Here is a 72089-nt window from a genome sequence, read left to right as displayed (position 1 = left end):
GTTGTGCAATCTGAATTCCTTAACCCCTCGCTGCTTCTCAATCCTGCCATTCACAAACGTGTTGTGTCTGTAAAGTCTTTAAAAAGTAATGTACCGGCCCTTGGTGCTTTTCTGATTTACTGAATGGATGCTTGCATTTTACTGCCCAAGAAAAAACTTAATACTTTACCAGCTAACTTAACGTTAACATTTAAAGCGATCACATTCAAATGTCACGAGTTTCACAGCTTAGGTATTTTTTATTCATCTTTTATTTTCAGTGTTTATTAGTTTGTATCTAAAATGACGTTTAGTTTCAATACAAGTTTAAAACAGAACAATTAACAGTTGCATCCACTCATAATATTGCCAAATCTAAATAAACTTCCTGCTTGTTTGGTAAACCATTTCTTACTGTTCGTAGCATTTTCTTGTGGTCACTTAGTTTTCTACTGTATTATTTATTATTATTTATTTCTTAGCAGACGTCCTTATCCAGGGCGACTTACAATTGTTACAAGATATCACATTATACATTATTTCACATTATACAGATATCACATTATTTTTACATACAATTACTCATTTATACAGTTGGGTTTTTCCTGGAGCAATCTAGGTAAAGTACCTTGCTCAAGGGTACAACAGCAGTGTCCTCCACTGGGGATTGAACCCACAACCCTCTGGTCAAGAGTCCAGAGCCCTAACCACTACTCCACACTGCTGCCCATAAAGATGATTGTTGTATACTGTACTACAGTTAACACTGGCATAGCTTCCTCTAGTAACGGACAGAGAGGGTCATTTGGCCATCTTGTGTCTTTTTAGGACAAAACGGATAAATAACTTTTCAAGTGCAGTTTCTTATTCGATTATCATTTAGGCATTTATCAACGATAATCGATGCATTGACGTTTTATTTTTCAAAATAAAGAACAAATATTCGGGTTTTTGTTTTAACAGAAGATCCAATAACAAAAACATTGTTGTGCATAATAGTTAAACAAAAAGACGCAACTTACATTCAAATTAGAACACTTCTGATTATATAAAAAAGAAAAGAAATACAAAGGACTTGAGTTAACAGCTGAGAAGAATACGCGTGTGTCCGCATCATATTTCCCTTTAACACTAGGTTATACTCGTACCTAAATCCGCCGGCGGCAGTCATTATGACGGTTACATTTTAAACAACATCAATATTAAAATGAAAGACAAACTATTGGATACAAATCCAAAGTTTTATTCAAGCACATCATATCAAACATCTGCACAGCCGAAACGCTGTATTTAAATGAACAATTAAACATAAAAGGGTTTATTTTCTAACTTATGACATATATAGCACTACTTAAAAAAAAATAAATAAATGAAAAACTATAATAAATAAACATTTCAAAATAAACTATGTAAACAGGTATATGTACATAAAAAAAACTGTAAAAACGAAAGCAGTTTAATTTAAAACAAAAGTAACATGTTTTCTCTTGCATGTGTCACTGGATGCAACACTGAATCCAGGTTGAACTGCTGCAGACTGCTATTTTCCCCAGTGCATTCCTTGTACAAAACGAAGGAATTGATGGCTGCCAGGTCCAGTAGGTATAACAGGCTTAGGTGGGTGGGATTAGAGTCCTGCGCGGGTCAGATTTTTACAACCCGCTTCCAACCCGGACCCGCTACTACAGGACCCAACCCGCAACCCGCTGTAACACCGTCTTCTTACCCGCTACCCGACCCTACCCGACCCGCTTTAATAAGACCTGCAACCCGACCCGAACCCGCAAGTGTTTGTCCTTTACCTACTGCCTGCACCGACTGACACACACAGAGATCTCTACCATTCTCTACAGATTGAGTTTATACAATAGGCTACACAGCGCGATAGCTTTTTCTAGTGGTCTGAATATATTTTAACATTGTAACATTAACTATCTCTACTTAATTTATTATAAAATACCTGTCTCTTCCTTTCGTGCCACCAGTTGAAAGGGAGCTACACCTGTGCTTTCGCAGAGTTTTGTGGCTGTCGTTTACAAAAACATAATGACAGGTTTTAGAGGCAAAGAATCCAGTCACATGTTTATAATTTTCATTCGCTATGATTCCAAAAGAATTCCACACTTGTGATGGAATTCTAACTAGTATCCACTGCATGATATAAACCCTGCTCTATCTTTTGTTTCACCTCGTTCACAAACATTTTTAATATCACCAAGCAGACGTGATAAAAAGATCTTGCGACGTATCAAACAAGCGAGAACAACACTGCTTAGTCAGCTGACTCCTCCCTAATGCCTCCTGCTTTAGTGCTGGAAATATTGGTACATTTACCGTTATTTGGGAAAGGGTTACAGACGAGTACGCTGAAAGGACAGAAAAAAATGTAGGTGATTCAAATTCAGACCCGAAAATTTATTTTTTTTGACCCGTACATGAACCGCAAACCGCGAAAAAGTTCACATTCCGACCTGAACCCGACCTGCTTTTGCTCCGCGGGTACCCCACCCGATGCAGGACTCTAGGTGGGATTATAACTTCCTTATTTTCGTGAGGCTGTCTTTCAAACGCCATCAGGGTATTTAATACATGTATTTAGCAAAAGTCATAAACGTACAACCGCATTAAATTTGAAAACCTCAAACTGTCAAAATTACAGCAGTGGTGGTTCTAGTGTGTTTCAAAGCTGTGTTTAGATTACTATGCTGGAATTCTGAGCCTGCACACACTTGTTTTTAAGAGTCAAGTAACCTTGCTACTTTTCGATTTTAATCGGTAAAGCTCATTAAACGTCGAATTCCCCAAAAAATGAGTTTGACTGAAATTTACATAGGATAAACGTCAGTAAAACCACTCGCTATTTTTTATTTTCTTACCAAAAATAATAATGTAGGATCATCTCTAGTTTGTGTAGTTTTTAGACTTGCTGTCTGTCCCGTCTCCATTCCACTGTGAATGCCTAGCGGTTGCTGTCAGTCATCTCAGTGGTCCCTTAGTAGGCTTCTGTAGTTTTACTGTCAGTCATTGCATCCTGTTCTGACAGATCTCGTTGACTGAAGCAGCGCTAAAATGCTCTCATTTGTTTGAATGACTATCAATCATCAAGACCTGCACTGACTGTGCACTTTCATTTGCCAGCTGTAGCACCTGTTATTCAAAGCGCCTATTTTTAAATTAGCGGATTACTGTGTAGGTAAGCGGTTGCTATAGGTATACGGTGATTTGAAAATGGGGGCGCAAGAAGAAAACACTTAATGAGTGTTGTGCACGATACCGTGACCGACGGCTGAAGTCTCCGTGACGGAACGAAGCGGGCCCGTCTGCCTTGCCTTCCAGTGACTGAGTCCAGCTATGCTTGTCCAACGCAAAAGTAGAAGCTTAAAGTGTGTATCACAGCTGATGTTGTTTATCGACCATACTAGCACTAAAAGAACCGCATTCTCACACTCAAGGTTTTAATGCAACAGGAGACTTCAAACTGGGTTCTAATTTGATGCATAGATTCACCAATATGTAATCGAAGCTCTGGAAATTAAGGACAGATGATCAATAATCGATGCATCGATTAATTGTTGCACCACAAAAGTGCAGGGATAAAGTAAAACATGGATACACTTTTAAAAAATATCCAAAAACAGGTTCTCTATGAAATTCATTCCATAAAAAGGCAACAAGGGTGTTCTCTTTATAGTTGAGGATAGTAAGGCATATCTAGTTGCACCTTTGAAGTGTCCAGGTACTAGAGCCTTGCTATCTGACCCGAGCCCGACGGGACCCGACAATAAGTGTTGGGGTCGGGTGTATTTTTGTATATTATAGTTTGGGCTTGGCTCGGGTTGTGTCAGTGTGTTATCAGTGAGTGGATTATGGGTGTTTTTAATTAAGTGAAGATTTTGTCTTTGTGTGCTTCCTAAAACTTACTCCCTACTTCCTTTTTTGTGTGTCTAAATATACCTCGCGAAAGTGAAGCGCTGCAGTGAGTGGTGAGGACTTCTAGAGTGCACATCAGTTAACCAAAAAATTGTACGAAGGAGAGATTCTCTACATTAAAAATATCTAGGCTGATGGAGTAAAAAAAAAAAAAAAAAAAAACCTAACAGGAGAATGTGTAGCAGTGAAACGTTCCGTTGCTGGAAATGTTACGTCTAACTCCACTGTTTAGAAATTACAACATTGTCGTATTCAGCGATAATAAAAGTCCATGTGGCTTTGTACAATGCAAATCTTGCAAAATGTTACTGAAATGTGACAGCAAAAAGACAGGAAATTCATCACTGCAGCACACTGAAAAGGGATGTATTCGTCCTGTAGCTGGGCCAAGTCAGTCGTACCTGACTTCTTTTGTACAAAAAGAATGTGTTGCTGTTTATGGTAACAAAGTTTTGCAGAAGTCTGTTGTCTTCTTTTAACCCTTTGCGGTCCATTTATTCAGCGCGTCAGATCCAATTTATTTTCACATGCGCAGTTTATTTTACACTCACTGTTTTAAAAGTATTTTTTTTCACAGTGAAACAGGTTTAAAAGGCACTGCATATCAACAGGACACTCAGTACTGCATCTCCAGCCCCGCCCACCCCTTGTTCGCTGTATTTTTCACATACCTCTTCATAGTCGTTCATACTGATAAATCATCTCCTGATCACTAGTTTTATCACCAAACTCCTCAATAATGCGATCCAATGCATTATTTTATTACTGTAACATCTCAAAAAGCTCTGCAAATGTCAGTGATGTTCTTTGAGCACTGGATACGGAAGCAGCTATCTTGTTTGTTTATGGTCGTGTCATCTCTGTGGTGCCGGGGCCATGTGTATTGCTCAGATATGCCCCTTTTTTTTTCGTCTGCTATCGATCTCACTCGGCCATTGAATGGTTTTCTCGGCTTCTTCCGGAGAAAAAACAACTAGAGACCTGTGTTTTACGTCTTTTTAATATCGGACCAGAAAGGGAAAATTGTGACCTGGTCCGACATAGGACGGCAAAGGGTTAATTCATGCAGTGTTGAATTATTAGGAAATGAAGTAAATGAGATATGATTCATTGAGAGTCTAAACGGAAGGTACTTGGTTTCAGTAGCGTATGTTTGGAATTATGATATTTGTGGAGATGGTCAGGTCGGGTATGAAAATATTTCAAAGGGCTCGGGTCGGGTTCAGATTGGGTTTTAAATTTAGGCCTGAGCAGACCTCTACCCAGTACAACGAAAAGTATGTTATTTAACTTTTTTTTTGTGCCAGTGTTTACCACAGGTCCAGATTAGTGGTACTACTGTTTTCTTTTTTATATATATCAAACATTAAATACACATTTTTATTACCAGTGGGAGTTATAGTAACGGTGTGCATGATTAAGTGTTGCTTCCCTTTTTACATATCATACTATATTCCTGTCTCCTGACATTTAGATTTCTGACTGGCATCTTTATCATTATGCTGTTGCCAGCAAGGTTTTATTTTTTTCACAGTTGTGGTATTCTGACTTGTCAGCCACCTTCATGCCTGAGTGCTGTTTCTGCTGTGGGGTGGGACATGTTCTTGAAAGCAAAGTTAACCCTCAAACACTAAAAAAGAACATCCCAAGCTGACCTTTTTTGGTTTCAACTAACACATTTCTAGGTCTTTTTTTAAAAAGATTTCTTCACATTGCATGGCTGTATTAATGGATGGTAGCCTCTGACTCCGATTGTGTTTTCTGACACCGTGTGGATACCATCCAAATAAAAGCCTACAATTGTGAACATTATGTACACACTGAATGCCATATAAAGTGCTGCATGTTGACAATAATAACATTATGTGCCAAAAATGCTTGTTTTCCCACTGAGGGTCCTACACGCTCAACTAAAAAATTCTCAACTACCAGATTTCTTGAAATAATAAATTATTCTGCTGTAGCACGCTGCTACAGTTTTGTATTTCTAAAAAATGTGAATACAATAGCAAAACTGGGACGATGTATAGTTAATGTGTCTGTTCGGGACAAAAAAATAAATGAAAGTGGAAAACTGGGACGATCACACTTTTCCCAGGACATCTGGTAAGTCTAGTATAAACTCTTAATGTTATGGTAATGGTACACACCTTTTTTTTTTCTTCATTTTACTAAAGTTTTGAACGTTTAACAATAAGAAACAAACACTAAAAGCCGCAAACAAACTTTTTTCTGTCTAAAAGAAAAGTATAACAAAAAGGCATGAAATAGAATCCACAAAAATCTCAGATTTCAGTAAAATATGCAACCGTACACAGGAGGTCACGTGAAAGGGGTGCTCAGGGTTCCCACGCGTCCTGGAAAACCTGGCAAATTAAAGACTAGTCTTCCAGGCCTGGAAAACACATGGAAAATGAGAAAAAAAAAAAAGTCCTGGAAAACTTTGAGTGTCCTGGAAAATAAGATTACAGATGCCATAGTAACTCGAATGAATAAGCAGTTGCATCAATTCAAAACTTGTTTGGGCATACTGTAGCTTGTATTAGCGCACAGCGGCAACATCAGAGTCCAGGGAAGGTCAATTCAGTGCAGGTTGAAAGCATCAATAACTGCGCCGCTTGACTGCGCTCTCGGTTCAACTCCTTGAGGACAGAAACTGCAATGTGGTGGGAAGTAAGACAAATTGTGTCACTAACATTATGCATTGAGACTGGTTGTTATGTTTAATTGCAATTACTTTGTTGTATGTTATAATCTAGTTGGAATCAAATTTAGTAACGATAGCAAGCTACCGAGTTAGTCAACTTGTTGTTGGTGTGAGAGATGGTGCGTGAGCGTGATCCTGATGCTGTGGTAATCTTTTCTCAGAAACGTAGGCTACTGGTAGCTAGCTAATCTTGTTGTTGGGAAACAATATGCAACATGAAAGTAGCTGTTGTGCAGTGCTTCCTCATTGACAGATTCATGCTCACTTCAGGTAATGCATTGAGAATGAGAGCGGACTTGCAGTCACGTGTTCGTGTGTGTGCGCGTGTGCTCGCACAACGTGTATCAACGTGTGAAGTCTCATCAAAAACTCCAAACTCTGTGTGAATGCACCTATGAGTGTCTGTGCACTGTGCTTGTGTTACTGTATTTCTGCGTGTGTGTGTGCACTTGTGTGCATGCGCGCATAACGTGTATCTCTATGTGTAGTCTCTTTTCAAAAACTCAAACCTCTGTGTGAATGCACCTATGAGTGCTTGTACTGTCTTTGTGTGCGTGTGTGTGCGCACCCAACGTGTATCTCCATGTAGTCTCTTATCAAAAACTCCAAACTCTGTGTGAATGCACCTTTGAGTGTTTGTGCACTGTGCTTGTGTTACTGTCTTTGTGTGTGTGCGTGCGTGCACGGACGCATAACATGCATCACCATGTGTAGTCTCTTATCAAAAAATCCAAACTCTGTGTGAATGCACCTTTGAGTGTTTGTGCACTGTGCTTGTGTTACTGTCTTTGTGTGTGTGCGTGCGTGCACGGACGCATAACATGCATCACCATGTGTAGTCTCATCAAAAAATCCAAAATCTGGGTGAATGCACCTATGAGTGCTTACTGTCTTTGTGTGTGTGCATGCACTTTTGGTTGTGTGTGTGGACCTCCATAGGTAGGGTGGTCTCTTTTCTCAGTATGTGACTGAAGGGTGTGTGCACGTGCAGCTGACTCCTCTTGACATTGACTATAGTTCAGTGAAGCTAGAACCTAAACCCTCATTTGATATGATGGCTTGAGTAATAAAAATCCCTCAGTAGGCAACTTTGTGTGTGCGTTACAATTTTCATTGGTTTGATATTATACAGAGCAAAATCATACAGAGCTCTCACTCCCAAGTTGGAATGAATTTAGAGCTCTATATCTCTGGTTCCTCTTTGCTAATTGTTACATTCATTACACTTTTCAATCTCATTTGCAAAAGTGATTTAATGCTTTGCTGTGTTTTATTATTAAAGGAGTGAGTGAGGATGTCAGGATTTTCAGGAAGGCAGTGCAAGTTTAAAGTGGAATGGAAAGGAGAGCCTCTGTTCAGGGACTGGATAGGGGAAGTATCAGGAGATGTGCACAGGGCATATTGCAAGTTTTGTAGGAAGTCCTTTGATGTCAGTAATATGGGCATCTCGGCACTCAAGAGCCATGCACGAGGCCAAGGACATCTGAAAATAGCAGGACAGTTACAAAATGAGCCTCGCATGACACATTTTATGAGAAGGCCATCTGCCCAACAGCAGTTGAGGCAAGTGGCAGTCAGGGAGGAAGCACAGGACCACAAACTGCCAATGCAGAGGAGGAAAGTGTCAGTCAGTCAGGGAGGAAGCAGAGCAGGACTGCAAACATCAAATGCAGGTGCCGGTGAGGAAACAAGCTCAGGACCACAATGGTCTTCCTCAGTTTCAACTTTTTTTTTCGAACGAAGCTGTACTTGAAGCAGAGATCCACTGGGTTATCAAAATGGTGATGTCACACTTCTCCTTCAATTCAATGCACAGATGTGGCTGATATTTTTGGGAAAATGTTTCCAGACAGTGAAATTGCAAGGAAATTTTTGTGTGGTGCAACAAAAGCAGCCTACCTTGTATGTTTTTGTTTGTCACCGTATTTCAAAGAGAAGCTAATCAAGGACATAAGAATGTCAAAGTGCTATCTCTTTTGATGAATGCCTAAACAAAGTAACACAGACAGAACAGATGGGTGTGGTCGTTCGATATTGGAGTGAGGATGAGTGTAAGGTTGTGGTGCATTATCTTTTGGGACACACTCAAGCAGAGCGGCTCCTTGAGAAAATCAAAATAAGTTTATCTCCTTTTGATCCCAAGAAGCTCCTTCAAATCTCCATAGATGGCCCAAAGGTCAACTGGAAGTTTCTGCGAATATTTGAAGAGGAGAGAAGACAAATGGACCCAAATCTACCACATCTGCTCAACATGGGAAGCTGTGGTCTGCATGTTGCTCATGGCAATTTTCAACAGGGTGAGAAAGAAACTGGGAGAAACACTGAGAGCCCTCTGGCAGCTCTTTCACGACACACCGGCCAGAAGAGACGATTTTGCTGACTTGACGAAAACAACATTTCCTCTGAAGTTTTGTGCCCACAGATGGGTGGAAGATCTGCAAGTTGCAGAGCGTGCAATTGAGATATGGCCAGCTGAAGTATATTGAAGAAATTCCTAAAAGCAAAGTTCCAACCTCAGTGTCCTACACTTTGGTGAAAGAGGCAGCTGCTGACCCACTCTTCAAGGCAAAACTGCATTTTGTTGCATTTGTTGCAAGACAGCTGAAACCATTTCTTGAAACCTTTCAGACAGATGCACCAATGGTGCCCTTTTTGGCAGAAGAGCTGCCGTCTACTCTGATGAGCCTGCTGTCTTGCTTCATCAAGAGAGACGTCCTGGAGAACACACAGTCCTCCAGATGCTCAAACTTGACCCACTGGACAAAACACTGCATGTACCAAACAGCTTGACATCGGCTTAGCCACCAAACAAGCTCTGGATAAAGCTGACATTGGATGACATTGGATGTGCTTTTCATGTTTCTACTATTCTCCACTCCTTGTTCTGGAGAGGTGCAGTGTGTGCAGGATTTTGTCTCGGTGAAAAGGTCGTCTTGCTGATTTAATTGATCAAGTGTGTTAATGGTGGGCTGTATAGAGAGCCTGCACACACTGCAGCTCTTCAGGATATGAAGTGAAGAATACTAACCTAATGAAAAGTCTGGGTGGAAGATATTAAAGTAGCCTAATAAAGAAACATGATCAATATTGAAGTTTAAAAACATGAAGAACACAAGCCTATTAGTAAATCTTTAGATATTAAAGTAGTAAAGAAAAGGGAGGGTCAATATTGCTGTTTGAAAATGGGTTCATTGATAGATTTAGAGAAGATTAGCACCAACTTGGTGCTGGTGTGTGAAGGGACAGTCCATAGCCTGGAGCTGTTCCCTTAGTTGCCCTGTAGGCAAGCACCAGGGTCTTGAATCTGATGCACCCTGCCACCGGAGGCCAGTGGAGAGTGCAGAGGAGAGGTGTGACATGACAATGTTTATACACATGAGGTACCTACTGAGGCTGTGTGGCAGCCAATCATTGATAGTAATCGTGTGTTTCGCCACTCAGTGAGTAATGTCTCCCTATTATTTATCATAAAATGTCATTGAAAATTGTCCTGGAAATGTCCTGGAAAATTATTTCTTGAAAAGAGTGGGAACCCTGGGTGCTATCCAGTACTGTGTTGTTTTCAATCCGCTCCGATCCAAGACGTACCTGTGTCCATGTTTTCCAGTTCTCCATAGTGGTGGGCTTCCTTTTCAGATGGACAGATGCGCATCCCGGGGACACAGACAACTGCAAACCTGAGGGCCCGTCATGCGTGCATAAAGGACGCGGGTACCCATGTCCTGAGAACCTTACCTGTGTGTCTTAGTTGCTGTAAACATATATTTCTTAGATAAAATGAATTATTTCAGCTGCTCACCTAAACACTGCCATGTGGTTTTCAGGCAGGGAAACCATTCTTATAATGGACCCAGGTAGTGCCAGTATGAAAGGAGCTTAATTCAAGTCATTATAATAGGTATAAATAGGAGTGGCAACATTTTTGGGAAAGATGCTGTTTTTTAAAAACATGCTCAGTCTTAAGTTTAAAACTGTGCCTTGAAAATGGGATGCTGCAGCAGCATTGCTGAGAAGTGCATTTCAGGTTGTGCTGACTGAAAGGAAGTGCAGTACGATCGTTACCTCTGTTCCTGTTGGCTCCGTACTCCTGATTAATTTAAACAGTTGTATCCCATTTCAGGTATAGTTTTACCTGCCTCATTTCCACCCAGCGCTTATTGCCAAGGTGCAGTATCTTCTTTCCCTGTGTGGTGGCTTAAATTTAGTGAACCCTAGCATATACATTAACAGTGACATTCACTAGTTAAGGCTGCAAATGTATCACTAGATTGTTTGTTATTTAGCTGGACTTTTATTAATTTTTTTTACGCTTGGTATACAGTAGGATTTAGAAAAGTTGTACTTTTGTTAACCCCACTTTTCCTTAAAACACATTTTTTTAAGAACTTGCAGAGTAAGAAAAAGCTTGTATTCTAACTATTGTTTTCTCATAAGGTTACCTGTCATTTGAGGCATGATAGTTGCGCTTACAGGCTTGTTCTGTAAAAGAAAATTAACTGCATTCTTCATTGTTTTCTGATAGCCAAAACTAATTTCCCTCTCCTTCAATGAAGTAATTTTGATGTGACTACGGTACACTAGCTTTTTGAATATCCTAGTAGATTTTCTTTTGTGCTTCGGTGCTTATTTAAGTTTAGAATGGCCAGTCCGTGGGTTCCCACTTACCAATCTAAGGTCGATCGTCTCTTGCTTTCCATGCTCTTTAAGCCTGATATCTGTTATCAGGTGTTGCTATTTTTTTTTTTCTCTTGCATCCACAATCAGGGTCCGTACGATAGTCTGGATAAATGCCAAACTGATTTCCAGGGCTTGAAAATGCTTGAAATGCTCCGTTATGAAAGTCTTGAAAGTCAGGAATTTTACTAGTATCACGGGAGAATGAAAATAATTCTGCGATTATTTTTTATTATTAATAATAATTGATCTCGAAAGCGGGTCAGCAGCTCTAGAGGCAACTGTCTAAGCAGTTTACTAGTAGCAACTATATTGCTTGCGACCAAATCCCGTGAGGATTGCCCCGTGTAACACCCCTGACAACGTCCTGACAACTCAAGCGATCCTATCCAGTGAACGTATTTGTCACATGACTCTGTCTGCTCCAGTGAAAGGAAAGGCTATGATTTTTTAAATTTAAGTTAGACTGGAATTACAAGCTACTGTACTTACTGCTACTGTGCTCACCAAGATTCACATTTTGTTATCTTGTTGTTACCTTTTATTAAATCGTTAACGTTATTTCCCAACCCAGGAAAAAAAAAATCGAATACGATAGTTTACATACGAGAGGAGGCCATTCGGCCCATCTTGCTCGTTTGGTTGTTAGTAGCTTATTGATCCCAGAATCTCATCAAGCAGCTTCTTGAAGGATCCCAGGGTGTCAGCTTCAACAACATTACTGGGGAGTTGGTTCCAGACCCTCACAATTCTCTGTGTAAAAAAGTGCCTCCTATTTTCTGTTCTGAATGCCCCTTTATCTAATCTTCATTTGTGACCCCTGGTCCTTGTTTCTTTTTTCAGGTCAAAAAAGTCCCCAGGGTCGACATTGTCTATACTTTTTAGGATTTTGAATGTTTGAATCAGAAAACCGCGTAGTCTTCTTTGTTCAAGACTGAATAGATTCAATTCTTTTAGCCTGTCTGCATATGACATGCCTTTTAAACCCGGGATAATTCTGGTTGCTCTTCTTTGCACTCTTTCTAGAGCAGCAATATCCTTTTTGTAACAAGGTGACCAGAACTGAACACAATATTCTAGGTGAGGTCTTACTAATGCATTGTAAAGTTTTAACTTTACTTCCCTTGATTTAAATTCAACACCTCACAATATATCCGAGCGTCTTGTTGGCCTTTTTTATAGCTTCCCCACATTGTCTAGATGAAGACATTTCTGAGTTAACATAAACTCCTAGGTCTTTTTCATAGTTTCCTTCTTCAATTTCAGTATCTCCCATATGATATTTATAATGGACATTTTTATTGCCTGCGTGCAGTACTTTTCACTTTTCTCTATTAAATGTCATTTGTCATGTCTTCCCAGTTCTGAATGCTGTCTAGATCATTTTGAATGACCTTTGCTGCTGCAACAGTGTTTGCCACTCCTATTTTTGTGTTGTCTGCAAATTCAACAAGTTTCCTTACTATACCAGAATCTAAATCATTAATGTAGATTAACATAGCATGTTAACATCACTTTTTTTTTTTCATTTTAGTGTGATTAATAAAATGTACCGGTCATTTTATTTTAATGTATGGTGCTTGCTTGTAACTTACAGTATCGAGTGCAGCAACAGTCTTGGGTCCAAACCGTCAGCCGAGTGTAGATATACTATTTACATCCTCGCTGTATGGCCTTCATTATACGATTAAATACTGATTTTAATAAAATAAAAAATAAAATAAATAAAATAAAATAAATGAAACTAAACTACTGCTGATGTTGGCTCATACAGCTCCATGCAACCGGCACGGGAAAGCAACGTTGATGTTTTTTTTTGTTTGTTTGTTTTTTGTTTGTTTTAAATAAGGAACCAAGATTTAAATTAATTTGCAATTGAAACAAAACTGAAATTTGTTATTTTTCACCTCCCATAGAGTTGAACATTTAACAGATGGTATAAAGAAGTTTGGATCAGAATCCAATATCATCCCTTACAAAAAAGTAGTATACTGCAAGTATACTTGTGCCAAAATTGTCTGGTTTTAGTATACTATTGGTACCATTATACTATCCTATTTTGGCACAAGTATACTTGCAGTTATACAACTTTTTATATTATTTTTGTAAATAGTGTAACGTAGTTCTCAAATATTGGAGATTTCTAGAAGTAAGATTGTATCTTGCTTCTCCTTTGCATACTTGCATTGTCTCGTGCTAATGTGCACCTCCAGATTTTGACAAATACTTTTAGAAAACCGGGAGCAACTTCTGCTCTGGATCAAAAAGCTATAATGCTCTGCGGCTGCCCGCCTATATGGATAGCTATCGAAAAAATAATAGAAAATAACTAAAACACAAGTCTGGGAAAAACAAATGGAAGTTTGGAAAAAGTATGGAATTTTGATGTTGAAAAAGTGTATGAACCCTGCAATGTTTTAGAATTCTTTTTACATCCTAGCCTTATTTTTAATGTATTATGCATTGTTTTTCACTCTATTTAATGTATTATGCATTGTTTTTCACTCTATTTAATGTATTATGCATTGTTTTTGTTACTGTATCTTGTAAAACACTTTGTGATGCTGGTCCACTATAAAGGGGCTATATAAAATAAAGATTGATTGATTGATTGATTAATCAATCAGCCAGTCCCTTAAACAGGATAATAGGGGCCACTGTTGGGAGGCGAACCAGCTTCGGGGGATTTTCCTCCCTAACCTGCAGCAGAGTTAAGACCAATGCAGTGCAATAGAAATTTATCTGAAAATACATCTAAAAAGTGTTTTACAATCTATAAATTCAGTTAAATACATTTTGAAATACTTTCTTAATCTACAGTATAATTAAGTTTTGCACTTGTTCCGAGCTTCATGCTGTTCTTCATAAGTTGCTGACGGTTTCTAACCCTTTTTTCTTGTACAGAATTGTTGCAACTGTGGTATGGGCATTTAGACACGATTTACAGACATTTTTGGAAGGACTTCATTTTGTGGAATTTTGAAGTTTAATATGTTACAATATCTAATTGTATACAAAATTTGAATTTCTTGGTGTGTCTTTCATAGCTTTCAGTATTCTAATTTGTTGACAGTCCAGTATCGCTGTAATGACGCCAATTGAGCTAAACAGGAATGCTCCTACTAATACATGCAGCAGTAGGTTAGTAGAAGGTTAGCAATGGGGTGAAAAAAGTAAGGATTAAAATATTGGACTTAGTTTACTGTATGGTGATGCATATTGTATCGTATAGATCCTGCCAATGCACAGTCCTAAAAGGGGGTCAACATTGGGACTTGTTTGAAAATATGCTGTTGTGATATTCTCAGCTGAGGTCACCAAGACACTGTCCCAAGTCAATGTAACAGGAATGTATTGGCACCACGGCTGGACCGTCCCTTCCGAGCTCTTTGTTGGAGGCAGTAAGAATGCAACCCTTTTAAAGATAATGCTGTGTAGTGTTAAGCAAGGACTACAGCAGTTCATGATTAATAATGTGGAGACATAAGTGTTGTTCTGAATGTATACAGTTATTAGTGTTCGCGCTAGGCCGTGCCATTGCGCCAATGCCCCCCTGAAATAAAAAATGTCCCGCTGAATTTCTCTTAACGCGCCCGTATGTCTCCCTTCCCAGACAAGACGCAATACCAATACGCAGTAAATGTCTGACGACAGGCTAATCTTTTTTACTTGTTTGTTTACACTTGCATTTTCATAATTAAACTCCCGTGCTTTTATTCTCCAGTCCAGTAGAATGCGCTCACACCCTCCCTGGTTACAGTCAGTTTCACAGTAAAGCCTGGGCGACAACGTCATCAGGCTTGTTAACAACATGGCCCGGCGCAAATATAACCTTGTATCCCTGTTACACCCGACCATATTACTTCTGTAAGAATAAGTAATCTGTTGAAATGTAGGCTATTATATTTGTGCTTAAAAATACTGTGAAATTAATCAGCTGTTAACTATTTACTAGACAAAATATCTGTCTGTTTGATATGGAGTGATCTAGCAAGTGAATGGTAAAAATTTGAACTTGTGCGTACTGCAATACAGTTTATAGAGTGCAGTAGATTTGTGAAACGAAAACCGCATCGATTCAAAAAAAAGTCTACGGTAACGTTATAAAATATGTGAAATGTCTTTATGACAAAAAATGCTAAAATTCAGTCCCAAAATAATTCAGTATGTGTTAAGCACCAACTGTCTCTTGGCCATTTCGCCAGTAGGCCTTTAAATATAACGGCATGATAAAAAAACAAAAACAAATTTTATATATATATATATATAGTGTATGTGATTTTATACAGCACTGTATATAATCCATCTTGCATTGAGATAACACCACTGGAATCAGAATAAAGGAAATTTTATTATGTAATACAGTTCACGTGCAGTCACGGTTTTGGTAAGTAGCATTTTCAAAACCATATCATTATGTGCAGTATTAAAATATAGCAAATCCACAAAACCAACGAAATACATACTGTATATTTAACATTTTATTTTTTAGTGTTCTGTGTAACACGGGCCATCAATCCAATACCTGAAGCAGATACGCGTTTATCATATCAACAACATCAACGTGTGTTGTAAAAATAAAGCAAAAATTGCTTTGAAAACTGTTCAAAATATTTACTTGGGGGCTAAGAATGAAAAATGTAAAAATAAAAAAAATGCCATTTTTGATATGGCAATTGTCAAAATAAAAGGGCAGCTGGAAGGTAAAAATTTACCAGTCAGGACAATGGCATTTAAATACGACTATTAAACTGTATCTGTTGGTAATGTGGTTTCTTCTAATGCAGCGGTTTTCAAACTGGGGTACGCGAGAAAAATTCTGAAATGGCAGACAACGCATTTGACTTAGTACCACTTCCCAATCTATTGCAAACTTTTATCATTTAATCAACGTTTAATCGCTAACACCAGACTGCTGTGCTGTAACAGTGCGTTCAGTGCCATTTGCTATCATGGAATAGTCCTATGTCATTTCTGATTGACTGAGTTTAGCACGGAGGCTTCGTTAATTTTATTGTAATTACTAATTAATTAAAATCATGTTGATGTTTCCAACAACTAGAACCCTGTTTGAGGGACTATTTTTATCCAAAAGTAAATATAATATAATATAATATATAGTTTTTCCATTATAATACTGTAACTTTTATAATTTTATCCATCACGCACTCCAAGGCATGTGCGTTTTGTTGTATCATGTTATTGTACAAACCCTTTTTTCTGTTTTAATTTTATTATTAAATATACTGTATCTCAGTTGGGGGTATGCGGTGGACTACTTTTTTTGAAAAGGGGTATGCAGCTTAAAAAGATTGAAAACCCCTGTTCTAATGTGATCTGGTACAATGAATGTCCTCTACTCAGTGATACACCAGTGTCACTGTGACACATTTGCCAGTATTTTCCCCAAAAGTGACAGTGAGTAGAGTAGAGACACCTTGGTTGTATCTATAGCTTTACAGTTTTATTTTTTGTTCTTCAGAAACAAAAGGTCAGTAAACTCTGCTGGCATATTTAAAAACAAACAAAAATAAGAAATGGTGGTTGGTTCTGAATTATCAAACATATTGACCCCCTCATCAAATAAAATGTCCCCCTCAAATTTAGAGTGGGGGCCACATTGACCCTCAGTCTGTAAGTCCTGGAACAAACACTGAGTTATCTAGAGACAACTTGAAAGATAGCGTTCAAACTCTAATGGTACAGTGAATGTTCTTTCTAACCAAGAGACAAGCAGTTATTTCTGCTTTTGGCTGCTCATTTTTAACCCTTTGCAGTCCATTTATTAAGTGCGCGTCGGGTCCAATTTATTTTCACACGCGCAGTTAATTTTAGACACGCTGTTTAAAATGTATTTTTTTCCACAGTCAAACAGGTTTAAATGGCCCTGCATATCAACAAAGCACTCACTAGACTTCTCCAGCCCCGCCACACCCTTTCTTTCGCTATCGCTTTCATCTATGTAAGAAATAAATAATAATAAAAATAATAGTCGTACATACCGATCAATCATCTCCGGATCACTCGTTTTATCACCAAACTCCTCAATATTGCGATCAAAGTCATTATTTTATTACTATAACATCTGAAAAAAGCTCTGCAAATGTCCATGATAGTCTCTGTGCGCTGACGCACTCAGCCAGCTTGTTTACTATGACTGCCCCGTTATCTGATACCAGGGCCATATGTATGACTATTCATGAGACTTGTTTCGGCTCCTGTCGCTCCCACTCGGCAATTGAATGGTTTTCTCGGCTTTTTCCGGAGAAAAAACGACTAGAAACCCGTTTTTTTTCGTTGCTATAATGATGTCGGACCCAGTCCGACAAAGGACCTGAGAGGAATAATTGCAATGTCGGACCCAGTCCGACAATGGACCGCAAAGGGTTAAGCCTGTCCTGTGATTTTTTTAGACTCCAAAATAAAAATTTGTGAAAATGGCCTATCACTAGAGAATTGTAGTCGCCATATTTAAAGAGTAGCTGATCATACAACCTTTACTAAAAGCACTGATATTTCAGATGAAGCTTCTAACCACGTTCCCGTTTTATTTGTTCCAGGTTGTTTAAAATAGTTAAACTACAATGGGGAATATATTTGGGAGCTTGTTTAAAGGCCTTTTTGGGAAAAAGGAGATGAGAATTCTGATGGTGGGGTTGGACGCAGCTGGAAAAACAACAATCCTTTACAAACTGAAATTGGGAGAGATTGTAACTACCATCCCCACAATAGGTAAGTGGGTTCAGGTTTTACCTGGACAGTAAAGCACGATCCCCCTGTGTATTCTGTGTGTTTTTTTAGGAGTATGAGGAGAGGAGTACTTTTGAATTTAATCAAAAAAATGTAAAGTTGAGGGGCTCCCGAGTGGCGCATCGGGTAAAGGCACTCCGCGTGGAGCGCAGGAGGTGCCCTATAGCCTGGAAATCGCCGGTTCAAGTCCAGGCTATTCCACTGCCGACCGTGGACGGGAGCTCCCAGGGGGTGGCGCACAATTGGCTGAGCGCTGCCCGGTTGGGGAGGGCCTAGGTCGGCCAAGTTGTCCTCGGCTCACCGCGCACCAGCGACCCCTGTAGACTGGCGGGTGCCTGCGGGCCTGCCTGTAAGATGCCCAGAGCTGCGTGTTCCTCTGACGCTGTAGCTCTGAGGTGGCTGCATGGCGGGCCTGCAGAGTGAAAAGAAGCGGACAGCTGACAGCACATGTTTCGGAGGGCGCGTGTGTCCATCTTCGTCTCTCCCGAGTCAGCGTAGGGATGGCTTTCCAAATTGGGGAGAAAATGAGAAAAAATAATTGACAATTCCAGATTAGAAATAAAAAATGTAAAGTTGCTCAATACTATATTGCCTTGCCTGGGTGACATTAATACAGTATAAAGAAATACCTTTGTCAGATTATGGTATTTGGTATGGTATTTGTTAATTAAAACTCAACACTGAACTGGAGCTTTTCCATATGTTGCTAGACAACAAGAATATGTAGTTACAGTTTAATTGATTAGATCTCATTATCTGTTTTACATTTAGGATAGACAAAAGCTTTAAGCTTTTTTTCTGAAAATGATAGGTCACTCTGGTTGTGAAGTGTATTGTGTGGGGGGGTTTTTGCATCTTTTTTTATGTAGTGTGTGTAACACAAAGCATATCTTATCATGTGTGTTTTTATTTAATTTTGTTTTAATTATGTATTTATTTTTTACGACTTGCAGGTTTTAATGTAGAGACAGTAGAATACAAGAACATCAGCTTTACAGTGTGGGATGTAGGCGGTCAAGATAAAATCCGACCTCTCTGGCGCCATTACTTCCAGAACACACAAGGTCAGTGTCCCTGTGCTTTTCCCAAAGATTTAAATCTGTACATCACATATTGGAATTTTATTGGATATGTATATAATGCAATTAAATGTTTTCTGAGGAGAAAGTGTTTTTAAAAAAAAAAAAAATGTATAAGGTGATTTTTGCTTTTAAACATGTGGGTCAAAACTATGAATGTATTGTTTGTCTGAGACCTGGTAAGTTGTGATTTGTGTAATTACTAGGGAAGTTTACAGTTTGTGTGTTATCACACTTCCTCATATGACTATTTCTGTATTTTGTGCAGGCTTAATTTTCGTGGTTGACAGTAACGACAGGGAGCGAGTAAATGAGGCGAGAGAGGAGTTGACGAGAATGCTTGCAGAGGATGAGCTGCGGGACGCTGTGTTGCTTGTTTTTGCAAACAAACAGGTAGAAATAGACTTTTTTTCTACCACGTCTGTATTTCTTTAAAGTGTAGACATCCACCCTTTAAAATAACATCAAGAAACCTCAGCACAAAATCTGTTTCATCACTGACCCGTTCCTTTTGTCCTGCAGGACTTGCCCAACGCCATGAACGCTGCTGAGATCACAGACAAGCTGGGGCTGCACGCCCTGCGCCATCGGAACTGGTACATCCAGGCCACCTGCGCCACCAGCGGGGATGGCCTCTATGAGGGGCTGGACTGGCTCTCCAACCAACTCAAAAAACAGAAATGATCCATTCCATTGGCCATGTGAGGCGGCGGCAGCATTAGTCCCGGCCCCTCCACCCACCTGGGGCTCTGACTGGCAGCCCTGCATATGTATGTGTGTGTGTGTGAGTGTGTCTGCATGTCTGTATGTCTGTGAACTCGGAGTGGGAGCAGCCCTTGTGCACTGTGCCTTACACCTCCTGTGGAAACAGTATTGCGGTTTTCTAAAGAACACTACCAGCCTTTTTGTCTCTAGCCATGGGAATTTTTTACTTAGGCATTGAAATTTACAGGGTATACTGGCAGTCAGTCAAGAATAGTGCAGGGCTTCTAGATTTTATTACAACAAACTGGGTGTCCTCTTTCTGGGATGACTAGAATTGAAAAGAGCTGAAGGAATTTGTGTCTAGCAGTTCATGATTACCGGTTAATAGAACATTTCTAGTAGTTTCTTTTGTAATTGTAGGAATAGAAAAAGAAAACTGTCATTCCAAGACTTCCTTGATTTCAGTAGGGCTGCCTGCTGAACCTCTAGTCATTTTCGTTTTCTAACTGGAAAAGTTACTTGCACAAAAAAAACTTGTAGAAGGATGGTTGGACATCCTCAGGTCTTTTTTGTAAACTAATCTTAAAGCCCCTTTTTGAAGGTATAGTCGCCTGACCTATTGGACACTCTTGGTTCCAGATGTTTCACTAGATATAAATATTTTGGTATTTCTCCATCTATGGTCTGTTTTATTGTATTAAACACTAGAATGCAGCAATGAACTGTGCTTGATGATTCTTGATCATGCACGTTTGGATTTATTAAGGCATAAAAACCTGGAAATGCGGTTTGGCAAAGTGGGTTATTTTGCATTTTCATAGTATTTTCAGAAACTACTACCTTGAGTTTATTTATGTAAACTGCTGAGTACAGATGGGGTTGTCAATTATATGGTGATGGGGACAGAGGAGTGGATTGTAGTTTGAAAGATAGAAAAGCAGTTAAAACGGGCCACTTATTTGCTTCATATATATGTATCTGAGTTTTGTGATCACCTAATAGAATGTGTTAAGAGCAGTTACCAAGTTTGGGGGCTTTTAAGGTACAGCTCGCTGAATTCTTGTTTCTGCACTGCCTGCCTATTGGCCAGAGATCCTAAAAAATAGTATTGGTGTATAAAGGCCTGGGGTGGTAAGGCATTTACAGAGAGCTGCTCCCACTCTCATTTTTGTACAGAATACCTGACTCTCAGATGGGCGTGCTGCTGGGAAAACGGTGTACAGTTGCATCTTATTGCAAATCTAACCCATTTGTCTTGATTTGGGGTGGGTTGAGAGGGGTGGGTAGGTTGGGCAGTTACTGGAATGGGGTGGGGTTGTGAAACTATGACCTAAATTCAGTGTGTGTCTCTTGGAAGTGCACTGAAAGTCTGGTGTTGAGCCGCTGTAGCAGTAAAACAAACTCCAGTAGAAGAGACAAAGGATGGCTTGCAAAAAGTATTGTATTAAATGAAATTGCATACAGCAAAGAATGTTGTGCTTCAAAGAAGACACCTGGATATGCTGTATCAGGAAACCCCTCCGTTAACCTGTACGTCAAAACAATGACTAATGGTATCGGCACAAAGATCCTATTTCCATGTTGCCATTTTGTAATGTCCACAAAGGGGTTCTCCACTGTGAAAGTGTGCTACAGGAACAGACATGCATAGGGACAAATATGGGCAAAATATTAAGTTGTAGCTGCAATGAGAGTATACCTAAACACCAAAAAATAAATAAAGGTGCCGCCCAGGGCTGAAGGATATGTGGACAAAGGGGATGAATACTAGACATGTTCACTCGTGAGAATCTCAGACGAATCTCAGACGTGTCCTTTTTATAAGTAGAGAGGATGTTACCTATTCATTATCAAGGGCTCCTGTAAGGTGAAAGCAGCCCTGGAGTTGGCCTTCTGCATGGTTAGTACTGGCAGGGACTAGATATAGTTTCAGCTGTAGACGTTCTGAAGCCCCATGGAACCAAACATGGCTACCATAAAAAAACAATCATAACATATGTATCGGCTGTACAGAGAGAATAACTAGTACTCCTGCAGCGTACAATACAGACTGATCATCTCTTCACAAAACACTCATAAGTGTCAATGGATGGCAAGTATGATCTTCTGTGGCACAAAGATGACCATGGTTTGTTGAGTATGAAACTGATTCAGGCATGTAGAGTCAAATGCATAGTCATTAATTGTGTCATTTGACGGTGCCTCTAATGTCATGTAGCTAGAACCATCCTGGTATTGCATTTGCAGATCTGGAGCCAAGGTGATGGATTGTTGTGCCCACATTGCCTCTGTTCTGTGGTATTTAGGATACCAAAGATGTATGTTAAACCCAGGCATCTACACATGAACACCATGTCCTTGATGCTGGATGGGATTCAAAGGACCATCAAGATCGTTAAGAAATCTACCTGCTGGTTATGATAGTCAGTCTGTGTCTTCTCAGCTAAGCCCATTAGTCATCTTGGAATGGGTCAGGTGGTAAGGTAGTGGCCGCTATTTCCCTTCATAGTACACATGACACTACACGTGCAAAGTTTTATTCAATTCAGGTGTTGGCAAAAATTGACCCTTCTTTCAAGCCATTCTTTGCTGAAAGTCTTATCTTGCTGAGCAGAGGTGAGGCAGGGGGGACGTATCTTGGGCAATAGAAATATAATTTTCTAGTTCTCCAGATTTTCAATGTAAACCATATTGTATATCAGTGTTGTAACAAGTAACTGAAATATCTTGAAAATGCATCCACATGCTTGTCACAACTTTTAAATGTCCCTTCATTTAAGAAGGACTTATAACTTGTGTCCATCAGAAACCAGTTGACCTCCAGAAAGACAAAATACAAACTGTTTCCACTCTAGGTTGTATAAAGACTAAAAACATATCCTCTGTAAGCAAGTGGAATACTAGTACTGCAGTTCATTTCCAAGAATACCAACATCCAACAGTGCGTGCAGGTACACAGCTCAGTAGAAATAAAATAGAAATAACTACTGTCAAAGATACTCTTGTTGCTTTTCTGGCCTGTTAGTAAATATTAATTTTGTCTAACATGAAAATATAGCCATAGTGAAAGGAATCCAATGATTTTTAACAAGTCAAGTTCTACGTACTTAATCTAACACACACACATTATATATATATATATATATATATATATATATATATATATATATATATATATATAAACACTAGGCAATCATTTCAAATACCCTTGTTAAAATGTGAAGCTTTAAGTTTGAAACCCCTTTCTGTATAAATTGACTCATACAAAACAAGTGCGCAGATGTGTTTTTTTTTTTTTCTCAAAACCTGATCTGATTCTGGGGTTTTTAACCATGTTGTAACTTGTCTGAGAAATGCACTATAATAAAGAGATCTCTATTCAATATATTGTTTCTGTAAAATCTTGTTTAAACTCTTTCCCAGTTGAGACCATTGTTCGAAATCACGTAAATGGCTTTTTTGCTTCTGTTATCCAAGTTAATGCAAAATACTGTAGTTTTTTAATTAAAGCGTACATATAAAAGATATCTCTATAGATCGTCCTCCGCTACTTTGCCATTCAATTATCTGTGTTTGTGCACATTGCAACAATACCAACTGATTCAGACAACCAATCTGTCTAATCTTATCAAATAAAAGGAAGAATTACGTGTCCCACTTCTCATTTCATTTACATGCTGGGTTAGCATTTAGGTATACAAAATAAACATAGGAAGCTGAAGTTGGCGTCTTATTCAAGTCTATTCTCTCATAAGAACATAAGAAAGTTTACAAACGAGAGGAAGCCATTCAGCCCATCTTGCTCGTTTGGTTGTTAGTAGCTTATTGATCCCAGAATCTCATCAAGCAGCTTCTTGAAGGATCCCAGGGTGTCAGCTTCAACAACATTACTGGGGAGTTGGTTCCAGACCCTCACAACATTACAGTTTTCTTATTTCTTCTTGTTCACTCTTTGAAGTTAATATGCCAATCAATTTATCAAAGTTGAATAATTAGCCTTGTGTTTAATCATGCTCTGCCACTTTTTTCTCTATATCAGACAAGGGGCACCCCCTCAACAAGTGTCATGTTTATTTAACTTTATGAAATAAATATTTACAATTATTATTTACATACTGTAGATTTACAAGCACGCTGTGAATACAGATCCAGGGTGGCAGTGCAGGTGTAATACCAGGATCTGTTTCACAGATTCATGTGCTGCATTCCACAGTCCTGTGAGCAGTATCTGGGAAAGGATAAGTATCATTGGGCCACTTATTTCTCAGTACAAATCCTAAATGAATGGAAGGGCATAGAATAAAACATGACTATTGGTATGAGGGTTTATGAATTATTTTAATGTGTATATATGTAATTCTAACAAAATTGGATGACACTCGGCTTCATAACTTCAAGAGACAACCTTTTCGAAGCAGAACAAGAAGGTTGTTGAAGGCGGAACTGATTAAGAATGCTTGACCGCTCCAAACAATTAACCATGAACAGTTTCTGTCAGGAGGTGATAGTCCTCGAAAGTTCTGGACACATCTGAAGTAAGGAAATAACGTCTTATCTGAGGATTGTCCTAATAATAATAGGCAGAATAGGGCATTACTGACCCAGCTCAGGAAAGCTGGCTGTGCTACAGCACAGACATTCTGCTTTATATCTCCATTGGGTAGCATTGAGAAAGCTCAATTCTATGTGGGTTGGGTTCTCTTCAATTCAACTGTAGCTGTAGTGCAGCCAGTACTTTTCATTTTGTTTTAATACACATGTGTACGTATTTTGATCAAAAACTGCTTTTCCAGTTTATTTTCCCTTCAGAATATATAAACTGAAAGTACAGTTGCAATGTAGTTGTGTTCTTAGCTGCTAAGACATTGTATATAGATAGATGAGGTGTATTCCCCCTGCACGTCGCACCCCCCATTTGCTTAATATGTATGTAAATAATGTTAATTATGAAGGAAAAAAATGTATTGAATATATTTATTATTAAAAATGTTCTATATCAATTAAAGTCGACGTGAAAACACAATACAGTATAAAACGTCTTTATTTATTTAAAATGTCTTTCTTTTATGTAGTTTTAGGAGCAATTGGAAAGTTCAGGAATTTATTTGGTTTGTTTATTGAAAGGTTACCTAAGAATAAAAGGGTCCCTATGAGTCATTAAAATCTTGTTTCCTGTTGTCCAATAGGAGGCTGAAAGGTTTGGACAGGTTTTGGTTGGGTTAGGGGTAGTTGCACTACAGTGGAAGTTATTGCCTACAGCTACAGTTGAATTGAAGGGAACCCAACCCTAATCTGGAACATCTGCCTCAAGCACAAAATTCATCTTAAAAATGAACAGAATTAAATAATTAAGAATATGAGGTACCTTGCTGACAGGCTTTTTGTTGTTTTCTGATGCAAAAACTGTCATACAACAATGGACTCTAGGATATAAAGGAAATAACTACTGTTTGTGACATACCTGAATCTAGTTGTGGTTTATACTTATAATAAATCATGACATTTAAAGACTTCCTTATGTTTTCCGATTGATAAACTTCTGGATTGAACTTGTTCATAAGATATTAATCTTAATTGTATGTCTGGGGTATCCAGACAAAATCTAACAGTAGATAATCTACAAAGAATAAATCCCCCACTTTTCTTGTTGGAGTCCTGCTTTTCTATCTCAAGAACTATAAAACAGGCCAAATTGTTTACATAGAAATGTATTACATTTTGTTACGTAAGCGCTTTCAGGCTCGATAAGGATTGAAATGAGAGGAACTGACAGATGAGGCAAAGGGACACTTGAGTAAAATTGAACAAAAACTTTTATTTACTAATAATGAAAATACAAATTAAACTAGAATGGCCATTTCTAAAAAAAACATTTGTCTAAGCTATAAACAATGGTCTGACCTTTCAGGAGAGGTCAAAGGTCAAAGTCAGGGCTATTTTTGGATAGATTATATATGGTTTCAATATTAACTAGAGTTGCAAGCAACTTTACGGCTTCCCAGTCTCTATCGTGATGTTTAAGCGTATCTATCGGTCACCATCCACGTGACCGATCAGCTTCAATCGTGGACGTTACTTCCCATAAGGTTATACAGCTCTGAAGTTTGAAGAGGTTTTCCATAGTAACCATGACCTTATCTGCACTCTCTGTGGAGTAATGAGCCAGATTTACATTTGACCTTTAGGAGAGGTCAGAGGTCACGGGCAATGACAGTTTTTGATAGAGCATATATGTCTTCCTATGTGTTCTGGGAAGGAGCCCTCGCTGTAAAACCTCTGACGACTCCTAGTCTCCCGTCTCCAACATACCCTGGAGGAAAGTCTTTAAATGTACTCCCACAACACAGGCACTCGGAAACTGGGAACTCTTTGTAATATTCTTTTTTATTTTCTTTGGTCCATGATGAAATGCCTGTGAGATAAAAAGAAAAAATATATACAGTGGTTTGCAGAAGTATTCACCCCCTACCAATAATGTCACATTTTGTTGAATTACAAATAATGTATGCACAGTTTTTCAAACAAACTTTTTTTTATTCAAAGCTGTAGTGGTTAAACTGAACACTGTTATATGAGGAGGAGGTTAAATGTCAGCAAAACTTGCAAAGAAAATGTACAAAATGAAATGTACTGGTTGCATAAGTATTCAGCTTCTTAAGTCAGTACTTAAGAACATAAGAAAGTTTACAAATGAGAGGAGGCCATTCAGCCCATCTTGCTCGTTTGGTTGTTAGTAGCTTATTGATCCCAGAATCTCATCAAGCAGCTTCTTGAAGGATCCCAGGGTGTCGGCTCCAACAACATTACTGGGGAGTTGGTTCCAGACCCTCACAATTCTCTGTGTAAAAAAGTGCCTCCTATTTTCTGTTCTGAATGCCCCTTTATCTAATCTCCATTTGTGACCCCTGGTCCTTGTTTCTTTTTTCAGGTCGAAAAAGTCCCCTGGGTCGACATTGTCAATACCTTTTAGAATTTTGAATGCTTGAATCAGATCACTGCATAGTCTTCTTTGTTCAAGACTGAATAGATTCAATTCTTTTAGCCTGTCTGCATATGACATGCCTTTTAAACCCAGGATAATTCTGGTCGCTCTTCTTTGCACTCTTTCTAGAGCAGCAATATCCTTTTTGTAACGAAGTGACCAGAACTGAACACAATATTCTAGGTGAGGTCTTACTAATGTATTGTAAAGTTTTAATATTACTTCCCTTGATTTTAATTCATCACTTATGACACCAGCAATGACGCCATTCATGACACAATTAATCTACTGATAAATGCTCACTGAAAACTGGCTATAGGAACATAACACCGGGAGGGAGGCACAGATTGCTAATACTCATTGAAGACATATATCCACAACTAAAATACAATGTATAGACATTTAATTTAAGCCTATAATCACATTGTGATAAAGTTGCTAGTTATTTTTTAAATGTATTTATTATTTAGTTTAAGTAGCACATGTATTTAAAGGAACATACACAAAAAGATTCCATTCATTATTAAAATTGCATACATTGATGAATAAAAGTTAAATAGATTAAAGAGTATATTATAACATATATATATATATATATATATATATATATATATATATATATATATATATATATATATATATATATACACAGTATATTTTTAAAAAAATGTTGTTTTTTTTTATGTTTTTTCACAGATGTACTGAAACAATGGTTTTTAAATGCTATGACACAGTGAGGATTGGAATCTTTCATTTTATTTGCAAATGTGCTTTCCCATGAATATTTCTGGAAAGATCTCCCACATTTTAACTCAAGGAGCCGAGACCAATCTGCCATTGATAAATGGAATGTAGCTGATGGCAGAACTGAACATGTAAAATCACCAAATGTTGCCTTTTGTGATAAATTACAATGTAAAGTATCTTGACTAAAAATATTTTCTTCAGTTGAAGAATCCTCCACAGATTGCACAGTATATTGCTCACATGTTGGTGTCATGTGGTGTGTATCCACGTTTAAATCTGTTTCACTTATTTTTTTAAAGAAATCAAGTGGAATACACAGATCGTCTGTTTGTGTTCCTTGTGTAAATGAAGAACATACATTAACAGTTTTATGTAGTAGTGTTACAGGGTAGTCTGTTTTTTTTTACCTGTAAATGTAATTTTGAACTGGTAGTACCTTTAGCTGGCATGTGTCAGTTACAGACAAAGCCCATGGAGTCAAAATCTGCACCACTATGATTGGGAATGCCAACACATTCAAAAATGGTACCATTCATGGCAGATTATTATTATTATTTATTTCTTAGCAGACACCCTTGTCCAGGGCGACTTACAGTCGTAAACAAAAATACATTTCAAGAATCACAGTACAAGTAATAATACAATTAAGAGCAAGATAAATACAATGACTTTGGTTCTAGCAAGTACAAGTATGACAAAATACAAAATACTACAGATTAAATAACACTTGACAGATTACAGTACTCTAAAGTACAGGATTAAATGCAGTAAAATAGGGGGCAGATAAAAGCAAGTAAAGCGCATTTAAGGAAGAGTGTCCATAGGGACAAAAAAGAAAAAGAGTTCTACAGGTGCTGTCTGAAGAGGCGAGTCTTGAGGAGGCGCCGGAAGGTGGTCAGGGACTGGGCAGTCCTGACATCTGTAGGAAGGTCATTCCACCACTGCGGGGCGAGGGTGGAGAAGGAGCGGGCTCTGGAGGCAGGGGAGCATAGAGGAGGTAGAGCCAGTCTTCTAGAGCAGGAGGAGCAGAGAGGGCGAGCGGGGGTGTAGGGAGAGATGAGGGTCTGGAGGTAGGTGGGTGCAGTCTGGTCAAGGCATCTGTAGGCGAGTACAAGAATCTTGAACTGGATGCGAGCGGTGATCGGGAGCCAGTGGAGTGAGCGGAGCAGTGGAGTTGCGTGGGAGAAGCGAGGCAGAGAGTACACCAAGCGAGCAGCAGAGTTCTGGATGAGCTGGAGCAGACGGGTGGCAGACGCAGGGATGCCAGCCAGGAGGGAGTTGCAGTAGTCTAGGCGGGAGAGTACCAGGGCCTGGACCAGGAGCTGGGTGGCGTAGTTGGCGAGGAAGGGTCGGATTCTTCGGATGTTGCTCAGGAAGAGTCAGCAAGTGCGTGCCAGAGTGGAGATGTGCTGGGAATAAGAGAGGCAGGGGTCCAGGGTGACTCCGAGGTTCTTAGCTGAGGAGGGAGAAAGTGTGGTAGATTCCAGAGGAACGGAGATAGAGATCAGAGGAGGGGGAGGAGGAGGAGGGAAAGAACAGGAGTTCAGATCTAGAGAGGTTGAGTTGGAGGTGATGCGAGTGCATCCAGGAGGAGATAGCAGACAGACAGGTAGAGATATGGGAGGGGATGGTGGAGTCAGAGGTGGGAAAGGAGAGGAAAATCTGAGCATCATCAGCATAGAAATGGTATGAGAAACCATAGGATGCGATGAGGGGGCCCAGGGAGCGGGTGTAGAGAGAGAACAGGAGAGGACCCAAGACTGACCCTTGGGGGACTCCTGTTGAGAGAGGGCAAGGTGTGGAGGTTGCTCCACGCCAGGTTACCTGGTAAGTGCGGTTGGAGAGGTAGGAGGAGAACCAGGCCAGAGCAGTGCCAGAGATTCCCAGGTCAGCGAGAGAGGATAGTAAGCAGAGCAGAAGCCAGATTGGAGAGGGTCGAGCAGAGTGGTTAGACAGGAAAGCGGAGAGATGGCGGTGTACAGCCCGCTCGAGGGTTTTGGAGAGGAAGGGTAGGAGGGAGACAGGACGGTAGCTCTGGAGGGAAGTGGGGTCGAGGATAGGTTTTTTGAGGAGGGGGGTGATAGAGGCTTGTTTGAAGGCAGAGGGAAAGAGACCAGAAAGGAGAGAGGTGTTGTGAAGGGAAGTAGAGCAAGAGCAGAAGCTTGAAAGAGGTGAGTGGGGAGGGGGTCCAGGGCACACATGGTGGGTTTGTGACCCTGGAGCAGGGAGGAGAGGTCACAAGAGGAGGTGCGGGGGAGGGAGAGGTGTTAATGAGTTTGCGGATATTGGAGATATCTGAGATTTTAGAAGAGAAGAAAGAGGCAAAGTCATCAGAGGAGATAGAGGAGGGAGGAGGACGGGGGAGGGTTTAGGAGGGAGGAGAAGGTAGAGAATAGTTTACGTGAGTTGTTAGTGGAGACTTGGATTACAGATTGGAAATAAGTACATTTAGCAGAGGAGAGAGTAGAGGAGGAGGAGAGGAGAGTGCGGTAGAGGTCTAGGGCAGCAGGGAGTTTGGTTCTCTTCCATTTCTTTTCAGCAGATATTGCAGGCTAGCATAGGCCTTTTCCTTTTATTTGGGGACTTACAAATACAGAAAGTTTTTGTTTTCTTAGAATAATGTTCTGTGACCCACTGTTGTTTATCATATTTAATATTTTCTATTAGTTTCCTTTCTACTTCCCCAGATGACTTACCTGGTCCTTCCCTACATTCTGTTGTACAATGTACTAGTGTCTCTGTGTTTGAATTTGTTAATACAATTTTTAAATAATTAATTTGTTCTACCAGTTGGTGTATGTTGTTCCTATTTTGTTTCCAAATATTATAAAGAAGTAAATGACTTATTTTGGCTGCATTGGGGCATGTGTGAGGCCAAAATTGAAATGTGTTTGTTTTTTATTGCTTTGTTTAACATCATGATTGGCATTTGCAATTAATGTATAATCTAATGTATTTGCTTTTTTTTCCTTTATGTTTTTTTTGTTTGGTTGGGGTTGGACTTCCTCCCTTAAGTAATATTCAGTGTAATATTTAGTGTATTCATCACATCTGCAGTCCTACCTCACTCCTTCCCTACATCTGTAGTCCTACCTCCCTCCTTCACACCTGTAGTACTACCTCCCTCCTTCACCACACCTGTAGTCCTACCTCCCTCCTTCACACCTGTAGTCCTACCTCCCTCCTTCACCACACCTGTAGTCCTACCTCCCTCCTTCACCACACCTGTAGAATTACTTCCCTCCTTCACACCTGTAGTCCTACCTCCCTCCTTCACACCTGTAGTCCTACCTCCCTCCTTCACCACACCTGTAGTCCTACCTCCCTCCTTCACACCTATAGTCCTACCTCCCTCCTTCACCACACCTGTAGTCCTACCTCCCTCCTTCACACCTGTAGTCCTACCTCCCTCCTTCACCACACCTGTAGTCCTACCTCCCTCCTTCATCACACCTGTAGTCCTACCTCCCTCCTTCACCACACCTGTAGTCCTACCTCCCTCCTTCACACCTGTAGTCCTACATCCCTCCTTCACCACACCTGTAGTCCTACCTCCCTCCTTCACCACACCTGTAGTCCTACCTCCCTCCTTCACACCTGTAGTCCTACCTCCCTCCTTCACCACACCTGTAGTCCAACCTCCCTCCTTCACACCTGCAGTCCTATCTCCCTCCTTCACCACACCTGTAGTCCTCCCTCCCTCCTTCAGACCTGTAGTCCTACCTCCCTCCTTCACCACACCTGTAGTCCTACCTCCCTCCTTCACAACACCTGTAGTCTTACCTCCCTCCTTCACCAGAGCTGTAGTCCTACCTACCTCCTTCTCCATCACCTCACCTGTAATCATCCCTGCTTCCTTATTAGACACCTCTTCTTTTCTAAGACATTTCACCCTTACCTCACCTTGCTGTCTCACTGACATCTCTGCTGTTTTAGGACCTTTCCTCACCCTCACCTCACCTGCACTCTGGTCTTGCTGCCTAGCTGTTACTGCCTCACTGATACGTGACCTACTTAGCTTTCATGTTTTCCCCTTTCGCTTCCCTGCCTTCTCAGTAACAGCTCCTGACCCTAGCCTCTCACTCCAAACCACTCCATACGCCTTTGGGTAGCACAGCACCGAAGACTCATGGACGTGGTACACACCACACCACCACCACATACAATTACCCATTTATACAGTTGGGTTTTTACTGGAGCAATCTAGGTAAAGTACCTTGCTCAAGAATACAGCAGCAGTGTCCCCCACCTGGGATTGAACCCACAACCCTCTAGTCAAGAGTCCAGAGCCCTAACCACTACTCCACACTGCTGCCCGTAATGCAGCTACACATTGAGGAAATGTAATTCAGATAATAGCACCGAACTGACGATCACTCAGATTGTTTTGCATTTTTTATTGTCTAATGCCAAAGAACATCAAATTAAAACAACACAAATTAAGTTTTAATACTTACAGAGTCATCTCCAAGAATAGCTCCTCCGTTGCCTTCTTGGTAGTACCGTGCTTCACCTCTGCCCACTGGAAAGGATCAGTGCTGCTGATTACTGGTGCTGACCCTCTCACAACCACACGTGGTGAGGCCAGGTTTCTTGTTCTGCAAACCTGTTGTTGCTGGTTTGGTCTCTTGTGCAGCAAACAGTTGTTGGTAAGCTGCACACCACATGAGCTGTGCAAGGAGAGGCATGCCACAGTCATCACTGAGATGTACACCATCAGTACACCACAGATCTGAGCATGAGACGGGGAAGTGTTCGGATATTGAGAGGTATCAGACCTTCATTCGGGCTGCACAGTGATGGTATTCCTGACGCAACAGATCTTGAAGGCCAAGGTCAACGGTAAACTGGGTCGGAAAATCTAATACTACAACCTACCAACAAGGAGCTTAAACAGGATTACAATAACATAAAAGGAATAAAAAATCCCTATTACAATCGTTAATTTTGAGTGAAATAATTACATTTAACCCCCTTTTACTGAGTTACAATCCTTAATTTTTCAGGAATGGCTGAAATACACAGCCTAAATGTCATATTTTCAGTGCCCAGACACTACTAAAACCCCAGAAACAATAGCAGTGACGTAAGTCTGGCACAACCAACCCCATTTTCTATTCACTATGCGTCTGTTCATTACATTTAACCCCCCTTTTACTGAGTTACAATTTTTTCAGGAATGTATGAAATATACACATGACAGATTTTTACATACAAAATATATAATAGAATAGAAATATAAACAAATAGAAATAAAATAAGCAACATAAACAAATAGAAATACAATAAGCAATATAAACAAAAATAAAGATAAATACAATAAGGCATTTTTTTTAGCAGATTATTTGAGACTTTTGTTTTGAAATACACTTTCGACCCTCTCCGACTGACTTACCGGAAGTTGCATAATGTTGCCAGCAACTGTTGCTCGCATCACACAGGTAGAATGAGGTATGACACAGGCCCGGTTTTTGGGATGGAACCGCATAACAGTCTCGCGTTTTGATGGGTCCATGTCTGTCACATGAATATGTCGCCACACAAGTGGAAAAGCTTGCAGGCATTTTTAACATTGTGATCAGAGAGAGAGAGAGAGTGATCTGCTTTCCACAACCTTACCATTAAAATATAATGTGGTATTACGCTGTACTGATATAACAAACTATGGGTAATTACTTTATATGAATTATCATGTTATGCACAAATGTAAGAATTGGCTTTCTGTAATGGCGTACTTTTTAGCATATATCTATAATCGCTTACGCGATATATTTTAATATCAAATATATGTCTTCCACACTATTATTACAGTTTTGTTAGAGGATGTATTAGTTTATCTCTAATGTAATCACAGTTGTATATAGACTGCCCATGTTTTCATTCACGTCCCAAATTCTGGGCCGATTTGGTTTGCAGATAACGTCCCAAATTCTGGGCCGCTTTGGTTTTTAGATAACGTCCCAAATTCTGGGCCGATTTGGTTTGCAGATAATGTCCCAAATTCTGGGCCGATTTGGTTTGCAGATAACGTCCCAAATTCTGGGCCCCTCTGATAACATCCCAATTTCTGGGCTGCTCTGGCTTTTAGATAATGTCCCAAATTCTGCATTTTCGAATTCAAGCCAGTTTTTGAGATATTCTGCTTAGCTGACAGCCGAGTTTCTAAGCCATGCATGCACAGTTTACCATAAACTGGACCGCTAATTCATTTAAGAGTAACCCTTAGTACATGAATCAAAGTTAATGTATTTTTTACTCTCCCAGAAAACATTTAGGAACATGGTATACCAAAAAAAAAAAAAAAGGACATCTCATTTGCTTATGTAATGTCCATCAATATATAGTGAGGCATAGGGGTTTATCAGAACTTCTGGGTTTAAGAGACCAGTGCCCTTCAACAACTTCAAATAAATCCTATTGTATTGTATTAGTCAACATTTCCCTTATCTATTCCTGATAGTTTATACTGTAGGTCAGGGGTTTTCAACCTTTTTTTGAAACTGTACCCCTTCTATCTGGAGGTTTCAGCTCGAGTACCCCTTTACAATTTTCGTTCAACTGAACGGTACCTCAGTTACAATAAAATGGAGAATAATCTGATGACCCCCCCCCCCCCCCTGTTTATTTAATAAATCTGGGTGACAAACTGCTGGTTTAGGACAGAACAAAGCTTAATTCTTAAAACTTTTAACTACAAGTATTTGGATGCACAGAATTAAAAAGACAAGTATTGGGTTAGGAGCACACCTATTTTTTTGTAACTTTGACGGCCTTTTTTAAATTTTGACATCTTTTTGTAAAACTGAAGGCCTTTTGATACCCAGCATACACTGCAATACCCAACAAAGTTATACACTGATATTCTGATAGCACAGCAATTTAAATGAAGTTTGTAATTGGTTGTGTTCCTCAAATACACAATAAAAAGTGATATTTATAGGGTATACAGTTATACAGCGATACAGTGGTTTCGGACATCTAAGAACAGATACTGCGAGCATCTGGATTCATATCCAGAGGTACTCTGTAGCCTCCTAGGACATTCACAGCTTGTTTGACACCCTTTTGTAGTTGCCCGTTTCTGCATATAAAGCAAAATGCTGTTTGTCAATCTCTCTTTTTTCTTATAAATCAGTCTTTGCAAGAATCATTCCAAAAACACTTGAATCAGTTAGGGACTACCAGTCTGACACTACAGGCCTTTAAATTGCAGTACCAATTTGCAAGTTGCTAAGTGGTTGCATTCCTCAAATTTGCACTGCAAAGTGATATTTTAAAGAATAAGGTATATTGTGTTTTTTTTCGCCTCTGCCCGCTTTTGGTGCAAAACTATGCTCTGATACACTCAAGCTGATACTGTGATCACAAAACACTTGGAATGGACTTAAATTGGTGCTTCTGTTGCATAAATACACTACAACATGTGCACATTTCAGCTCTTATATATAATGGACATTTTTTGTATGTATTTTGCTATAGGAAATCGTGGTCGGGGGGGGTCCTCCTGTCATACCCCATGAGTCCACAAATCCTGGGCCAACAAACTCGCTAGTACTCTCTTTAGATGCACAACAGTCTTAGCTAAAGAAAATGGGCTCCTTCGAGTTCGTACTACCCACGACCGCCATTGGCCGAGCCTTACCCCGATGGTGTTTTTATAATGGGATTTGCCATAGGGAAGGGGGTGGTCTCTTATCGTACCCATATCTCCACGACCCCTGGGCCAACGAACTCAGAAGGGCACTTTTTGCGTGCACAAGAGTCTTAGCTAAAGAAAGACATTGGCCACGGGTTCATATGCCACCCCACCGCCAGATGGTGGGCGTTGCCCCAAAGGGGTTTTATAATGGGATTTCCCATAGACATTTTTAGGGTGCTATATCTCGGGTTCCGGGGGTCCCCGAGACTTGAAAATCAGTATGGAGGTCCACCTTAGGGCCCCTGTCGATCCCTCCAAGCGACGTGTCCCCAGCTAGAAAGGACACCAGTTTAGACTTTTTTTGCCAACCTGGAGCTCAAAAGCTATTGGAAATGCAACCTTAATATGCCATCATGCTGAAAATGTGTAAATTTGTTGAAAATGTAGCATTTGAAAATGGGTGGCTCCCTGTGAAAGAGGGCCCCCAGACATGACCCTAGGAAGTTCAACCTAGTTTCTAGGCCCCGGGGTCATGGAGATATGACCCCGAAAAGGGTAGTTTTTGGACATTTTTGACAGGGCGTATCTCGGGTTCTGTGGGGGTTAGGAACTTGATTTTTTTTTGCGGCGGGGCCCCATGACGTGAGTTTTTGGGTGAACCACAACACCTTTATAGGGGGTGGTTTGGGGTGCTCCCCTAAGTCTATATCACTTTGAATGTTGGTTCTACGTGCTCGGGTTCGAGAGATATGCCTGAAATGTGTTTTTCAGCCCTGCCATAGACATGAGTGAGGCTAAACACCCTGAACGCCCTGAAAATATTTTTTTGCAAAGAATTGCTACGAAACTTGGCATGTTACATTCAGGCTGGTCTAGAACCCTTCAAACGGTGGTTGTAGGTGCTCTGGTTCGAGAGATATGACTGAAAATGTGTTTTTTAACACTGCCATAGACATGAATTGGGCTGAATACCCGAAAATATATTTTGCAAAGAATTGCTACGGTGGGTGTATGCGTGCAGGGGTTGCATGGTGGTGTGTGCGTGCAGGGGTTGCATGGTGGTGTATGCGTGCAGGGATTGCATGGTGGTGTGTGCATGTAGGGGTTGCATGGTGGTGTGTGCGTGCAGGGGTTGCATAGTGGTGTGTGCGTGCAGGGGTTGCATGGTGGTGTGTGCGTGCAGGGGTTGCATGGTGGTGTGTGCGTGCAGGGGTTGCATATTGGTGTGTGCGTGTAGGGGTTGCATGGTGGTGTGTGCATGTAGGGGTTGCATGGTGGTGTGTGCGTGCAGGGGTTGCATGGTAGTGTGTGCGTGCAGGGGTTGCATGGTGGTGTGTGCGTGCAGGGGTTGCATGGTGGGTGTATGCGTGCAGGGGTTGCATTGTGGTGTGTGCGTGCAGGGGTTGCATGGTGGTGTGTGCGTGCAGGGGTTGCATGGTGGTGTGTGCATGCAGGGGTTGCATATTGGTGTGTGCATGTAGGGGTTGCATGGTGGTGTGTGCATGTAGGGGTTGCATGGTGGTGTGTGCGTGCAGGGGTTCCATGGTGGTGTGTGCGTGCAGGGGTCTTATGGTGGTGTGTGCGTGCAGGGGTTGCATGGTGGTGTGTGCATGCAGGGGTTGCATATTGGTGTGTGCATGTAGGGGTTGCATGGTGGTGTGTGCATGTAGGGGTTGCATGGTGGTGTGTGCGTGCAGGGGTTGCATGGTGGTGTGTGCGTGCAGGGGTTGCATGGTGGTGTGTGCGTGCAGGGGTTGCATGGTGGTACACGTGTGTGGAGGGGAATTGGAGTGCAGGTTTTGCGCACAAGAGGGGCGGGGAAAAGACTGGGAAGGGTAGGGTAAAAGAAAAATTACTACAATCATTTATTTTCACTGTCGACTCTCAGTCTCCTTTCCCTCACTTTATGATTTTATTTTGTGATTATTTAATTATTGTCAAAATAAACGGCCTTCATCTACTCACAGTCGCAGTCGCATTTCTGTTCAAAAAGAACCTGAAACACTACAATATATTGATGGTTACATAAGAAAATGAGATGTCCTTTTTTCGGAATACCATGTCCCTTCCCAAAAATGTGTTTTAATATTAGCCTTTAATAAAGGAAAACGACTGCTTTAATTAATGTTCATGTATCTATTTCAGTGCAATGTAGTTTCTTCATGTAATAAGAAATACATTTTTTTTTATTTACATTTTATTTCTGTTTTTTCATTAAAAAAAATGATTTCTGGGGAGATTAAAAAATACATTAACTTTGATTCATGTACTAAGGGTTATTCTCAAATGAATTCACGATCCAGTTTTTGGTAAACTGTGCATGGATGACTTAGAAACTCGCTGTCAGCTGAGTCCCCAAAACTGGGCTGAATTCGAAAATGCAAAGCGGCCCAGAATTTGCGACGTTATCTAAAAACCAAGCGGCCCAGAATTTGGGGCGTTATCTAAAAAACAAATCGGCCCAGAATATGGGACGTTATCTAAAAACCAAAGCGGACCAGAATTTGGGACGTTATCTGCAAACCAAATCGGCCCAGAATTTGGGACATTATCTGAAAAGCAAAGCGGCCCAGAATTTGCGACGTAAATGAAAACAGGGCAGTCTATATGTAAAACTGTGATTACATTAGAGATAAACTAATGTATCCTGTAAGAAAACTGCAATAGCGTATATGTTTTATATTAAAATATATCGCAAAAACGATTATAGATATATGCTACTTGAAAGAAAAAAGTACACCACCACAGAAAGCCAATTCTTACATTCGTGCATAACATGATAATTTATATAAAGTAATTCCTCATAGTTTGTAATATCAGTACAGTGTAATCCACATTATATTTTAATGGTAAGGTTGTGGAAAGCAGATCACTCTCTCTATCTGATCACAATGTTAAAAATGCCTGCACGCTTTTCCACTCGTGTGACGACATATTCATGTGACAGACATGGACCAATCAAAACGCGAGACTGTTATGCGGTTCCATCCCAAAAACCGGGCCTGTGTCATACCTCGGTAGAATTATACCGGTATCGCGCCTTTTTTTATGCAATGCGCCTGGTCGCAAACAGATAAAAAAATAAATATATGAAGTGTCTAAAAGGGGAAAAAAAAGAAATTGCTGTGTTAACTCTTTACACTCAGCCCCGCTGGTTACACGCATATTACTCAGGCACCATAAAAGCCACCTATCTGGTTCATTGCTTGTTTAAAGTACAGACTCGGGGCTTTCCAATGACGTATTCAGTGTTGTATGCAGTACGCAGTGCTTCGGTACCACGAAATATTCCTTTCAGGACAACTGAGGAAGCCAGCACCTCTGGTCCCCTTTTTTAAAGTAACAAAAATGCTTATTCACTGCCAAACATGAACTACTTTAGATGTGTAATGGCTGCGTATAGGTGTACGCACTCCTAGCCGGAACTACGATCGCCTGAAGTTAAGCCCCTCATCATGTGACAGAGTTCACTTCTAAGGTTTCGTTTCGTTGCTCAGTGAGTGTCGGGAGCTAGACTGAAAGGGGCGGCATCGTAGGAAAGCTTATTAGCTCAACTTTCCAGCAATAACCGCTTACGTGGCTCAGTGAGAGACAGGGCGCTAGAGAGAAGCTGCAGGTTTGAGACAGGCAGCTTGAGAGCGCGAGAGATTTCATGTGTCAGACAGTAACAGAGCATATAAAATCTCTTCAGTGTTTTTCACTCGATTTGCTTTTTCCCCATTCCCCCCCACCCTCATGTTCATTTCATATTGCGGTTTTTTTCTGAGCCATCTATGATTATATATAGCAGATTTCTTTTCTTTTTTTTTTTTTTTTTTTACATATATTCTCATCTGTACCACATAGAGTACTGCTGATTCTATTGCAACTTACATAATATGAAAGGGAATTTTGTGGCCTTTCATTTAATATAAGTTACATGCATGCAGCACAAACTATCCAGCAGTTAAACATACATAAATGAAAACAGCGAAAAACAGGCGGAAATAGGGCTGAGTGTAAGTTAATTTGAAGAAACTAAACCCTCGTTCTAACATAGGTTTCATTTCTTCCCCATGCTCAGTTCATGTCTCATGGACTGATACATTTGAACTGCATATCGAGGTCTCAAAAGTAGAGATTGGTATTCTGATTGGTATTATTTTTATAAATTATATTATTTCCATTTTTAATTAAAACATACTAATATTTTATATAAAACGTCTCATTCAACCATTAAATCAATCACCCGTGAGGTCGCATCAGTCGCCCTCACGGGTTCGATGGAAAAAGAGAAATGGCTTCCTCAGGATGATGGTTTTAATCCCTCAGTGGGCGGGACCGAGTGCATCATCCCAGGAAAGGGCCTATCGGCATCTCTGGTATAGAGAGTTCAGCAATTACCTACCCAATGGGCAGGCATATCCCATACATAATGTCGTTGGTGGTCGTCTTCTCTTTCAGGGAACTAGGGTTATGGTAAGTAACCTAACAATAGTTTGGATCTTCACACAGTCTCTTTGTTAGTTTATCACATAGGCTAACTATGGCTGCTGCTATGAGTGAAGGTGAAAAAGAGCAAAGCGGTGAAACTTTATCTCATTCTACTGGAGATGAGCTGATCCCTAAGAAAGGAGCATCTTCAGTGGTTTGGTGATACTGAGCAAAGTACCATCATTTGTAAAGTATGTTTCAAGGCCGTGGCAGCAAAAGGAGGCAACACGTCCAATCTATTTCATTACCTGATGCAACTACATCCTATTGAATGCAGAAAATGCAATGAAAAAAAGTTGCAGCCTGAAAAGCCTACTAAATAAGCTGCCAAAAAATGCAAACCTCTATCTCAGAATCATTTTCAAATGTTGTGCCATATGAACCAAGCATAAACGATGGAAACAAATCACTGACACAGTCATGTATCACGAAAGATATGGTTCCTATCTACACTGTAGAAAAAGAAGACTTTATTAAATTGTTGAAAACGATCGACAAGAAAGTATTTTTCACAAACAGCCTTGCCAACATTGTACAGTGACTGTCGTAGGCGAGTAACCGAAGAGTTAACCGGTATATATATTTTTTAAAGTACCACTGACTTGTGGTCAAGCCGAACCACTGAGCCATACATTAGCCTAACTGTACACTACATTGATTTGGATTGGGATTTATGCAGCAAGTGCTTGCAAACTACGTACTTTCCTGAAGACCACACTGGTGAAGCACAAGGTTTGCAAGATGCTCTGTCTGACTGGAGCCTGAGAGAAGAGCAGCAAATCTGCATCACTACAGACCGCAGATCAAACATCATCAAAGCTACAGAACTAAATACGTGGCCTGGACTTCAATGTTTTGGACACAGGCTTCACCTTGCGATCGGTAAGTCTTATTTTATTTATATTAACAACTTTTAATATTGAATATGAAATTATATTTACTAATATTTCTGTTTTATGTTAATAAGCATATTTTTGTATCCATGACAATATGATAAAATATTTTTTTCAGTCTGCTCATGGCCTTACGTTAATGCTGTTAGAAAGAAAACCATGTTATGTTTTGTAAACGATTTAAGAACATAAGAACATAAGAAAGTTTACAAACGAGAGGAGGCCATTCAGCCCATCTTGCTCGCTTGGTTGTTAGTAGCTTATTGATCCCAGAATCTCATCAAGCAGCTTCTTGAAGGATCCCAGGGTGTCAGCTTCAACAACATTACTGGGGAGTTGGTTCCAGACCCTCACAATTCTCTGTGTAAAAAAGTGCCTCCTATTTTCTGTTCTGAATGCCCCTTTATCTAATCTCCATTTGTGACCCCTGGTCCTTGTTTCTTTTTTCAGGTCAAAAAAGTCCCCAGGGTCGACATTGTCTATACCTTTTAGGATTTTGAATGTTTGAATCAGATCGCCGCATAGTCTTCTTTGTTCAAGACTGAATAGATTCAATTATTTTAGCCTGTCTGCATACGATAATTCTGGTTGCTCTTCTTTGCACTCTTTCTAGAGCAGCAATATCCTTTTTGTAACGAGGTGACCAGAACTGAACACAATATTCTAGGTGAGGTCTTACTAATGCATTGAAAAGTTTAACATTACTTCCCTTGATTTAAATTCAACACTTCTCACAATATATCCAAGCATCTTGTTGGCCTTCTTTATAGCTTCCCCACATTGTCTAGATGAAGATTTAAACAGAATTAGGAAAGTTTGGGACTGCTTTTAAAAGTTAGACATAAGCAGGTTAAACAAACTATATACGATATAGAAATGTACTGTTTTGCATACATTTTCTGAAATAATATTAATTGAGTTGAAATTAAAAGCAGGAGGAAATTGAATCTGTTTTTATTATTATTTTACTTAATGGGATAAAAGGAATATCCGTGTCAATTTATTTAATAAGCAGATTTACTAGCTGGTTGTTATTTATTTCATATTTCTTTTGTACACAGCAGCATTCGCATGCCTAGATTACAGCTTTATATTTTTATATAAATTATTGATTACATTTTTGTTCTTCTTTTGAATAGAAAACAGCATTAAAGATGATAAGCGCATTGACCGTGCCATTGGTGTGTGTAAGAGGCTGGTGAGCACATTCTCTTACAGCTGGAAGGAAAGAAAAGCACTGAATTTGGCACAAGCTGAGCTCAATCTACCTCAGCACCAGCTGATAACAGAAACACCTACTCGTTGGGGATCACGGCAGCAAATGGTTCAAAGGGTGCTGGAACAGGAAAAAGCTATCACACAAGTCCTAGCTTCAGATAGAAAAACCAGGTACTTAGTACCTACATGGCAGGACATTGATGTGCTTGATTCATTGAACAAGGCTTTGAGCCCATTGATGGGTTTTACAGATGCTCTGTCAGGTGAAGACTATGTCAGTGTGTCCTACCTGAAACCTGTTTTGCATTTGCTTAACAATAATATTTTGGCTGCTGAGGAAGATGAGACTGAGCTCACAAAGTCAATCAAAGAAAGAATTTTGAATTACTTAAATGAAAAATATTCTGACTGAGACACCCAAGATCTACTTGATATTCAAGATGGCGTACATGAGTGAGGACAAGGCTGCATCAATCAAATCAAGAGCAGTGTCAGAGGTGGAATCTCTGCTAGAGCAGGAAAAGGGCTTCGCTGGCACAGCCAGTCACACTGGAACTGAATCAACTGAAGAAGAAGGAGCAGCATATAAAGGAGGGACACCAGCTAAAGAATCCAAGAAAACCTGGGGCAGCTTTTTCAAATCAAGCACGCCAGGAGCTACTACTACCACGGTAGTTTCTGAAAAAGAATATATCTGGAAGTGAATCATTACGTACTTACACCCTTGGCTGACAGTAAATCAGATCCTTTGATCTGGTGGAAAGCTCAACAGGTAAACCTACCTAGAATGAACAAACTTGCAAAGAAGTATCTGTGCATACCAGCAACAAGTTCTCCATTGGAGAGAGTTTTCAGTACCTGTGGTAACATTGTTACTTGCAAACGTACAAAACTAAAACCTGATGCAGTTGACAGACTTGTTGTTTTTTTTGTTGTTGGCAAAAAGAACCCTTATAAAATCAGGGCAGGGCTGTGTGAGTTAGGAGTAATTGAAAGGGATGGAGGCATTATTTAATTGAAAAAAAACTTGGAGTTTTCAATTGTTCTGTAGGTTTGGGTTTTCAATTGTTCTGTAGATTTGGGTTTTCAATTGTTCTGTAGGTTTGGGTTTTCAATTGTTCTGTGTGTTTGGGTTTTCAATTGTTCAGTACCAGAGACCCCTTTGGCTGACTGGGCACCTGCGGGTCTGCAGTGGAGCCATTCAGATCTGTGTTGTCCGGCACTATAGGTCTGGTGGCTTCGCTGTGGATCCGCAGTGCAAAAAATGATGGATTGTCAGGAACACGTTTCGGAGGACGAGTGTTTCAGCCTCCGTTTGCCAAGTTGCCAGGGGGTTGCAGCGGTGAACTGGGATAAAAATAATAATTGGGCATTCCTAATTGGGGAGAAAACCGGGGTAAAAACCATTGGCGATGACTAAATTAAAAAAAAAAAAAAAAAATGACCAGCAAAAATATTTAGGTACTCCTACCATATATTCAGAGATACTATTTCATTAGGCTCCTACTCTTCCATAAACTTACACTTTTTAACCAAGCACTTATTAGCACCTAAAAACTTGACAACCAGTTTACAAAAGTGAATGTTAAATCCTGTGCAGGCCCACTTGTTCATTTTTGCTAATTATAAGGTTACTGCTTTTCATCAATTTTTAATGTGAGTGCTATCTTTAAACAATGATATCTTTTAATCACATCTCGTAATCCTAGAAAAAACATACTCAAGTTTTTAAAGCTGGTGCTCAAATTTAAAAAAGAACGAAAAATGACCTAAAATGAACAAAATTGCATGCATCTTGAAATAACCGAGAAGCGAATGGATTCTAAAGCTTTGGTTATCTTTTAATATTTAATATTTTTATAGTCTTGCTTTATAAACCATATGACTTATAGTGTAGTTTGCACATATTGTACAAAATGTTGACACTATCCAGGGTTTATTTATAAAATTTCCATTTAATTGTTAACCCACACCACAACAGAGTAGGATATGAAACAAAGGACATTTATTACAGACAACTGCGTACAAAAGTGCAGTTTTGCTAATTTTACGGTTATTTTTGCTACCTTGTATCCATTTCAATGTGAGTTTAGTATGCTGGTGACCATGATAAACTGGGATACATATTGTTTAATGACAGCACTCACATTAAAAATGGTTGTGAAGTAGGAAAAATGGCCTTTAAATGAGCAAAATTGCACAGACAAGTTCATGTGTGCAAATATACTCGAGTTGTTCCATTAAAGGTGAAACAACTTCCGTGGATAATGTATCTTTTTTGGATGTCACTTATATGCAAAATCTCCATCTTTAAGACCCTTGTCCTTTCTGACAAATAGCATTATTCAGTTTACAGGATCATACTGGTCATCTGCTTCTTTGGGGAATTGTTCAAGCTTTACATGTAGTTTGCTACAAATCCACTGGGTGGTGCTGTGACCTGCCCCGTAAGGGATTGTTAGCAGTGTATTTAACTGGCATCCCATATCTCAGTCTCACACTTTCCATCACACTGGGAGGGGTGTGGGAACTGCACTCAGCTTTCACATCTGGCAATGCTAAGTAGCACTGCTAATAATTACAGAACGATAACGTTAACAAACAGCAAAGATAATCTCAGAACACTGTTCAATTTTTAGAAAACACTTTTTTTTTCTCAGGGGAACACTTCACTAGTCTAGTTTTCTTGAAGTAATCAAAATAGCAGAATTTGACACTTAAGATACAGCATCTTGTTTACAGAGGGGTCCAGTTCCATTTCTCATATTAAATATCACAATATACATTCACACTCACAATATACAATGCAGCACTTACACTTAAATATTACAAACACGTTTTTAGATCATTTTAGATAATGCAATAGTGCTTCTGGGTTTCTCTGGTAGACCATTATGGGCTCTATATCCACACTAAAATAATTGAATCTATTCAGTCTTGAACAAAGAAGACTACGCGGTGATCTGAGTCAAACATTAAAAATCCTAAATGGTATAGACAATGTCGACCCAGGGGACTTTTTTTCACCTAAAAAAGAGACAAGGACCAGGGGTCACAAATGGAGATTAGATAAAGTGGCATTCAGAACAGAAAATAGGAGGCACTTTTTTACACAGAGAATTGTGAGGGTCTGGAACCAACTCCCCAGTAATGTTGTTGAAGCTGACACCCTGGGATCCTTCAAGAAGCTGCTTGATGAGATTCTGGGATCAATAAGCTACTAACAACCAAACGAGCAAGATGGGCTGAATGGCCTCCTCTCGTCTGTAAACTTTCTTATGTTCTTATGTTCTACCTGCTTAGCAGATTCCTTTCTTCTTTCTGGGATACAATGCACTTAGAATAGTGTTGACTAAACCCTTCAGATTCAGAGGTTAAATTAGATAAAACTTTACAGGACAAATATTGAAAGAGAAACGTCTACTCTACTAATGGAGTTTTTGTCCAGTTCTAGAAAAAAAATCTACTAAAAACATGTAAAACGTGATTAAGAAAAGTGGGTTGTGTGCCTGCAGTTAAAATCCCTTATGTTAACAAACTGGACAGCCAAGAATGTGTGGTCTCTGATGACGCACAAGAAGGTTCATCTATAGAAGAATGCTGGAAACACAGGAATTTTAAATAAAAACAAGTGCTCAATATGTAAATTAATAGTATTATTGTTTATATGAATACAAAAACATTACGTCATTATTACTATTTGAATATGATACCCGAACAGTAACATTGTGACTGGATGAAACTCTATAGAAGTGATTTGTTTTTAAATACAATTTAATTACGATTCTTAATTACAATTGTTGCGTGGTGGATCCCTCGTGTTTAGGCTTCCTATCCAATTTCTAAAAGCGACAGCGCAGCATATACAAGTTTAGCATAGTACTTTTGAAGGGTGATTTCCCCGTATTGTTGCCATAGTTATACGATATGGCATTTACTTTTTTTTTTTGATCGTGTTTTACCATGCATTCACTAAACTTTATAACACTTGCTATGCTTTCACTATGGGAAACTTTTATAACCGAATGTACGTAAAAAATGATCTAAATACTTCTTATTTTTCAGTATATGAGTAAACTGCATGCACGCATGTGGGCTTTGGTTCTTACACATGTTCTTGTTTGTTTCACAGTGAAGGCGTGTGAGGCGTATAAAATTAGCTTTACATTTGTATAGGGATTAATTCAATGACTGAGGAACGAACAGGTACAGTTGCACATTTGTATACCAAACCTTTACACCAATGCACCCTAAAACCTACAGTAGATTTATGAGCGTAATCATTTGTAAGCGCACATTTTATTATTTTTTTAACCGATATGGTGCCAGCAAATACTCCAATCTTATCTCATGTGTTTTCCCATTTTCAAAATGTTTGACTTGTATTACACAAAGATAATAATCCACTGTAGCATGCAAGATCCAGCGTGTTATTACAAAGCAATACAATAAATACCGTACGCAAATAGACGTACGCTCATATTCTTAAGGTAGCAAATGTTGATAAGAAAACATTGTGTAACTAAACATCAAAGCGCCCGAATATCACTGAGTCCCAGACGCGAACGGGTCAATGGACACCTGCCAATGTCACGAAGTCTGTTTTTTTTTCTCTTTATATTTTCAAAAATCTTTCATGGACCTTGGCGTATTCTTTGATGGAAAACACTGTATTACCATTTCCTGTTTAAAATCACTTTAATCCCAGACTGTAATTGTGCTCCCTGCGCTACGTATCGATTTATGCACAACTGGAATCAAAACAGAAAGATACGATTGCGGTGTGTAGAATGTATTTGAATACTTAGGGCCTGGTTTTCAGAAGGAGCATTTTAATAGAGAGTTTTTTGCAACCTAATCATACGTCTTTATTTTCAATACAGGGAGGTTCATTGCTCCTACTCGCAAACCCTTTTGCGACTTCTGCTTAGATTCAATTGAAACGGCGATTGATTTTCCGGTTCCTTAACAAGCTAATTAGTCATATTTCAATCGTCCGGACCTCCATTTAACTGGAAAACAACGAGGCAGCGCACATGCTTTTGCTCGATGGGATTTTAGCACATAAAACTGTTCATTTCGGCAAAGGTCCGGAGGCACTGCTAAATTTAAAATACGGAAGGAAATAACCAACGCAACTTCTTCCATAAAACGGTCAAATAACGAAGTGCAAAAAAGATATGGGACCTAAAGTGCAGAATATAAGAACATAAGAAAGTTTACAAACGAGAGGAGGCCATTCAGCCCATCTTGCTCGTTTGGTTGTTAGTAGCTTATTGATCCCAGAATCTCATCAAGCAGCTTCTTGAAGGATCCCATGGTGTCTGCTTCAACAACATTACTGGGGAGTTGGTTCCAGACCCTCACAATTCTCTGTGTAAAAAAGTGCCTCCTATTTTCTGTTCTGAATGCCCCTTTATCAAATCTCCATTTGTGACCCCCGGTCCTTGTTTCTTTTTTCAGGTAAAAAAAAAAAAAAAAAAAAAAGTCCCCTGGGTTGACATTGTCTATACTTTTTAGGATTTTTAATGTTTGAATCAGATCGCCGCGTAGTCTACATTGTTCAAGACTGAATAGATTCAACAGCAGTTATTGTGCACCCCCAGTCTCTGTAAGTTGTTTTGGATAAAGCGTCTGCTAAAGACTAAAGAAGAAGAAGAAGAAGAAGAAGAAGAAGAAGAAGAAGAAGAAGAAGAAGAATACAGCGTGCCTATAGAAAAGAAAAACCCTTCATTTATTTCAATATTACAATGTATTCTCTGATGCAATATTCATATTAATATTCTTTACATGCAATATCTGAATGTTTGTGTATGTTTATGAAAAATCATAATAAAAATGTTAAACATTAATATGCGTTTGTTACATATGTTTTCGAATAGTCATATGCTAATTATGTATTTAATATATTCTAAAATTAGCCAGCCTCCACTTATAAAGCCCCTGTTCGAATTTTCTGAACAAGGCACTGTTCACCACGATAAATAAGTCGTGGCATGAGCCAGGGTACTTAGCAACTACATCCGTGATAATACATTGAGCATCACATGAAACTTGCACAGTTAAAGAATTATGATGTTTGCATTCCTTGAATCTGGGGATATTGCAACATGTGTGCAACCTATTACACCGATCACGTTTGGGAAGCCAGACAACTGACAATATTTGTGTTTGGTTCTATTTTGTTCCACATCCTCAACTGGAAATAGTACATACTCCCTTGCTCTACGGAAAAGTGCATCTGTGACATCAGCCATAGAAGTGACAGATGCCTGATCTGTCCCCAGCTGTTGCCTAGACTGCACCCGTTGCATGTAATGGCTACTGTAACCTTACAGGTACAGGAATAGCGTGGCTACGGGCTGTTTGTGATTCTAAATCAGACTTCAGCAGATCACACAGCTCTGTTATAGCAGCCTACCTATATCCAAGCTGTATCTACGTTTAGGGTAGGGTCGTTTTTTCCGCCTACCTTGCCTCTCGTACTGCAGTCGAGAATTGGAAGCGCTTCGATATAGTCCATTGTTTATTACAGCTCAGTAGCCCTGCCTGCGGTCGCAGATTAAATAAGACACGATTAAATTAAGGCCGTGTCTTGATTAGTGAGTATATTTAGGTGTACTTTTTGAAAAAAAAGACGTTGTTTACAAAATAGAACTAATTACGGGCTTCAATTGCTTAACAACCTGTAATGCGAGTGCATTTTCATAACGCGCACACCCTGAAATGCCATTGCGCAACTGACTACAGGACTTTCGAAAATAGAGTTTGCCACCTATATGGTGTCGCAAAGGTGTATTGTGTACCTGTTTTTCTCTTTACCTTTTCTGAAAATCAGGTTGTTAATGTAATTAAACACGTCGGTCTGCATTTAAATTACAAAAAAGTGCATAAACGCAAGTTTTGGTTGCAACGGTGTGGGCTACACACTTCCTGTGTGCTATTCCTTTTCTTATTTTTCTTATAGAGGGCTACACGTTAAGACGCAAGTGCTCTTGAACGCCACCAGGACAACGACAGTGTCCCAGCTTTCCCCTTAGAATGTGTAGAACAAAACATTTGGAAAAAATGACGCTTTTTTTTAGTCGGAACTGCTCCCTCGCTTCAAGGAGGGTGTCTCCCAAGGCATGTTGGGGCATGTTTGTCGTGCATTGAGTGACCCCAAGAACTGGCAAGTACGGGAAGACAGGAGTAGCTTCATTATAGAGGAAGGATTATAGGGCAGCAGTGTGGAGTAGTGGTTAGGGCTCTGGACTCTTGACCGGAGGGTTGAGGGTTCAATCCCCAGCGGGGGACACTGCTGCTGTACCCTTGAGCAAGGTACTTTATCTAGATTGCTCCAGTAAAAACCCAACTGTATAAATGGGTAATTGTATGTAAAATAATGTAATATCTGTATAATGTGATATCTTGTAACAGTTGTAAGTCGCTCTGGATAAGGGCGTCTGCTAAGAAATAAATAATAATAATAAAGGATGGGGTGCAATAGAAAGGCGAGTCTATATGGGACTGGGTACGGGGACAGAGGGACGGGGGACAGACGTTGGGGTATTTTAACTATTTGTAAGCGCTGGACAATCACACATTCTTCCCATTTGTTTAACTTATGTGAGTCATTTCTCTGACTTACACGCTTATTAGGAATTATAATGCACCAACTCTTTGTGGCTTGATGGTGTGTTTTGTGTAGTGCACCAAAGGAAAAGTTCAACTTCCAGGTGAAGCAAGGACCGCAAAGCTGGAATGTGCAGTATGGAAACCCTATTCCTGGGTCCAGTTCTTCTGTTTAGTTCAAATGTGCCCTCAGGGAGATTTACCTGTGCTGTTTCATAGCCCCGCCTAAAGGGAGTTTCAATGGGTCTGGCCTCAGCCAATCACAGTGCGAGTCCGTCCCTAGGGGTCGTGTCCTCTCAGGGAGCGCCCCTGCCCCTTGTGATTTAGGTGCCGGCTCCTTTAAGAGGGATGCTGTAACGGAGTGGCCGGTATTTCTCTGCGGAGGGGCACCGAGATGAAGAGCTGCACTGACCCGAAAACATGTGCCCCAGGCTCCCGTGGACTGCCTGCCTTCTCAGGCTTACTGCCTTCTGCATCATCTTCTTACACACAGCGGCTTATTTCGGGTCAGGGTGATTTTTTTATTCATTGCATTATCTGTATATGTCCAACACGTTTAAAATAGGATTTGCGGAATTTGCTAAAACTCTTTGGTTGAAGTCTTGGTTGATTAATGGGCTACAGGTTAAAACACAATTGTTCTTTTTAAGAATTGTGTTGCAATGTTAGCACCTCTCCAGTTAGATTTTTTAATAAATAAATAAAATAAAAGACACTTGCATGAAACCGATAGATACACATCTCAAATCATTTATACCCAGTGCACATGAATCAGTCTTTGGGAACAGTATATTAATCAATGTCGAAAAACAGAGTTCCTTTAAAAGCCACATGCACCTTGCTTCTTTCTCGCTTGTTCTCTAACACTTCATGTTTCGTTTCGCAAACTAAGATGCTTTACAAACTAAACATTACAAAAACATTGAATATCTGACAGAGGTCAAATAAGTCTGGACATACCCAAGTACATTGTATTGATAATGAATACTTTATGCGCATGTGGTGTGGAAATTGTATCATAATACCCGAGTACCCTGTTTGTCAGAAGAACTTAAAGCAAATGATAAAGCCATGTGGTTTTAGATGCTTAAGATTGTATTATTATGATTATTATTATTAGTAGTAGTAGTAGTAGTAGTAGTAGTAGTAGTATGTTGTTCTTGTTGTTTGCTTGGTAGTTTGCCTGGCTTGTTTGCTTGGTCTTTTGTTTGTTTCTTAAAAAGTAATAACACATGTAAGTTGTTTTGTTAGGAAGACATTAAGTATCCCGTACATTGACGTGATACGCATTCGAGTGACTGGATACAAATCCGTACAAACTGGACACCACTTTTAAAAGCTGCGTGTTGGAATGTAAGATATAGGTGCCGTCTTTGGAAAGAGGTTTCATTTTCGGTGGAAAAGTTGCATTTTTCCATCTGTTAATCCGTTATATATATGTACACTGTTCGGAAAATCTGTAAAACTGCAGGACAATGTAACAGTATAATCTTAACCGGTTGTTTGTAGTAAATGTAAATTGTCATTGAACATATATAATATAGGCTACTGGCAAATGTACTGACATTTACCAATATAAATATGTGTGTGCATTATATATGAATGATCATTGCCGTTCATTATTCTGGCAGCCAGAAGCAATGTCGTTATCCACATTAAAATTACAATAGAGTTACAGTATTAGCATCCCAGACAGTTATTTACAGGCGCACGCTGTTCCGAAACTTTATAGGCTAAAAAAAACATGCATATTTAGATGATTTCAATGAATCAATATCTCTCTCTCTCTCTCTCTCTCTCTCTCTCTCTCTCTCTCTCTCTCTCGACATATATTTGTCTGAAACGCTTACTGATTTCAAGTGGTAGCATTTTTCTATACCTTGTATGGGCTAGTTTTGTTTAGAGTAGAGTAGATCATTATATATTCCGCGTCTGAATAACTAATGAACCAAACTAGCGCATAGATTCCCGACATTATTTTTAAAGAAAGAAAGAAAGAAAGAAAGAAAGAACCCGAAATATGAACTCTTTTGGCCCAAATAGGAGAACCGCATTAATCTCATTATGTATACAATAAGTGTGTACAATCAACAATTCAGGAAATATAAACCATAGACATAACTGTTCCTAATAAAACGTGTCACGCAACTATATAAATTATATATATTTTTCCACAATAACCATGGCAATTACAGACATAAATTACTTCTCAAATGAATAAACCGTTTTTCTTTTGTGCATTTATTTACTCGTTATTTTATTTGAAATCTATGTACATATAAACGTCATAACATTAAACATTTAAAAAAATCTAAAACAAAATAATAGCGCTTTAAGAAATCTGAAAAAAAATCAGCATAGATTTTTTAATAAGAATAAAAAAGAAGACAGGATAAATTCTGAAATTAATACCAAATTGCAAAATGAATCCACTGTCGAATTATGGTTATAACTCAAAAGGCAGCAATGTAACCTACTAGACCCTACCTAAAATGATACATGCCTATAAATGTAACGAAAATATATTGCACATTTACCATCAGCCCATCCATACAAAAAATATGATCTATACATGGCAGGGGTTCAAATTTTTGGTCAATCTCTTGTATTTCGTTTTTTTCTAAAGGAAGATTACTGTTTGTTTCTGAGAAGAAGTACATTGCATTTATATTTTACACTCCCACCTCCAAGTGCATATAAGACTGAAGAAAAAAGAACGGTGCGCCTTTTAACGACATGGAGACCTCAGCCTTACTGAATTATGCGAATATAAGCACATGAAAATAAATGCTTGTCTTTGTTCACAGATAGGTGAATTTGGGGATATTTGTTCACAGCATTATTATAGGTGTTTAATTTGTGGTTTGATATTTCTTCTGTTTCAACTTTGTCACAGAAAAACAAGCATATGCCTGTGCTCACGTACAGATACCCTGTGCTTACAGGCACGCTGAAAATGACCAGTGCAGATGATAAGGAAAGAGGTTGATTAAACATAAAGGTTAAATGCACTTGCGATGAGATACAAATCGTGTAGGTTCCGGGCTGCTTTCACATTGAAGTGAGGGCAGTCCTAAAATATTTCTTACAGGACACTCAATCGTGTTGTGGGGTCACACAATTTTTACCTGAGCATTGGAGCAATATGGCACTTCTTACAAGGTGTGCAAAGCTTTGAGCTGCCATCCATTTTAAGTGTTAAGTGTACCAGTATTATTTAAAACATAATATACCTGTGCTATATAGTTACTGAAGAGGTTCCACATCTTGATTCTTGATATTTGGCATCCCTAAGGGTTAATGCACTGGATTATGTTGAATTTATTGTGCCGTCTATACTACAAATCCATTGTCATTCAATTGCTGGTAATGCAAATGGCCTCTTCTTGTTTCATAAGTTCTTGTATTGAATTGTTTGGCCGGTGGTCCCCCGAATTAACAGTCCTCCCCCTCCCACCCACAGGCTGACAGCAAAGGAGCCCGTGGCGTTGCTGCCTGCGCCCCTCGCTGGAGACGTGCAGTCGGGCCGCGCTCACCTGAAGCAGTGTGAGCAGCTCAAGCTGACCCGCAAGCAGAAGCGTCTGTGTCAGAGAGAGCCGGGGCTGGCGGACACACTGCGGGACTCGGTGCGTCTCAGTCTGCTCGAGTGTCACTACCAGTTCAGGAACGAGCGCTGGAACTGCAGCCTGGACGGCCGCGGGAGCCTGCTTAAACGAGGTGAGAATGTGATAACATGACTGCATACTTCTTGCGTGTAGCGCCGCTAAGTGTATCGGTTTTAACCGATAGAAAACACCCCCGATACAAAATAAATGAAATCGGTCTATATCCAATAAACACCAGAAAAATACTGGAAATGGTTACTTGACCCCTTTCCCCGTGATTTGATTTTTTTAAAATAACGTTCCCAGTGCAGTTCGGCAATGTCCCTCCTTCCTGTATGGCGCATTGATTCCTTCTGAATACTTTGTCAGAAAATTACTACATTTCTATTGGAGGATTGTAACAGGCTTGTGAGATTGACATGAAAGAAGAATAGATAGACACAGTTCATTTAGTGGAGCCCATTCGGTACATTTAAGCTCCTAGCTGATTGATGTCAAAACTTTGTCAAGTTGGGTTTTAAAGGATCCAAGTAATTCTTTGTCAACATCATGACAAGGTACAATCATTACATATTTACTTTCACCACTCTCTTCCTCTATCCTAAATCTATCGCCACTTCATTTCCAACTGTGTCCTCTGCTCTGGTCCTAGTTTCTGTGCTGCGCTTAAAGTATTGGTTTGGGGTTAAATGTGTCAACCCCTTTTTAGATTTGAAAGGACTGAATTGTGTCCCGCCTAAATCTTCTTTGTTCTATGCTAAATAGATTCAGTTCTAGATTCTCTCTTCGTAGAGACCAGTATATCGAAGAAACTGTACAATATCATGTTTAACTTTAAAAACAGAGAACACAAAGCTTTTTATAAATGAGCTTTAGCGGTGGTTTGCTAGTGAAAAGATAAATGCTGGTGACATGACTAAAAACGGCAGAGTAAAGAGATACACTGTAGAGTAGCTACAGTAGCCATCACTGTAGCAGACTATCAGAAACCACATCCAGACTGGGGTCTGTCCGGGGAACTATTTTTAGCTCGGAAAGGCGCTCCGTTCCCAGAGGAAAAGGGCGTTGAGATATCTGCCTTTGATCTTGAGCAATTCTTTTGTAGACACAATAGTAATTAATTAGATCTAAATATTCCCCTGTGATGGCTTTAATGGATAATAAAAAAAACAACAACACTGATTCACATAGGCCTACTCCTTACAGACTTACAAAAGATTAAAGTATTTATACCATCTTCAATACCTTGTATGGGTGTTCAGTGATTTATCTTAGATCTGTTTATTTCTGACCGACATAGCATAATAACCGAAGGCTGTTAATGCGCTAGCTCTCACAAAAACTAACTAGAAATATCGAATAGATTGCAGAGATGGTATAGCACCTTAAACAGTAAGTAGCAGAGTTCCTAAAAATATAGCGTTACCCGTCCCCACGTGTTGCTACAACTGTTTAAATAACGCACCTGTCATATTTCTTTTCATTGTTAACATCCTGACAACTTTCTACACTTATACGTTTCAAAGGTCTTTTCAACATGTCAGCTCTAGTGCACTCAGGTTTGAGATCACGGGTGTGTCCTCTGATCACTAACAGAAGAGCGATTAGAAAATAACAAAACTGCAAATGCTCTGGCTTTTGTGTTCAGTAGGACATCATGGGTTGTTGTTGCTGTGTTACCTGTTTGGCAATGTGGGCAGTAATCCTTACATTAGCTATAATAATAATAATAATAATAATAATAATAATAATAATAATAATTATTATTATTATTATTATTATTATTATTATTATTATTATTATTATTATTATTATTATTGACACAAATGTATAAATAATGAAAAAATAAATACTGTACCTTGGCTATTAGTCATCGTTTCTGTTGCTTTCGTTTGATGTGTTTGGATAACTACTGAAGTAATGTTTGTTTTTTCAGTTTGTAGGCATTTGCAAATTGTTTCATTAGCTGTTTGTGTGAACTGGTTATTTATAAATATACAAGATGAAGCGCTTGTTTGACCAGTGTCGCTGTCATGAGCTTGCAATTGGGTACCGCTACTCTGAAAAATAACGTACACCAATATGTTATTTATATATGTTTAATATGGGTTAATTGACATTTTTAGATCACTTTTCGTCTTGCGAATGTTGTAAAAGTGTATTCTCGGGTAGCCCAACATGTTTCAAATATACTACTCTGGAAATAATAAATAAATAAATAAATAAATAAATAAATAAATAAATAAATAAACTTAATGTGCTAATAACTACATTGCATGCGTATGCTTTAAAATAAAATTATCAAACCATCTGATTTATTTATTTATTTATTAATATTGTATGAAACTGAAGACGATCCTGTATGAAAAGCGAGACTAGTTAGAATTATTTTCCAGGGTAGCCCCAATTGTGTTAAACTATTTGGAAATACTTTGCAGACATATGTTTTTAAAAAAAATTATCAAACCATCCGATTTATTATTTATTTATTTGCATTTCAAAAGTACAAAATAGGATCTTCTTCAGATCGGCTTCGGGTAAAGTGAATTTTCTCCATCGCGATCGGGTCATTCGCAAGACAACTCCAAGCCGATCAAAAGATTTCTGGGTTCTAAAAATTTCCATTTTAGTTGAGTATTTAAAATCAGTAATTATGATCAAATTTCATTTTTGACTTGTACCTGTAATGGATTACTTTTTAATAGTAACTTCCCAAACACTGACTCAATAACTAACTAACCTGCGTGACTTTTTTGAGGATGCAACATTAACAATGGATAATTGCAAAGCATACGACATGGTTTATTTAGATTTCCAGAAAACTTTTGACAAAGTCCCGCATAAAAGATTAATTCTCAAACTGAACGCAATAGGGATTCAAGGAAATGCATGCACATGGATTAGAGAGTGGATAACATGTAGAAAACAGAAAGTACTGATTAGAGGAGAAACCTCAAAATGGCGCCAGGTAACCAGTGGTGTACCACAGGGATCAGTGTAAGGTCCTCTGCTATTCCTAATCTACATTAATGATTTAGAATCTGGTATAGTAAGCAAACTTGTTAAATTTGCAGACGACACAAAAATAGAAGGAGTAGCAAACACTGTTGCAGCAGCAAAGGTCATTCAAAATGATCTAGACAGCATTCAGAACTGGGCAGACACATGGCAAATGACATCTAATAGAGAAAAGTGTAAAGTATTGCATGCAGGCAATAAAAATGTCCATTATAAATATCATATGGGAGATACTAAAATTGAAGAAGGGAACTATGAAAAAGACCTAGGAGTTTATGTTGACTCAGAAATGTCTTCATCTAGACAATGTGGGGAAGCTATAAAAAAGGCCAGCAAGATGCTCGGATATATTGTGAGAAGTGTTGAATTTAAATCAAGGGAAGTAATGTTAAAACTTTACAATGCATTAGTAAGACCTCACCTAGAATATTGTGTTCAGTTCTGGTCACCTTGTTACAAAAAGGATATTGCTGCTCTAGAAAGAGTGCAAAGAAGAGCAACCAGAATTATCCCAGGTTTAAAAGGCATGTCGTATGCAGACAGGCTAAAAGAATTGAATCTATTCAGTCTTGAACAAAGAAGACTATGCAGCGATCCGATTCAAGCATTCAAAATCCTAAAAGGTATATACAATGCTGACCCAGGGGACTTTTTTGACCTGAAAAAAGAAACAAGGACCAGGGGTCACAAATGGAGATTAGATAAAGGGGCATTCAGAACAGAAAATAGGAGGCATTTTTTTACACAGAGAATTGTGAGGGTCTGGAACCAACTCCCCAGTAATGTTGTTGAAGCTGACACCCTGGGATCCTTCAAGAAGCTGCTTGATGAGATTCTGTGATCAATAAGCTACTAACAACCAAACGAGCAAGATGGGCTGAATGGCCTCCTCTAGTTTGTAAACTTTCTTATGTTCTTAATACTGTTCTATCATGTCAAGGGAGAATGCCTCCCAGAGTGATCTGACAGCAGTGTTTGTCGTGCACAGGATTCAAGGAGACCGCTTTCCTATATGCCGTGTCCGCGGCAGCGCTCTCTCACTCGCTGGCAAAGGCCTGCAGCTCGGGCCGCATGGAGCGTTGCACCTGCGATGACTCCCCTGACCTGGAGAACCGCGAGGCCTGGCAGTGGGGGCTCTGCGGGGACAACCTCAAATACAGCACCAAGTTCCTCAAGAAATTCCTGGGGCAGAGAAAGACCAGCAAGGACCTGCGGGCGCGAGTCGATGCACACAACTCCAACGTGGGCACCCTGGTAAGTGTGCATGCCAGGGCCACTATGGGGTAATACACTCACCTTGAACCCCGGACTGGAACACTTTTTCAATATACACACATTTCTTTTAAAAGGACCATTAGGGATCCTTCACACTTTACCACTTGGGGTGGAATCCACATCACAAAGTGATATCTGTATGTGAACCAAAACTCAACATTTTAGATGTTGAAAAATCCTTTTTATCAAAATGTTTGTCACTGAATATAATTCATTTTCTTTTAGTATTTCTTAATTTAGCAACATTGAGTGCTTTATAGTTCTCACTACTTGAGGTGGAGTCAATCAACAATTGCAGGACGCTGGGGTCTCAATGGCTCACCCAGTAAAATCACTGCCACTTGGATTGCAGGGGCAGGTATCTAAGTGTGATTCGAAAGTTGCTAATATTGTCTGGGGGCCCACAGGGAGCGATGCATTGGCCTTCGGACTCCCACAGGATTAGGGAGGAAAATCGGGTGGGTATAGTTCACCTCACAGCACGTCAGTGAGTGATGGGCTTCACAGCAGGAATGGAGTAAATCTTTCCTAGGGCTGCAGTGTTTAAAGAGTTAAACATAAACAGTCCACCTGCCTCTGTACATGGATGTATGAAGCTGGTTGGGTAGTAGTCCAGTCCATGAGTGTGTCCTGATATAGAAAGACACAACGACACAAGTTAGGACATAACTGTTCTCAAAAGTTAAAACCAAGACTCTCGTTAACATTAAAAACATTTTTCTCATGTGCCTCACAGACCAAATATCATACCAATGTATAAGTGATTATTCGGTACAACAGATTATGTTCCTGGAGAATTTAACACAGGGCAATTCGACAGCCTATCAATAGACTGTCCTCTTGGAAAGGGTTTGATGCTGTGTAAAGGAATACCTCATTTTATGCACTCTCGAGTTGTTTGTTTTTTTAATTTGGAACATTAACATGGAATTGTCTCCTTTAAAAAATTATAGAAATTAAAGACTGGAGTAAACCTTGAAGTAAACGCCTAGGTCCTCATATCAGCTGCACAGAAAAAATTATGAGCTGTAGTAAAATGATGGGGTTTAGACTTAAGGTCTCCACACACTGGGCACGATGTGATTTGTCCTGCAATAAAATGCTACCTTTGCTGCGACATTACCTTTCACCGGTGGTGACAGGCATGAGCGATGTGATAGATGCCTCTCCTCTGATTGTATCATCAGCTGGAAAAAATCACACGTATGACAGCCCTGTTTAACAGCAAATAAAAATGTAGAATTCATGATAACTTTTCAAAATACTTATTTTAGTAAAGGTAAGCGAATCATACACACCAGCTATATCCATCTATATTATCTTTTCTTCACCATTGTTTACTGAAGGCACGCAAAGGAAGCTATTCCTCATTGGTCAGTTCCCTAAGTGCGCATGACAGAAATTGCAAAAATAGACACCAATCCTGTTATTTTATTTTTTTTGCATCGCTTCAGTGTCGCACGTCTCATCACAGGCAGTGTGAACAGCTTGTATCAAAAATGCATGTTTTATTTATTTTGTTGTGGTGTGGTGTGTTGTTACCCCAATGAGAGACCTGAGTTAACTTGGCTACAATATATCCATTTAATACCTAACTGCAGCTAATTGTTCCAATGTACTGGCTGTTTGTTCTTCATCTTCATGTTGTTTTTGAAAAGGGAATTCGGGCAGGGACGTCTGTGAGGCGTTGTCTTGTAATAACAGTACTGTTTGGGGTGCTGTTATGAAGTAGATTTAATCAGCGTTAGTTCCACTGCAGCTCAGATAATATCTACCCAAGGTCACAGTGCTGGGAAGTTGACATCCACAAATCTATAAATTCCTTTGGGTTCAGCATTGCCATGGTTACCGGGCGCTTGAGCAATACCTACGGTAAGCTTCTCTCCGGAAATTCTGGAGAGACTGAATCAACGTCTCTGCCCAGGAGAGCATTTTCAAACTGCAGGGCCAGGTGTTCACAGACAAGATAAAGCTTGCTTCAAACTCCAGAGGAAATGAAAGGCCTTGATTTAGAGCTGTGAGCTATGTTTTCATAACTTTGTTGTATTATTATTTTTTATATATAGTTATATATTATAATGTCAGGCCCCCTGGCAGCCTCTCTGTCCTCATAAATTCTCCCAATGCGCTGAGGTCAAAGGTCATCAACCCTAAGGCGCCAATTTCCCATAATTCCATAGCGGTGGTACATTTCCTTAGTAACCACCCCAGGCCTAAGGGCTCTGTTATCTGTTATGCAGACAACTGCACACTAGGCCACCTGAACTGCACACCCGTATGCCATTACTCTGCTACATTTACATAAGACAAACATTAGTGCAATTGAAGACTCTCACATGACCTCTGCCTTCTTTGGTCCTGTTTCCAACTGACCAGTCAAAGTGTGCGTCACTTGGATTTTACATTACCCTGGAGTTTGATCTGTTTGTTTGTGCTGTGAATTTCTGTGGGGTTTAGTGGGTTTTCAGCTTGTGTGAAGAAACAATGCCAAACCAGATGAGTGGAGTTTCAGCTTGTAATGGATGTCCTTCTAGCAGCGAAAAGGTCTGCACAAACCGGACGCAAAGCAGTTTGTCTGGCGATAAAATGGTATTTTCGCTGCAACACTACCTTTCACACCAGTGGCAATATCATGGCAAACTTCGCCAACCCCCTCCACCTATGAAAATATTTTAACAAACGTTATTAATATGCAACAAAACAACTATCAGTGTGTCTGTATGAGACAAAATTAGTTCAAATGCATTTCAATTAGGTTCAGGTTTTTCAATATAATCTTACAAATAATAACTGAGTTACGCGTAGATGTAAACACACACATATATGTAGTTTAATTATGATTATATATATATATAAAATCACACGTATGTTAGTCCTGTTATACAGCTAATGAAAACACAGAATGCATAATAGCTTTTCAGAATACTTATTTCAGTGAAGGTAAACAAATTATACACACCAGCTATATCCAGTTCCCTGGAAATGGACTCCCAGGTGTTCTCCCTCATTGTCCTGTCTATCATTTTTCTGTCCAAGAATTCTTTTTTCTTCACCATTGTTTACTGAAGGCATGCAAGGGAAGCTGTTCCTCATTGGTCAGTTCCCTAGTGTGATAAAACTGAAAACTTAGAAACCTATCCTATTTTTTTCGCATCACTTCTGTGTCACTTCAGTGTCACCGGTCGCATCTTAGGCATATAAAAAATACAGGCTTTATTTTGCTTGTCGTGGAGCGGTGTGTCGTACAACACATTCGTAGCATGTATGCTGGCTTGCGACACACGTGATTCTCTTAATTTAGAGTTCACATAACCTGTAACAATCACAGTGAAAGAGTTTATGAGCATATATGATCAATTATGGATATTTAGTCTGTGAGATCAATGTAGACTTTACCCACCCATCACTACTAACAGGGAACAAACCTTGGGCTTAAATACTCATGTGCAACATTTCTAATGTTGTATTTTTCCTCCCCTGCAGGCTGTGAAGAGTGGTTTGAAGACCACATGTAAGTGTCATGGTGTTTCAGGCTCCTGCGCAGTCCGGACATGCTGGAAGCAACTCTCCCCCTTCCACGAGACGGGCCGGCTCCTCAAGTTCAAGTTTGAGTCGGCGGTGAGGGTCGTGAGTGTCACCAACTCTGCCATGGGGGAAACCGAGCTCGTGGGGCCACGTCGCTCCAGCCATGCCCCCCGCGCCACCGACCTGGTCTTCCTGGAGGACTCGCCCAGCTTCTGCCGCCCCTCCCGCTACTCCCCGGGCACCGCGGGCCGACCCTGCGCCAAGGAGACCACCTGTGATAGCCTGTGCTGCGGCCGAGGTTACAATACTGCCCTGCGCCTCGTCACCTTCTCCTGCCACTGTCAGGTCCAGTGGTGCTGCCATGTAGAGTGCCAAACCTGCATCCAGGAAGAGGAGGTGTACATTTGTAAACACTGAGGAGGAAGAGAGGAGAGAGGAGAGGGCAGAGGAGTGGAGATAGGGGAGCGATGAGAGAGAACTGGAGAAGAGGGAGAGAGGAGAGGACAGAGGAGTGGAGATAGGGGAGCAATGAGAGAGAATTGGAGAGGAGAGAGGAGAGGAGTGAAAAAGAGGGGGCAAAGGGATACGGTAGGGGAGAGAAACAAAGTGAACGAGAGGTAGAGGAGATCAAGGAGGAAAGAGGTAGAAATACATTTAATATAGTTTGGAAGAAAGGGAAATGGCATGGGGATATTGTGAGTATGGGAAATTGAAGATAAAGACATGGAAGGGTTGGAGACATGTATATTGAGAGATGGCAACGCTGATAGAGAATTGATGAGGAAATTGGAAACAGCGTGGAATTGAGAGCCATAGAAATGAGGGGGGGAGTGGACATTAGAAGAGGAAGGTAACTGCAATGTTCCAACAAACCAAATCAGGGTGTCTTTCTGATGGAACACAATGAATAGAGAAAAGATGGAGATGACAACCACAGGACATGACTGAAAAGGGACAGGAATCTGCCCTCCAAATAAATAGGCATCCTATTCTCTTGTGTGCTGGTCTGATGGATGTATGTTGTCTCTCAATGGCATTCTGTAGGTTATAGCACTTGGGATTGTGTCGTATATCAACTAAGCGGGCACTGAACCAAGGATCTTGGACTTCAGGACCTCTATAAACTGCAGTTCAGTCCGGAGTCATCTGTCTGTATGTCTGTCTACAGGCCTGGTACAGGCTAGCACAGTGTTGGATTTAATGATTGAGATGGGTACATCATCTTACTTTTGGGATATACAGTGCTGGCATTCCAGACCCGGTAACTAAAATGCGTGCATCTTTGGGAAAACGTAGGAAGCCATAAAGCAGGACACACTGAGTCACTGATACAGGCTTGTCACCTCCCAAAACTGTAACCACAAAGGTCCCCCCATTCTCCAATGCTTTCAAAGATCTCTCAAGATGAATCCCCTCTTCACACACAGCTCTGCACAGGCTTGCTTTTATGTTATATGCAGAAGATCTTTCATGTTATAAGAAGCATCTTGCATGTAGAAGATATACCATATTATCAAATCAACTGTAAATATGAACTTATTATACATAATATTTTAAAGATGTATTCTCTTACGAATGGCCAAGGCTACCATTCCTATTGCAAAAGCTTGTGGATCAATAATAGAATATTAAACTCCACTTACAAGTAAGTAGATCATTCAGAAGATTAAACTGGAGTTGTGTTTGTGTTGAAACTGGATATGTTTTGCTCACACATTGCAATAAGGGGCACACTCTGCTTTTCAGATATAAGCCCCCCAGACATACCATAAAAATGTTAGTGCAAAATTAATAAATAACATCACCTTTGGGTTTTATTCAAGGTAAAGGCACAATATTTCTCGTACATCTGCTCCATTGTGGTGCTACCCAGTTAATAACACACCGTCCAAGCACCCGGTAATACATACATTTTTGTCAGTTTTTCATTAAGTACTGTAAATGGAAAACTACAAAGCTTATGTAATTTAATATATTAACTTAACATTATTCGGCATGTTTCAGCTGACTTTATGAAGCAAAATAAGTACATTATTTAGGGTGATGCAAAGCTTTTGGCCAGAGCTGTATGTAGTCAAAAGTTATTAATAATAAGTGTGGATATGAAGACTTTGCCATGGACCCCAGAAACTGGGGTTAAACTTCTGTAATAAAATATTTATTTAGACCAGATTTTAGGTTTAAAAAAAGTAGCACAACCTTTATGTAGAAATGGCTGGCAGCAGAAATCAAAACCTGGTATCAAATTTCAACTAAAGAAGGGAAAAATTGAATCTTAAACCCAACTGGCATCTTACCAACACACAAATACACACTCTGATTCGGCCAAACTCACACTGACACACTTGTACACATGTCTGTGTACATTTTAAAGACAAAGCCTATGAGTGTAACACACATTTTTTTAGTATCCTCAAGAACTCGTTATTTTTAACCAACCTTTTTAAAAAGTTGTTAGGTATTAGACCACTATAATCTCTAAACACTTGTAATAAACTATCTATCTATCTATATTACAGATTAAACTAATGTTGTTAATGTTATACTCATAATGAGAACTAAGCAAATGTAAGTGAGAATTATAGAATGATTTCATTAGTGCTGACCACTTTAATAGTCTGAGATTATTGATCATGAAGGGCACCTGTACTGTAAATAACAAAACAAGAAGCACTTATGTATCGCCCTGAACTATATATGAAACATGTTACCTGAGTTAAAGTGAATTTAAATGTACTGACATGAATGGCCAGCTCTGGCTTTCCCCCAGCCAGGACTGGCTGTGTTCTGAGCTTGTCAGAGGTGGTTCACTATAAAGACACTGCATATAAAGTTCAACAGTTAGTTTAAAGCTGTCCATGATACTGGAAATTACATAAACCTGTATTGGGTTTTAATAAGGAAGTCATAATCTGCATGGAATAGGTTGTACAATACCACTGTAATACTATCTATCTATCTATCCACAATGTGCAGATTTATTGGAAAACGCAAATTAAAATAAGTAGCAGTGAGTTTGTCATGCACCCCCACTTGCCCCATAATGCCATTACACTGGCGCTTGTATTCTCATAATGCCATTACACTGGCGCTTGTATTCTCATAGTGCTATTACACTGGCGCTTGTATTCTCATAATGCCATTACACTGGCGCTTGTATTCTCATAATGCCATTACACTGGCGCTTGTATTGAGGCTGTGTGGTCCAGTGGTTAAAGAAAAGGGCTTGTAACCAAGAGATCCCCAGTTCAAATCCCACCTAAGCCACTGACTCATTGTGTGACCCTGAGCAAGTCCCTTAACCTCCTTGTGCTCCGTCTTTCGGGTGAGACGTAATTGTAAGTGACTCTGCAGCTGATGCATAGTTCACACACCCTAGTCTCTGTACATCGCCTTGGATAAAGGCGTCTGCTAAATAAACAAATAATTAATTAATTCTCATAATTCCATTACACTGGCGCTTGTATTCTCATAATGCCATTACACTGGCACTTGTATTCTCGTTGTAGGCAGAACACAGATAGCATGGCCTCTTACCTCTGACTCTCCACAACAGCGTTATAAAGTGGGGTAGTAGTAGCACTGTAGTAGTGTTTACTATAATATTATATTTTTTTATTTCATTTCTGTCTGAAAACTGGACAAAACAACCCAGCTCATATTACCTGTAGTAAGCACTGTACTTGCGTTCCTAGTTCTATTCTTTTATAGAGTGCTACCATGGCTTTCTCACCTCTTATTTATTACCAGTAGTATAATTATCACTGGCCTCATAAAGCCTCCATTTTAGATGACTCAATGCAGTATCAGTCTGTGTGCTGCTTGCTGCGAGTATAATATATATAGAAAACTGCTTGTTCTTCTCTCCAGTAGCTTTCTTTTAATTCATATAATTATCTCTCCAAGGGAATTAAATCTCCAAAAATTCTAATATTTTTCTACCTCACATGTACAGCTTGTAGACAGAAGAAAATGTATTTGTTATTTATCGTCTATATATATATATATTCTGAGTAGCTTTAAAGAAAACAAAACCCTTTTTTCTCTTATTTGTACATGTTGTCTGGGTTGTAGATACTTTTTTGCGCTATGTAATAGTTTTGTTTCATATTCTTATTTAATGTCAAAAAATGAATTCATACATTTGTGAAAATGTGTTTGCACTGATGTCCTTCTGTTTATGATATCAATAAAATGTATACAATCTTTCATTTTGTATTCTTTGTGTGTGTGTGTTTTTGTACATAACACATTTTCAGATAGGAGACCTATGGTACGAACATATAACATACATGTGTTCTAAACATTAGTAACGCTTTTGGTACAGACTTGAAGTGATTGGAAATCAATACTCACCTAATAACACGATCCTGCAAAAGGGGTTAAACTATCATGCGCCCCATAATGCTGCACTGTCTGCCGCACTGCAGGCTTTCTCAGTATTTCTTGACGACAGCTTTCTTTGTGAGGGGTGTTGTTCCAGCTCTTTTTTTTCACTGCTCAGTGCAGTCCTTCTTTTGTTTTAGCGGCTGCTCAGGCATTCATTTCAAAGATCAATGGTATAGCAGACAAATGGTTATAGCCTGATTTCTACCACATCTCAATCGAATGTCTGGTACAAACAGATGCAGCTACATTACGAACAATACATCTGTTATGTTCTTGGCCCTCTCCATTTTAATATGTATATGCTGCCATTGGGAGATGTTATATGGCAGCATGGGTTACATTTTCACTCTTACGCAGATGACACCCACATTTATTTTAAAATGAAGTCTAGTACTGGAGTGGTTATATCTGCATGTCTGGCTGGCATGGATGTCAAATCATTTCTTGAAATGAAATGCTGACAAAACCTAGTTGCTGGTGGTATGGTCTAAACCCCAGCTTTATTTTCTCCCTGGGTTTTCTTGTTCTTTTAGTGACTGTTCCCTTAATGATTCCTTGTGGTCTGAAGTTCAGGGGTAGAGTCTAGGTTATCATTTGACACATACATCTCTACAGTGGTGAAGTAGGTGGGCGCAGGCTGTATGCAACAAATGTTTCAGTTGTGTATTTACCCCACCTTTCTCTGCTCTAGCAGTAAGTTACAAGCTGTGTTTACATATCGGTCATTTATATGATAAATGATATATACAGCATCTCTGTAAAGGCTAATTGAACAGCACCATTGAAGAAGAAACAGTGTGGACGCTGTACTTTTGTATTAATCCACCCTGTAATTATTCGATAACTATGGTGTAAGTGAACCATTAGTTACATATTTTAGCATTGCTTTGATGATTGGTGTGAATAATAGTGTTGTTTCTATAACAACACTATTAAATATATCTCTTTGTCCTAACTTGGTTGTGTTTGTACAAATATATAATGCAACCACATTATTTTTCCACATAAACTGTGCTCTAAATGAATGTCCTTCCCGTGCATTTTAATAGCAGCTTTTTACATTTTTAGTATATTACAATATTTGATTTAGAAGTGGTTTGAAGACAAGGAGTGGTTAGTTTATTGTTCACGATAGTTTTTACTTGCTAACTAGTGCACTGAAGAAGGTAAAACGATTGTTTATGTGACGGGTCGGATCTTGTCCGTTAGTAGGGGTTCCTTAATGAACTTATTCTCTCAGAAGGATGAGTGGTGAAGGGATCTTGTCCGTTAGTAGGGGTTCCTTAATTAACTTATTCTCTCAGAAGGATGAGTGGTGAAGGGATCTTGTCCGTTAGTAGGGGTTCCTTAATGAACTTATTCTCTCAGAAGGATGAGTGGTGAAGGGATCTTGTCCGTTAGTAGGGGTTCCTTAATGAACTTATTCTCTCAGAAGGATGAGTGGTGAAGGGATCTTGTCCGTTAGTAGGGGTTCCTTAATGAACTTATTCTCTCAGAAGGATGAGTGGTGAAGGGATCTTGGTCCCCACCCTCAACACTATTCGCCCCTCTTTACCCTATCAGTCGCTTCACTATAGACCTATGAGTATGTGCGTTCAGTACATACGTCTAATCAGGGGCACCTAACTTTGTATAAAAGGGGGTGGTCAAAGGTAAAGAAGAACTGGCGAGCATAGCGAGGCAAACTTTTTTTTTTTTGCCAAGAAGCTCTGGTAAACCTCATTTTTACTGTTCAATCTTTTTCAAGTTACTGTTTTTGTAATAGTAAACCCACAAAACTGGGCAGGTGTTTCAGCCTAAAATGTAGAATATTTGGCTGCACTGTCAGCATTCCTGCTTCCAGCATCCTAGGCACCAAAATATATAAATAAAAAAATAAATATAAATTGATGTGCCAAGTGTCAGATATTTGCCTGCCCCAGATCTAAGAGATTACATTGGTAAATACTGAGTCACCCTTTTCAGCATTTATTTCTACATTTTTTACAGTCATTGAAGGACATAGTATACCTAGGCCTAAATGTTTAGTAAACGAATGCGAGTTTAAATGATTTCCATTACAAGCTGATTTGAACTCGGCTCTCACCAAGAATAGCACCAACTAAGATGTAGCTTTACAGTAAACTAATGCGATCCATCTGTATCTCCATCCATTTGTGTTTTCTTCCATATGATGATGTAGATATAATTCTGCCTGGTGTTGATGGCTGAAGTGTAATGCTGGCTCCAGGGATCAGCTTATTTTGCCTCCCTAGCGCATCAGCGCACACAACGGCTGCGATGCTGGCTCCAGGGATCAACCACAGTGCGGTCTCCCCAGTGCATCAGTATGACAACCGTTTGGATTGAGTTAAGTAGGGTACATCTCTGTGGTCTTCAAGTGGGCACCTTCCATCCTCAGTGTTTCGTCGACTAACCCATGACACCTCAAGAGGGCTCGACGGTGATTCTGGTGTCCCAGCATCACCCCCCTCCGTCCCCCGCTCAACTCAACCCAGCTTACTTACCCGTACATCAGCGTTCCTTTCTTTCTATTGTGCTTGAGATCCCCAGCCAAAATCTTTCCGTCTCAACCACAGCCAGTTGCTGCTCCTCTCTGCTGCTTCAGATAAGTTCTTCACTGTGCAACGCAACTCTTGGCCACTGAATCCGACGTCTCTGAGGAACCAGGTTGTAGAGTGTGCCACAAATCCTCGACAACCCACCTCCACTAGGTAAACCCGGAATCTCCATCCTTGCTGTTCCGCTTCAATGGCTAGTTGAGCTTACTGCAGTTTCTTCCTCTCATACGCCTCATCTACAGCATCCTCCCATGGCACTGTTGGTGTAATTTATATGTGGAAACGTGTTTGTTTTGTGTGCTTTTTGGAGTTGTTATGTTTGATCAAATGATTGTTTACAGACGGGCGCTCGATTGAGACTTGCTGCCTGCCTGTCTTGTATGTGTCCTCTGTGCGTTACCATCGTTGGTAGCGTCACCTGACCCGTTTATTTACTTTCTGTTTTGTGTTTAATAAATCCTGCGCGCCTGTGTAACCTTTTCAAATCCAACTCCCATGTCTCTGTCTTGCAATGCGATTACCCACACATGTGACACGAGTAACTTGTCACAATGCCATTTAAATATTGATCAATGTGAAGAAATTTAATAAAAGGTATAGACAATGTCGACCCAGGGGACTTTTTTGACCTGAAAAAAGAAACAAGGACCAGGGGTCACAAATGGAGATTAGATAAAGGGGCATTCAGAACAGAAAATAGGAGGCACTTTTTTACACAGAGAATTGTGAGGGTCTGGAACCAACTGACACCCTAGGATCCTTCAAGAAGCTGCTTGATGAGATTCTGGGATCAATAAGCTACTAACAACCAAACAAGCAAGATGGGCTGAATGGCCTCCACTCGTTTGTGTAAAAAAAAAAAAAAAAATCTTCATAAAAAGTACTATATATTGATGTTCAATTCAAATTTGCCATTTTGTCATTATTCTGATACAGAAAAATGCCAAACCCTATTATAGTGAACACCCTGTTACACCGAACATTTCTCTGGGACCCATGGGGGACCGTCATAGTGAAGTTAGCCTGTGTATGAGATTATATATATAGTGAGCTTAAAGCCTTTCTTTTCACGAAACTGTCCCACAGGTAAGTTTACATACAGTTTGTTAATATGAATATTGCCCCATATCTCACTATATATATTGTAACACTATTGCACCTCTCCGCGGTTCATTGGCCCTTTAAAACACAGACCCAGGAAACAGGAATGGAGTTTTCAAAGTGCGGATGCAGTATTTTTTTTAATTCACAAACACAAACAAAACAAAACCAAAAATAAACACCTAGCTCTCACAAGCACTAACTATGACACAGACATCAACCTAAACTAACACTCAGGACGGCTAAGCCGTTTACCTGACCAATAACAAAAACACTCCATTCTTGAGACTTACTTTTTTCCTTTTAATGACTCAGAAGCAGAGCACCCCTTCTGCCTCCTTCTACTCAGCAGCCCTGTGCAGACTGACTGCACCTCTTATATACCCTGCACCTGGTCCTAATTTATAATTACTACCCAGGTGCAGGGGATAATTAACAATAAAACCATGAATTAAACAATTACTCAAGGTGCATTTGCACATGGTTTTCCTGCTATCTTACAATATATATATATATATATATATATATATATATATATATATATATATATATACACAGTATATAAATCTAACTGTAGAAACTGTAGAAATTTGTAGATAAAAGTATTTTTATTTTCATATTACAAAAGTCAGCATGCTACAACTGAATTTAATTACATACCAAATGACATTAAAAGGATCATTTAAAAACATTGGCACATTTTAAAATGTGATCACTCTTTAAGAGAAGTAATTCAAGAAAATCCACCTTGTGTCACATTTAAATGTGCTAAGAATATAAGGGATATCTTGGTACGTTCCTTTAGCACTAAAGTAGAACATCCTCAAACTTGACTTTCAAATAAACCTCCTAATGGTAATTACAAATGTGGACATTGCGTACATTGTTTGAACGCTACGAATACAAAACATTTTCCACATCCAAGATCAGGTAAAAAAAAATCAAGATTAAAGGGTTTATAAATTACTTTATAAAACACTGCTGGGGTTATTTATATGTTAACTTGCCCGTTTCACTGTACATGAACCAGTGCTTGAGGAGGGCCTGCGCAGTAGTGTGGACCATCTGGTTCTTTGTAGGCACTACAATCATAAATCTGGTGAACATGTCCGTTAAAACCAGGACATTTTCATATCATTTTCATATCTGTGGATATTTCTAAAAGGGTATAATCCATTGCCATGACTTTCAGGGGTTCTGTAACATTGGTGCATGTAATTGGTGCATGAATTTGAGGAAAAACATCTTTGGCCCGAGCCCATCGTTTGCACTGCTTCACCCTCGTTTGAACATCATTAGTCATTGTTGGTCAATAGTAGCTTTGGTGCATCACTTTCAGAGTGCTTCTTTCTTTGAAATGTCCTCCATGGTCATGTCTGGCCTCACAAACTTGGAGACCCTGGCACTACCAGCTGCCAGATTTCTTCTCCATAGCTGGGATTGCATATACAGTGGAGTAATACACCATGACACAGTTTAAGCTTCTCCCACTGACCAACCAGTTTTTTAAACAGAGACCCTCTCATGCTCAGCAGGTTCCAATTGGGCCTCACACCTTTCCTTACTGCTGCCAAGATAGTCCCCATATCTGGATCATGTTGTTGCAGTTCCTGAATCTCATCCCATCCATACCCAGTGACCTTCCCTTTTACTGCAGCTTGCAAAGTAGGTTTTACTTCCAGCTCTTCCTCTGAGATCTGCTTGTGGGGCTTGTTCATTCTCTTTAATCACCAGGAAGTCTTTCTCAGGCTCCTCACTAGATGGAAGTCGGGACAGGACGTCTGCATTTGTGTTCTGCTTCCCTGGTTTGTAGCAACCCGCAAAGACTCCCATCTGTGGTCAGTATGTGGCGACTACCGCATAAAGAATAATAAATGTTTCTATATGGTGCAAGAATCCCACCATGTGTTGGACTTAATTGCACAACACTTAAAACCTGGCCAGGTATCTTGTTTATGTTTTGTTTTTCTTACGTAATAAATTCTCCTATTAATGGTGCATTGTTAGGAATATCCCTTTAAATCCACCTTTTGTCTTTTCTATAAATACTGCAGTTCTGTATCGGGTCTGGAGGGGGTGTGCTTACGTTTTTTTCTCAATGGAGTTATGTATTCTCAAGGTGTGTGTCCATACTTTTTGGCAATCAGGGTTTCTATGAGCAATTACTATGCTGGGGAACGTAGTAATGAGAAACTGTTTAAAAGTAGTGAATCTGTTTGTTTGTTTCACTAGTCAGAAGTTCGTAACCCTTGTCAGTCTCCGGTTAGCTCTCTGTTTATTAGTATTTGTATCGCTATTGCTTGAAGGCTAAGTCTTGACGGTATTCAGCAAACTTTTAAGCTGACAAATATTTACATCGCTTGGACTGGAGTCTCCAAATTCTGTGTTCATCTTGAGGTGCAACGATCTACAAGCAAAAGGGTACCTGGGAGTGGTGAGATAAAACCTGTTTTTTTTTCTTTTTCGTTCCAAGCTCAGTTTAAATCTAGTGGAGGAATAAAAAAAAAACAGGATTGAAATAACCATAAATTTTTGGTCTGGTTTAAATGATTGATATTTTCTTTTTTCTTTGGGAAGTGGAACATAAATAATTCTGTGTCCTTTCCGCTGTACTTCACTCTTTATTAATATGTATATATAATTAGTTTAGGGAGGTCACTTTTTTTTTATTTAGTTGGCTTTTGTTAAAGGTGAGTTTGTTACAAGTATAAAAGGCAGATTGAAATCTAGGTATGCAAGGATCGGACGTGACATCAAGCACTTCTTCAACTCATCAAACACAACTTGACATGACTCATCCCAAACAAATGTCACCAGTTGTCTTCCTTTGTTTTGTTTTCCAGGCTGGCCCACAAGCATATGCACAGGTTTCACAATATGTGGACCAACCCCCTCCAAGGCAGGAGAGGAAGGAGCCTGAGCATTCAGCAAGGGTGAGAGAGGACCCGCATACTCCGAGGCAGAAGAATCCCGTCTCCTCTGAGGGGATCTGGGACTGGCTGGCGGAGCCTGAGAGGGATATAATGGTTGCCCTCCCTGCTGTGATCAACCTCCTGTGGGCGTGAGATGGGGAGCGCTGGGAGACCTGGGAACAGGAAAACCACCCAGCATCCCTCCCAGACATCGCAGCCATGGTGCTCAACTACCTGGCTGCAGATAAGGGAGGGGCCCCGCTGCTGTTTCCAGCGCCAGAGGGAGAGGAGCCATCACTGCCGTCTCCAATGC

The 72089-nt window shown here is 39.7% G+C and overlaps 2 protein-coding genes across 2 annotated transcripts in view; both read left to right on the top strand.

The window, feature by feature from the left end:
• The window catches only part of arf2a (ADP-ribosylation factor 2a), a 24146-nt gene extending 939 nt beyond the window's left edge, over nucleotides 1-23207 (top strand). Inside the window, exons 2-5 of the mRNA XM_034055606.3 lie at nucleotides 17851-18022; nucleotides 18994-19104; nucleotides 19388-19512; nucleotides 19642-23207. Coding sequence (XP_033911497.1) covers nucleotides 17875-18022; nucleotides 18994-19104; nucleotides 19388-19512; nucleotides 19642-19803 — 546 coding nt within the window. The 5' untranslated portion in view covers nucleotides 17851-17874 and the 3' untranslated portion in view covers nucleotides 19804-23207. The remainder of the gene's footprint in view (nucleotides 1-17850; nucleotides 18023-18993; nucleotides 19105-19387; nucleotides 19513-19641) is intronic.
• Nucleotides 23208-49742: 26535 nt separating this feature from the next.
• Nucleotides 49743-65029, top strand: wnt9b (wingless-type MMTV integration site family, member 9B). Its single transcript, XM_034055548.3, has 4 exons — nucleotides 49743-49896; nucleotides 52854-53107; nucleotides 57002-57267; nucleotides 60772-65029. The coding sequence occupies exons 1-4, from the start codon at nucleotides 49811-49813 to the stop codon at nucleotides 61228-61230; spliced, it is 1065 nt and encodes a 354-aa protein (XP_033911439.1). The 5' UTR covers nucleotides 49743-49810; the 3' UTR covers nucleotides 61231-65029.
• The last annotated feature ends 7060 nt before the right edge of the window (nucleotides 65030-72089 follow it).

Source organism: Acipenser ruthenus, chromosome 33, assembly GCF_902713425.1.
Source record: "Acipenser ruthenus chromosome 33, fAciRut3.2 maternal haplotype, whole genome shotgun sequence".
In the NCBI taxonomy this organism is placed as follows: Eukaryota; Metazoa; Chordata; class Actinopteri; order Acipenseriformes; family Acipenseridae; genus Acipenser; species Acipenser ruthenus.
The sequence above is the reverse complement of the archived record's forward strand: the minus strand, read 5'-3'. Positions and strand labels throughout refer to the sequence as shown.

What these genes read in the sequence shown, in the direction of transcription:
- wnt9b (XM_034055548.3), top strand. Translation starts at nt 49,811, where the DNA reads ATGTGCCCCAGGCTCCCGTGGACTGCCTGCCTTCTCAGGCTTACTGCC. An exon ending in CACACAGCGGCTTATTTCGG is followed by an intron (nt 49,897 to 52,853) that starts GTCAGGGTGATT and finishes TCCCACCCACAG; the next exon opens with GCTGACAGCAAAGGAGCCCG. An exon ending in CGGGAGCCTGCTTAAACGAG is followed by an intron (nt 53,108 to 57,001) that starts GTGAGAATGTGA and finishes TGTCGTGCACAG; the next exon opens with GATTCAAGGAGACCGCTTTC.